This window comes from Silene latifolia, chromosome 8 (assembly GCF_048544455.1).
Source record: "Silene latifolia isolate original U9 population chromosome 8, ASM4854445v1, whole genome shotgun sequence".
NCBI lineage: Eukaryota > Viridiplantae > Streptophyta > Magnoliopsida > Caryophyllales > Caryophyllaceae > Silene > Silene latifolia.
Window position 1 is genome coordinate 50630008 of NC_133533.1, and position 72089 is coordinate 50702096.

At 39.7% G+C, this 72089-nt stretch overlaps 1 non-coding gene across 1 annotated transcript; it reads left to right on the plus strand.

Moving 5' to 3' along the window:
- The first annotated feature begins 24600 nt into the window (after positions 1 to 24600).
- On the plus strand, positions 24601 to 24707 carry LOC141597897 (small nucleolar RNA R71). The gene has a single exon (XR_012523108.1). It is a non-coding gene; the product is annotated as a small nucleolar RNA R71 (small nucleolar RNA).
- The last annotated feature ends 47382 nt before the right edge of the window (positions 24708 to 72089 follow it).

Consider the following 72089-nt stretch of genomic DNA (forward strand, 5'->3'; position numbering starts at 1 on the left):
CACAGGGAGGTAGGGAGTTCTAATTGTCTTAATTTTAGTCTAAGGTTGGAGATTTTGCTTGAATTATATCTAAGTCTAAATGCAAAAATAAATAAGTAAACAATAAGAAATGGGTGTAAACAAATGCTAAAAAGGAGCTAAGATGGTCGGTTCACTATAGCTGTGATGGCACATAATCCTTGGTAAGTCCGAAATACAGTCGTGTAAGATGGGTATAACATGTCCTCTCGGTCCAAGTTAACTAGTAGCTCCTTTCGGCCTATGCTACTAGTCCCTAGGTCTCACTAATACTAGCTCTCGCCTTGAAAAGTCATTCCTAAAGCCCAAATTACTTATCTTTCGATCTTAGCAATTTAGTCGTCTTAATTCGTTAATTAATGCCCACCCATATCTCTCGATCTACGAGTTGGTCAAAACTAAGCATCTAACAAGTCTCCTCTCGGTCTCATTGTTAAATATTGCACTTAACGAATCAAACGATGCTAATCAGACACGGGTCTAGTCGATTGACCAACTATCTCAGTCGACCGACCACACGACATAGTCAATCGATCAGTTAAGCCAGTAGATCGACCATGCCCTAATTCGGGGTCACCTATTCTACGCCATCTACGCTATAGCTCCCCTACATCTTAGCGAAGGGTACTTAGCTACTCATGTGAACGATAATAACAACAACGAATTTGATAAAAACTAATAAGGAAAACATGATTAAAAGCAATAATAACACAATAAAGCAATCAAGGTTTCGGGATCTAACTAGCAATTTCTAGACTAAATGAAGCAAATAAAGGTAAACTGTAAATTAAAGAACAAGAATTACCGAAAATAAAGGAAGGATAAATAAGATCCGGAAGCAATGAACTTTATTTAGAATGCTAAAACTATGAATGTAAAGTATCCAATTATTGTAAACTAATCTACCGTTCTTCTCTCCTGCGAGAGAGACCTCCTCCAAACTGATGAATGATGTTTTGTTTTTATAGAGAAGTCCCGTAACTTATTCCTAAACCTAATTACAAGTGGGCTTCGGAATTCTAATTTTAATTTGCACGTCAGAGTCGTGGGGTGGTCGATCGACCACTGAGACCAGTCGATCGACCAAGGGTGCTGTACAGTAATGCATTCTGACGAATTCTGCAGCGCGCATCGATCTTAAAACAGCTGCCATTTCTTCGTTACTTGGTAAAATCAGGTGTTCTACGCGGCGTTGGAAAACTAAGAGGGCAAACTTTCACCTCCAATTGGAAACACTCGATTATCAGATTTAGAACTCGAGATATAGCCATTTTAAGCAGCCTGCAGTAAACTGTTCAGCATTCTGACAGTCTATAGACCATGTAGGTCAGTCTATAGACCAAGTCAGCTGGTAGTCCGCTTCTGAAAATCTCGCAAATCTGTCTTTCAGGCCTTGAAACGCGCACCAAGTTCATCTCTGGAGTCACTAAATCCTCTCAAATCCTATGCCAAGCACTCGGGGACGGATTCGGCTCGATTTCCGCTGAATTCTTCACATTTCTGCAATAATACACCAAAACACGAAAGTAGACGGAAATAGGGAAAATAGTAGCATAAACTACATAATTAAGCTCTGAAATGCGTGTAAAATAGGGTGTAAAACATCATATTTAGGACACACATCAAACTTCCCCAAACCAAACCCTTGCTTGTCCCCAAGCAAGAACTAGACTCGATCCTAGGACCTAATTGGCACGATTTCAATCTCAGAGCGAAATGTAAACTGTAAAGCCTAAACCAGTTTAATGCTAGAAATCAACAATCAATTTGTAATATGAATCATGCAAACGAGTTATGTAGTCGTTAAAAGCCGCCGAACCATTGACCGTAGAGACTTATCAAATTGGACTCTCACGGGTCGCTCAAATCACTCAATAAATACAGGTGAATATATGTAAAAGATAGAAAGAAGTAATTTTGTAATGACTCTCACCTAACTACGACCTATAAGAACATGCCTGCAATCTAATATGAAAATGATCTCTACAACCGTACATATGCATTCCAATCATAAAAGACCATAACACATGCCGAGGAAAATTTGGATATGTGAGGCTATGGGTAAGAAGGGGCTAAAATGAATTTGGATAAAGGAGTTAAAGCCAAGCTAGTAACTACTGAAAACCAAACTATAAAATATTCCCACTTCATACTCAAGATTTCAATCGAAACGGTGCTAATGATTAGCACAAATCTCACAATCTCCAATAATAACTGTAATTCCCCAAATGATAATAATAAAACATGGGAATAAAATCACCATCTACTCAAAACTTCAACCATGTGATTTTTTCGAATTTTCTTTTCTCGGGCTTCAGTCGATCGACTAAGATGGTCAGTCGATCGCCTGGATTTTGCTCTTTTGTCGAACACTGTTCTGTTTTTGTTCTTTTTCTTTTTTTTCTCTTTTCTTTTCCTTTTTAATCTTCGTAACATCATCTTAAAATGAGCATTAGCTACCAAAAACGAAATAACAATCCCAAGAACATAAACTACTAGATTGACAAGGGCAGTCTAAATGTAGGATGTAGTTAACGGGACAAAAAGGCTATTTTTTGCAGTGTGGAGCTCATGGGACAAATGAATAAAAGGGTGGCCTCTTCCACATGTGTCAACTAACCACGAACCCGAATGCACACAGGTATTAAGCAGATTAAGTTCATATTTATGCATAATGATATAACATGTCTCATAAGGAGTACTACTCACATTCCTAGATAAACAGGTCATGAATGTTACCAGTTATAAGGCTCTAAAACTCAGAATATAATGTAGTTTGCCAAAAGTCTAAGTCTAGTCTCAAGATTCAGCGAATAAATTAACGAAAACTCGTAGACTATGCAAATGATTCTACTAATAACATGTCAATTTAGCACGGCTTAGGCGTAAATAGCTGAAAATGCAATGTCATCATTGAAATACTATCGTTCTGACTCGACCTACATGCTAAAATAAACGTGCATTTTTTTGAATTTTTCAATTTTTTTCAATTTTTGTGTATATAAGAGGAAATGAAATAAACAATGCAAGACAAAAATGTAAACGTGAATGCAAAACAGAATGGATGCAACGCAAAACCCTTACCCAAACCAAATCACACAATGCCCTCATTGTGCAAAATCATATGAGAAAATAATCAAGGGAAATGGGAATTTGCGATAATATTAACTAAAAAGACATGAGGGAGACACGGGGAACTCACAAGACTTTAAGCGCATCAAAAGGAAACCTCCCCAAACCAGCGTGAGCTAGAAGGTTTCGGTAACACTACAGTGCTACCGTAAGATACATGAAAAGACAAACAATACCGTGTATAATCCGAGAAAAACAAAAATTGAAGCGGTAATTATGTGCAAAGAATAAAGCTGAAGAAAGCGATAGATGAATGAAAAGGAAAGAAATTAAGGAGAAAACTCCATTTCGTGCTCCGCAGAACGACCAAACACAGCAGGGGAATGATCGAAAACAGGTACAGCAGCGGGAAGCAGTCAATCGACCACACAGGCCAGTCGATCGACCAGGGCATCTGAAACACAAGCTCCTTAGGTGTAGTGGTCAGTCGATGGACCACACAGGCCAGTCGATAGACTGACATACCTGACGAGGACAGCGCTTTCTTCGAATTAATTCAAATAGCGTGAGTCAATATGGTTTAACAACCTGCAAATGCACATAATACAGCGCCCAAAATTGCGCAAAACCCAAATATAAAGTCTAAAGACGGAAAAAAAAAAAAAAACTAAACTAAACAAGAAACACACTCCGAGTTGCCTCCCGGCTAGCGCTGGTTTCAGTCAGGTCCCGCTCGACCTCTTTTTCTTCAGCCAACTACTCTAATTGAGCCCAATCAAAGTAGTTCAAAGCTCGCAGCAACCTGTCAAATACCTGCGCATGTGCTACAAAAAACTGTAAGTAGCACCATAATATAGTAATAGCATAGGAAATTGAAATGCAAAATCGTTTAAGCCTAACGAATTTCCTATGACAGCTCCCAAAATCATTCACAAAATAATTTTGCCCTCCAGCTAAGGGCGGAATATAAAAGCTCAAATTAACCGCAGGTGGTAAATGAAAGAGCTTTGTAGCATTTGACTCAAAAATAACGCGAGTAGAATCCAGATGCTCAGACGGGTAAGGACTGTGTGGTGGAGGAATCTGGTCGGTTAAAGGAGAAGGTGGATAATCATTCCAGATGCAAGGGGCTGAAAAGTCAATTGGGTCAATCGGGTCCTCTATAATAGGCTCATCTACATTGTCATAATTATCCCATATGACCTCAAGACTATCAAAATTTTCCTCCTCACTCTCCTTATCGCTAGACTCATCAATTTGGAGGTTCTGAAAGAGATCCTCCCAATCGTCCTCACTATCAGTGCAAGAATCATAAAGGGGTTCTAAACTATCCTCATAAAAAGGATTGTTAACCATGCTAATGGTATCCTCTATATCTCCGTCAGCATTTTATAAAACGGTTTCTAAAGTCACACCCACCCCCTCATCTGAGTCAACATGAAGAGGAAAGTTGGGTTTAAGAGATTCAGCAGCAAAGCAATCAAAAAATTCTAATACCTCATTCACGGGGATTCCTTCGAAATCCAACTTACCAATAGATTCAAGGTATGCTCGCGTAGGGTCATTCACTCCATGGATGATAGTCCATCATATTTGGAGTTCAGAAAATGCATCTCGTCTGGGCTCGAGCCACTCCGAAAGTCTGGCTAAATAAGCACCAAAAATTTCGTTCTCTTCCTGCGGAAATCTCAGAAGGAACGACATGAGAACGGTCTCAAGGAACCGAAGCTCCTTGAGACAAGAAATAAACTAAATAAAAACAAATAAAACTACGCTACTTCCCCGGTAACGGCGCCAAAATTTGATACCTGTCGATGTGAGTATCAAAAATAAATTTATAATCCTAATTACTACTAACAGAAGTTAGCGTTAAGCAGGGTCGAACCACAGGGAGGTAGGGAGTTCTAATTGTCTTAATTTTAGTCTAAGGTTGGGGATTTTGCTTGAATTATATCTAAGTCTAAATGCAAAAATAAATAAGTAAGCAATAAGAAATGGGTGTAAACAAATGCTAAAAAGGAGTTAAGATGGTCGGTTCACTATAGCTGTGATGGCACATAATCCTAGGTAAGTCTGAAATACAGTCGTGTAGGATGGGTATAACATGTCCTCTCGGTCCAAGTTAACTAGTAGCTCCTTTCGGCCTATGCTACTAGTCCCTAGGTCTCACTAATACTAGCTCTCGCCCTGAAAAGTGATTCCTAAAGCCCAAATTACTTATTTTTCGATCTTAGCAATTTAGTCGTCTTAATTCGTTAATTAATGCCCACCCCTATCTCTCGATCTACGGGTTGGTCAAAACTAAGCATCTAACAACTCTCCTCTCGGTATCATTGTTAAATATTGCACTTAACGAATCAAACGATGCTAATCAGACACGGGTCTAGTCGATCGACCAACTATCTCAGTCGACCGACCACACGACATAGTCGATCGACCAGTTAAGCCAGTTGATCGACCATGCCCTAATTCGGGGTCACCTATTCTACGCCATCTACGCTATAGCTCCCTTACATCTTAGTGAAGGGTACTTATCTACTCATGTGAATGATAATAACAACAACGAATTTGATAAAAACTAATAAGGAAAATATGATTAAAAGAAATAATAGCGCAATAAAGCAATCAAGGTTTCGGGATCTAACTAGCCATTTCTAGACTAAATGAAGCAAATAAGGTAAACTGTTAATAAAAGAACAAGAATTACCGAAAATAAAGGAAGGATAAATAAGATCCGGAAGCAATGAACTTTATTTAGAATGCTAAAACTATGAATGTAAAGTATCCAATTATTGTAAACTAATCTACCGTTCTTCTCTCCTGCGAGAGAGACCTCCTCCAAACCGATGAATGATGTTTTGTTTTTATAGAGAAGTCCCGTAACTTATTCCTAAACCTAATTACAAGTGGGCTTCGGAATTCTAATTTTAATTTGCGTGTCAGAGTCGTGGGGTGGTCGATCGACCACTGAGACCAGTCGATCGACCAAGGGTGCTGTACAGTATTGCATTCTGACGAATTCTACAGCGCGCATCAATCTTAAAACATCTGACATTTCTTCGTTACTTGGTTAAATCAGATGTTCTACGTGGCGTTGGAAAGCTAAGAGGAGAAGCTTTCACCTCCAATTGGAATCACTCGATTATCATATCTAGAACTCTAGATATAGCCATTTTAAGCAGCCTACAGTAAACTGTTCAGCATTCTGACAGTCATAGACCATGTAGGTCAGTCTATAGACCAAGTCAGCTGGTAGTCCGCTTATGAAACTCTCGCAAATATATCTTTCAGGTCTTGAAATGCGCACCAAGTTCATCTCTTGAGTCACTAAATCATGTCAAATCCTATGCCAAGCACTCGGGGACGGATTCGGCTCGATTTCCGCTGAATTCTTCACATTTCTGCAATAATATACAAAAACACGAAAGTAGACGGAAATAGGGAAAATAGTAGCATAAACTACATAATTAAGCTATGAAATGCGTGTAAAATAGGGTGTAAAACATCATATTTAGGACACGCATCAGCATCGACCATCACAAAGCCAAAAAAGTCATAGGAGAGGTTCACGACGGAGAATGTGGTCCTCACATGAGTGCAATGATGCTTACTCGGAAAATCATGCGGCTTGGTTACTACTGGACCACCATGGAGGCCGATTGCCGTAACTACGTCAAACATTGCCACAATTGCCAAATCTTTGCCAACATACAACACATACCACCATCCCTTTTATACACCATGACATCACCCTGGCCTTTCTCAACCTGGGGCATCTACATCATCGGGAAAGTCAACCCGGTAGGCACCAAAGGGGCATTGCTTCGTCCTCGTCGCCATCGACTACTTCACCAAATGGGTAGAAGCACAGTCATATGCAGTCTTGACCGCCAAACAAGTGGCCAAGTTCATTCAAAACAACATCATCTGCAGATGTGGGGTACCCCATGAAATCATCAGCGATCAAGGCTCTCACTTCCGGGCGGAAACTCAAGCTTTGCTGGACAAATACAAAATCAAGCTGTAACACCCCCATACTCCAAGTGCCTTACCAGGACTACTCAGGTATGAAGATATTACCATCTCGGTCACCCGAGGCATGATATTCATAAGACAATAACGAAACAACTTAAATAATATAACTTTAGTGAAAAGTACAACTGAAACCAAATCCCAAAATACGGGTACAAGTTCTTAAAACCAACTGTCTACTGAAATACTAAAATGTCATAAAACTAAAAGACTACAGCGGAAGACTTCTATCGTCAGACGGTGGCACCTCCCAGCTATCCCAGTACTCAACTCAAACTCCGCTTCACCACCGCTCACCATCCCCGAATGGATCACCGCAGTTTACAAAACAACTACCGGGTCATACTAATCACACAACTCACTATATATCAACAATAAGATAAACAGAGACAACCTTAACCGTCACACACACACAACCACACCAATTCCAACAATCTCAATCACCGATCGTCCACTGGACCACCCGCCATGGGGGACCGCAGCCGTACCCACCAAATCCCCGCTCCTCACAATGAGCGATAACCCTGTCCATTAATGTGCACATCCCCTTCCGTGGCGGGTTCCACGAAGGGCGAAACTAGAGGGTGAAGCCACTCTCGCAAATGACCCCACTCAGCCGAGGACACGCCTCGAGAACCAGAGACAAACAATCACAATCAATAAACCGTCACAATACAATTACTATATTATTCCATCAACCACAACACATCAACAATCGTCCCATTATGGGACTAATACTGAGTAGGAAATCCTACCTGGAAAGCACAACTATCAGACGGTCTCTACAGCTGTATCAAAAAGCTTCTTCTACGAAAACTCCTCCTATCATACAACATACAAATGCTACCAAATCACAAACTACTCAAAAACCCCCAAATCCCTAGATTAGGGTTTAACCAACTTAAAGGAATGACAACAAAAAGGGTACATAGATCTTAACCTTGACGCAAGGATCTCAATGGTATAACAAACGATGAAAACCGACCTTCCAAACTCCGGGATTTGTTAACAATGCGATTAAGATGATGAACGTACTTTCTTTCTCTCTTTGACAGTAAATTAGGTTTTGCAAAAGTGTTTAGCATAATGACGAAAAAGGTTATATATTTTAATCGCATAATTAAAAACCCCGAGAAAAACTCCCCGTAAACCAGCTACTCGATCGAGTACCCAAGGTACTCGATCGAGTACCCCCTTACTCGATCGAGTATACTAGTTACTCGATCGAGTACCCAACAGGTCAGAAACTATTTTAAGACGCAACTCACCCTTACTCGACAGAGTAAGGCCTACTCGATAGAGTACCCAAAGACTCATAAATACAGAGTATTACAGTCTTCCCTTCTTAAAAAGAACTTCGTCCCTGAAGTTCAAACCACTACTAAACAAAGGTACCCCCTCAACACTTCCGACTCAACATCTAAAACAAAACTCAACATAAAACATGTTACTAACCCAACTCATCCCGACAAACATACCGGCACAACATAAAAAAAAAGGTATAAAACTCTTCGCGATCATCTCCTACCCCCCCTAAAAGAATCAAGGTTACGTCCCCGTAACCATACATACCTGATCAAAAAGAAAAGGGTAACGCTCTTTCATAGCTTCCTCTGGCTCCCATGTAGCTTCCTCAGTCTCGTGGTTAGACCAAAGGATCTTAAGCAAAACTGTCTCACCACTCCTAGTCTTCCTAACCTTTCGGTCAAGAATCTGCTTAGGCACCTCAAGATATGATAAGGACTCATCTAGCTCTAAGCTCTCTGCCTCTAACACATGTGACGGGTCACTCACATACTTCCGCAGCTGCGATACATGAAACACATTATGCACTCTCTCTAGCGCAGCTGGTAAAGCCAGACGATATGCAACTTCCCCAACTCTCTCTAAGATCTCATAAGGCCCAATAAACTTCTGACTTAGCTTGCCTTTCTTCCCAAATCTCATAACCCCACGCATAGGAGACACTTTCAAAAGAACCTTGTCCCCAACTTAAAACTCTATGTCCCGGCGATGTAGATCTGCATAACTCTTTTGCCTATCCTGAGCTGCCCTCATCCGTTCCTTGATCATCTTAATCTGTTCCACCATCTCATGCACCATCTCTGGTCCTAAAACCACTGCCTGAGCACTATCGTCCCAACAAATCGGACTTCTACATCTCCTCCCATACAAAGCCTCAAACGGTGCCATACCAATACTAGTGTGATAGCTGTTATTATAAGAAAATTTTATCAAGTCCAACCTCTGTTCCCAACTACCACCAAAGTCCATCACACAAGCTCGCAACATATTCTCAAGAGTCTTGATTGTTCTCTCAGTCTGTCCATCTGTCGCAGGATGAAATGCTGTACTCATCTTCAAAGTTGTTCCCAACGATTCCTGCAACTCTTTCCAAAACCTTGATATAAATCTCGTATCTCTGTCAGACACTATGTCCTTAGGGACTCCATGTAACTTAAGCACGTTCTTTCGATAGGCCATAGCCAATTGTGCTTTAGTCCATGTATCTTTCATTGGAACAAAGTGAGCTGACTTGGTCAGTCGATCCACTATTACCCAAATCATGATGTTACCTTGTTGACTCTTTGGCAAACCCACGATAAAATCCATGGAAATGGATTCCCACTTCCACTCAGGTAGCGTTAAAGACTGAATCTTACCTTGTGGTCGTCGCTGTTCCTCCTTAACTCTCTGGCATGTCAAACAACGGGCCACAAACTCAGCTGTCTCTTTCTTCATTCCAAGCCACCAAAACGTATTCTTTAAATCCTTATACAACTTATCTCCCCCTGGATGAACTGAATATGGTGTGCAATGTGCCTCTGTCATGATAGTCTTTTTCAACTCCTCATCATTAGGAACACACCACCTACCATCAAACCTCAAACTACCATCTGTGTGAATGGAGAATCGAGACACTGTCCCTTTCTCTACTCCAGCTCTCCACTCTACTATCTTAGGATCCAACGCCTGCTTACCTCGAATGTCATCATAAAACTCAAGTTGCACTGTCATATCACCCATGGCATCTCCTTTCTGCATCATATATATCCCAAACCTCGCTACCTCATCTCTCAGCCTCATCAAAGATAGAGCTGTACACAGAGAATGTACACTCTTCCTACTCAAAGCATCAGCAACTGCATTGGCCTTCCCTTCATGGTAGATAATTTCTATGTCATAATCGCCAATCAGCTACATCCACATCCTCTGTCTCATGTTCAACTCCTTTTGAGTGAAAATATACTTGAGACTCTTGTGATCAGAAAATACCTTAAAGATTGCTCCATAAAGGTAATGTCTCCATATCTTGAGAGCAAACACCTTTGCACCCAACTCCAGATCATGAGTAGGGTAGTTCTCCTCATAAGGCTTCAATTGCCTAGAAGCATAGGCAATCACTTTACCATTCTGCGTCAACACACATCCCAACCCATTCTTTGAGGCATCTGTATAAACCTCAAAGTTCTCGATCCCTTCAGGCAATGCTAAGATAAGAGCTGTGGTCAAACGCTCCTTTAATGTTTGGAACGCCGTCTCACAACTCTCATCCCAACGAAACCTATTCTCTTTCCTCATCAACGCTGTCATAGGTCTAGCTATCTTGGAGAAATCTTTCACGAACCGTCCAGTAGTACCCACTAAACCCGAGAAAACTCTTGATCTCAAAGAACATTCTTTGGTGCTTCCCACTTTGTCACTTTGCCCCAATCTTCGCCGGATCCACAGCTACTCCCTCCTTAGAGATCACATGCCCCAGAAAAGCAACTTTCTCTAACCAGAACTCACACTTGGACAGCTTAGCATACAACTCATGCTCCCTCAAAGTTTGCAACACGATCCTCAGATGCTCCTCCTTAGTCTTAGAGTAGACTAAGATGTCATCGATAAATACCACCACAAACTTGTCCAAAAACGTCCTCAAGATTCTGTTCATCAAATCCATAAACACAAATGTGCATTAGATAACCCAAACGGCATCACTACATACTCATAATGGCCATACCTCGACGTGAAAGATGTCTTTGGTATGTCCACTTCTCTAATCTTCACCTGATGGTACCCCGACCTCAAATCAATCTTGGAAAAGACCGATGCACCACCAACCGATCAAACAGGTCATCTATCCATGGCAAAGGATACTTGTTCTTCACCGTCACTCGGTTCAGCTCCCTGTAATCTATGCACAACCTCAAACTCCCATCCTTCTTCTTCACGAAAAGAACTAGTGCTCCCCACGGCGATTCACTAGGTCTAATGTATCCTTTCTCTATCAGATCATCCAACTGTTTCCTAAGCTCCTCCATCTCCTTAGGACCCATACGGTACGGTGCCTTAGAGATTGGCCCCGTCCCTGGTTTCAACTCTACTATGAAATCTATCTCTCTTCTCGGCGGCAACCCCGGAATCTCCTCTGGAAACACATCCTCAAACTCTCCCACCACTGGTATCTAATCAACTGTCGGACCCTCTATCCGGTCATCTCTCACATGGCATAATATCAAAGGACATCCCTTCCTCAGATATGACTTCAAAGTGACAGCTGCAATCAACTTAACTTTGGGTTTGACTAGAAACCCACGATAAAACACACTAACACCCTTAGGACCTCTTAAAGACACTTTCTTTTGATGACAGTCTATCTTAGCTTTATACTTTTCCAGCCAATCCATCCCAACTATCATCTCAAAACCGTCAAAAGGAAACTCTAGCAAGTCTACAGGGAAATCAACTTGCCCAACTATCATAGGTACATCCCTATATAACCTCCCACAAGATACAGACTCACCCGAAGGTATAAAAACTTGCTCACTTACAGACTCATATACCCTCAAACCCAACCGTTTAACATGACTCGAAGATACAAACGACTGAGAAGCCCCCGAATCAAACAAAACAAAGGTATGAATACCATTAACAAGAAAAGTACCGGTGATAACGTGTGCATCCTCCTCAGCTGCTTTCTTCTCCATCATGAATAACTTTCCACTGGTCTTCTGTCCACCTCCCCGGACAAGATCTTGGTGATGTGGTCGGCTTAGCACCCGACCCTTGATTGTTGTTGTTGTTATTCGCCGATGGTTTCTGATAAGAATTACCGCCGTTGCGGTTACCTCCACTCTGATAGCTCTGACTTCCCCGGTTTGCCCATGATCCAGTCGGTCTATTGCTCGCATAGCTCTGCGCAGGTCTCTGGAAAGTTCCAGGTGCACTTGTGCACTCATGTCTCTTGTGACCTACACCACCACAACTATAGCAGGTCACTCCCCAACTACCACTAACACTTCCACGGCCACGCCCAAAGGAAGCCCCAGCACTGAACCCTGACCCAGAAGAAAACCCTTTAGACTGATTGTGGTTGCCTTTCTTGTGACTAGGTTGGCCACCACCCTCGCTCTCAGACTTCCTTTTCTCACCACCTAACCTCTCCTGAGCCATCTCCACCAACCTCTCAGCTCTCTCAGCCCTCTCATAAGCTTCCTTAACATCAGTAAGGACTCCCACGGGTAACTTATCCATAATCTTAGGGGTCAACCCCCTCTCAAACCTCAGCGCCAGATTCTCCTCACTCAAACCCATATCCTCAGCATACCTAGACTTGTCATTGAACTGCCTGTAGTACTCGGCCACAGACATCTCAGCGGTCATCTTAAAACTGTCAAACTCTTCTCTCAACTTACTCCTCACATGCTCCGGTACAAACTCTTTTCTCATAGCCCTACGAAACTCTTCCCAAGGTATAGCAGGTAAACCTTGGTTCACATACAACTCCTTAGCACTCACTTTCACCGTATCCCACCACTTACCAGCTGCCTCCCTCAGATAGAACGCAGCCTGTTCCACTCTCATCTCATTAGGACAGTGAACCAAATGTAATATGTTCTCCATTTCTCTAAGCCAGCTATCAAGATGGTTCGGCTCCCCAACTCCCTTGTACTCTTTCGGGTTAAACCTCGCTATATAGAGGCTGATTTTAGAGTGATCAACCTCTTTCTCCTTATCCTTATCCTTATCTTTCCCCACAGTCTTTAAAGCCTCAGTAAGAGCATCCTGATGCTCCAACATCTTAACGATGTCATCTATGTTTATAAGCTCAGCTCTCGCATACAACGCATTCTTCTTGGGCGGCATCTTGAAACTATAACAGAAAAAGGGGTGGATATAAACATACGCGCCAAAACCTCAAAACAAGAAAACAAGCTGCCCGGACCCTACTTAATCGAGTTCCCAAACATACTCGATCGAGTAACAGGCTACTCGATCGAGTGCCCACTATACTCGATCGAGTGCCCTAACATCAGACCCAAAACAGACCTTCTGATCTCTAACATACTCGACCGAGTAGCTAGGCTACTCGATCGAGTGACCCCCTACTCGATCGAGTGCCCGAGGTACTCGATCGAGTGCCCAAAAACACGATTCTGGACTCAAAATCGTCAAAAACCCACCCGATCAAGTCAGTCCCACTCGATCGAGTCATGCTAACTCAGAAACGCTAACCGCATGCTATATCATATGCTAACATGCTAAAAACTTTATAAAACCAACATTATATCATAACTAAGCATATAATGCTACGCATCTTTTCATACGATCTACAAAATCATTATATTATGTTATTAAACGCCACATTGTAAACATCCATCATGTTTCTCATTCCAACAACAGTTCTACATATATCATCAACCTTTCTTTCATATTCTCAACCTTCTAATGCAAACATCCAACAGTTACACACACTTCATAACATTCACACACAAGCTAACCAAACAACGCATACGACCTGGACATACACCCCCCATGTGACCGGTTCAAAATTGTAGGGCGAGTTCGCGACTTCAGGACGTCTCCCAAGCCTTTGCATTAGCTCCTACAACCTTTACCCCGGGTTCATTTTAATTGACTCCCTATGTTCATTAGGTTCATTGGTTACAGGTTTCAGGATCGTCGCTCTGATACCATTTGTAACACCCCCATACTCCAATTGCCTTACCAGGACCACTCAGGTATGAAGATATTACCATCTCGGTCACCCGAGGCATGATATTCATAAGACAATAACGAAACAACTTAAATAATATAACTTTAGTGAAAAGTACAACTGAAACCAAATCCCAAAATACGGGTACAAGTTCTTAAAACCAACTATCTACTGAAATACTGAAATGTCATAAAACTAAAAGACTACAGCGGAAAACTTCTATCGTCAGACGGTGGCACCTCCCAGCTATCCCAAGACTCAACTCAAACTCGCTTCAATTCGCTCACCATCCCCGAATGGATCACCGCAGGTTTACAAAACAACAACCGGGGTCGGTACTAATCACACAACTCACTATATATCAACAATAAGATAAACAGACAGCTTAACCGTAACACAAACACAACCACACCAATTCCAACAATCTCAATCACCGACTGTCCACTGGACCAGCCCTGCCAGATGGGAACGCAGCCGTACCCACCAAATCCCCGCTCCTCATAATGAGCGATAACCCTGTCCATTAATGTGCACATCCCCTTCAGTGGCGGGTTCCATGAAGGGCGAAACTAGGGCGTGAAGCCACTCCCGCAAGTGACCCCACTCAGCCGAGGACACGCCTCGAGAACCAGAGACAAACAATCACAATCAACAAACCGTCACAATACAATTACTATATTATTCCATCAACCACAACACATCAACAATCGTCCCATTATGGGACTAATACTGAGTAGGAAATCCTACCTGGAAAGCACAACTATCAGACGGTCTCTACAGCTGTATCAAAAAGCTTCTTCTACGAAACCTCCTCCTATCATACAACATACAAATGCAACCAAATCATAAACTACTCAAAAACCCCCAAATCCCTAGATTAGGGTTTAACCAACTTAAAGGAAAGACAACAAAAAGGGTACATAGATCTTACCCTTGACGCAAGGATCTCAACGGTATAACAAACGATGAAAACCGACCTTCCAAACTCCGGGATTTGTTAACAATGCGATTAAGATGATGAACGTACTTGCTTTCTCTCTTTGACAGTAAATTAGGTTTTGCAAAAGTGTTTAGAATAATGACGAAAAAGGTTATATATCTTAATCGCATAATTAACAAAACCCGAGAAAAACTCCCCGTAAACCGGCTACTCGATCGAGTACCCAAGGTACTCGATCGAGTACCCCCTTACTCGATCGAGTATCCTTTTTACTCGATCGAGTACCCAACAGGCCAGAAACTGTTTTAAGACGCAACTCACCCTTACTCGACAGAGTAAGGCCTACTCGATAGAGTACCCAAAGACTCATAAATACAGAGTATTACAATCTTCCCTTCTTAAAAAGAACTTCGTCCCTGAAGTTCAAACCACTACTAAACAAAGGTACCCCCTCAACAATTCCGACTCAACATCTAAAACAAAACTCAACATAAAACATGTTACTAACCCAACTCATCCCGACAAACATACCGGCACAACATAAAAAAAAAAAAAGGTATAAAACTCTTTTGACCCATGACCCAAGGCCTAGTCAAGGGTTTGCATGTGAGTCACCTATCCAACCCCGTGATGCGATGTGGACTTGGTTAACTTGTCTAGGTGACCTTGATTGACCTTGTGGTAAGGCAACCCAAAAATATTTTCTATCAATAAGATTGAAGTGCTCATTTCAAGGAATTTTGTCATGTGGAAGTAATTTAATGCCAAGGAAACCTCAAATGTTATGAATTATTGAATGTTGAGAAATTTAAATTGTTCTGATGGAGGCGTACCACTTCGATGTGCTTTGGTGCGGGATCCATTGAATTGGGCCTCCACACGGTTGTGAATTCGGCCGCCCAGAGACAGAGTGACTATCACCCCGAAAAGCTATTGTCTAGAGGTTAACCGGTTGCCTAATAAGCGATTGGCGAAAGCAAAGGACACTAGCCCGGAAGGGACAAACCCCATCTAAAATTTTTGAAATGTGAAAGTTGAAATGAGGTCAATTTTGAATACTAGTCATATCCACCCGTTGTGTATAAAGATTTGAGCATTTCATTCCCAAAAAGCCTTTTTGTCAAGCCACTTTGTCGAGCTTGGGACGATCCATGACCTTTACTTTTGAAGAGAATTCGAGACTTGTCATGTCATATGCTACTAGCATCATAGGGATCATCATTCCACCACCATCCGATCGCTCTTGACGAAAGCATTTGGAAATTGAGGACGAAAGTAGTCTAGTTTAACACCATTTGGAGGTGATTTAGTGCCATCCTCTTAGCCTTAGTAATTTGTTGAAGTAGTATTTGTGAAGGATTACATGCTCTTAAATTTGTTCCTCTTTAGTGCCTCCGCCACTTGATGAGGAAGTGGCTATTCTTTTGTAGATGCATCCATTATGTGATTTTGTGTGCTTAATGTTTGGATGTGTCGCCATTTTGGCAAGACCCACCTTGCCTTGCAAGAAGGCATCCTACCTCATGGTTGTCTTGTTGTGAGTTGAAGGGGCGGAGTGAGACCCGCTAATTGTCTCATATCGGCTATGTTATTAGGTTAGTTTAAATAATGGTCCTAGTCTTTGTCACCTCTTTACTCGGGATGAGCAAAGGTTCGGTTTGGGGATATTTGATGTGACCATAATTAGCGCATTTTTAGCCCCTGAATTAGCCTTGTTCCCATGCTTTTTAGTGCATATTTGGGTTATTTATTATCTTTAGTTCTTTGTTTTGCATATTCTTTGAGATTTTGATCCCTTGGTAGGAAAGGAGTAGGAATCTTGCATTTTCATGGCAAAACGAGACTAAATTGATCGAATTCAATGACCAAGCATCAAGGAGAGGCAAGATTAGAAGGCCTTTGTATATATGATAGTAGATGAGCAATGTTGAGAAAGGATCCTTGAGTCCCCAAGGAAATCCGCAAGGAATTTATGAAGAAAAGGGAAGAAAAGAAGAAAAAGTCTTGCTGAGGCACAATCCGTGCGGATTGTCTACAATCCGGCCGTCCTCCACCTGCACAATCCGTGCGGTTTTCCACCAAGACGCTCGGATTCCATCACCACAATCAGCCCGGATTCTCTTGAATCCGCCCGAGTTCCATCGCCAGAATCCGCCCGTCCCGACCCTAATCCGCTCGGATTCCTCGACAGCGCGATTTCCTCTTCTCCAAGCTACAAAGAAAGAAGCCCTTCCTTCGAAAAATACCGGCTCCTCCCTGCTCAATCTAAAAAGTGTAATTACTAGTTTAGCCCTTAGTTAACCCTAATGCATCCCCCTAATTTCCACTATAAATACCCCATTAGTCTAATTAGAATAGCATGTTCTTCTTATCAATAATTAGAGTAGTTAATATCAATCAAATCTCTCTTTAGTTTTGTAATCAACAATTAATCAAGTTCTAATACAAGTTTCATTTCCTTAATCTCTCTTTTGTTCATCCTTTATTTTGGGTAATTGAAGATTATTTGGGTTATTATTGGGAGATTGACAACCTCTCAATCAAGCATCAAGTACTTCTTTTATCTTTGCTTTATTATTGGAATCATTAGTAGGTATAATTCTCTTAATCCCTTTTTAATTATTGTTAATTACTTTCATTTATTCATCATGTTTCATTTTGTTGGTATGATTGACAACCTTGCTAGCATGATCAACATGATAATGAGTGAGTAGTCTCTTAGCTAGGGTTAATGGGTGATTAGGGGAAACCAACATGGGGAATGATTCATGCTTAAATTAATATGCTTTCATGTTTTATTTGCTTGCTTGTTTTGATCTCAACTCATGCACATGTTATATTTGATGAAATGCTAAGCCTATGAATCCTTGCATTTACCACCATCTTCTATCTTTTTAATGAGACTTGTAAGACATAACCCAACTCGAGTCTCATTAGACCATGCATGTTGTTGAGTAGGGAAGATTAAGTTGACTTGTAGGTGTTGTACAATCTAATCGATTCGGCTCCGGGACCCAAACTTTCCTAGGATTGTAAGATATAACCCAACTCAATCCATCTCAACAATAATTGCTTGCTTATAATTTGAGAACATGTTTGTTTGATCAATTCCCATGATTCCCCTATGATTCCATGACACCCTAGTGCTTTTTAATCAATTGTTTACACCCCTTTTAATTCATCTTGCTTGTTTATTTTCATTGCTATTTTAGTTAGTGACCTTCTACATCAACCCAAATTGTGACACCCCTAAGACACCACTAGTTGCAATAGAAATCTCATTTCAATACCCGTCCCTTGGGATCCGACCTTTACTTGCCTCTTTACTAATTGTATAGTTGTTTGTGAAGCTATAAATTGTGTTTTGATTCGGACGTGACCCAACGACCACACCTTTAATTGTGAACACGAAACGGACCGATCAGATATTCGCCTATCAGTTGCACCCAAGATGATATGAGATATGCCTTTGTTCTTGCTAGAATAGTGATACCCGTCGTGAGGTGTCAAAAATAAATTTATAATCTCCAACTACAACTATAGCTAGTGGTAGTCGGGTCGAACCACAGAGAGGCAGACGTAATTTCTAGTTGTTTAAATTCGGTCTAAGGTAACAATAAGGTGGGGGTTGATTGGATTTGGTCTACAACTAATAGCAGTAAAAGAAATGTAAGCTAATGAAAAATATGAAATCAAGTATAAAAAGAGGTACTAGGATGGTCGGTTCGTTATAGTTTCGGCGACAGCATACTAAACAGGTCTAAATCAAACACATGAGGTGGGAAATAAAGAGGTCCTCTCGGTCCACTCTTAACAAATAGCATCTTTCGATCTCGCTATAGGTCCCTAATATGACTAATACTAACTTTCGTCCTAAAAAGTGACTACGGTCTAAACTTTACCTATCTTTCGATCTCAGCATAGTTTAGTCATTTTAATTGGTGATCTAATAACTGTCCCTATCTCTCGATCTAATGGGTCAGTCATATTCTAAGCATTCAACTAGTCGTGTGCACTCGATTCGTCGAATAAAGAATTAAAACAATTAAAACGAAAATAAAACCTCACGTGGTCAGTCGATCGACCAGGTATGGCAGTCGATCGACTGACACGTGATTCAGGCCGTGTTCATTATATTGCCGCCTACACTATAATTACCCTACATCCTAGCACGAACAAATTAGCTACTCATACTGAAATTAAAGGCAACAATAATATTAAGGATTAAAGCTACGGAATTCATGCTTAATACGATAAAATAAACAATTAACAAAAGATGGCAATTCGGCTTGGGAACTGATCTAGCAATTCGACAACTATGAACGAAAATAAAATAACAGAATTAAACCAGAGAGTACCGTGTGAATTGCGAAGGAAAAGAACAAAGCCGAATGACAAAGCGAATTGTATTTAATACCGAAAGTAATCTCGAACCCTAATTATTTCTAAAGAACTATATGTAAAACTTAATGTAAATTTCTGAATGAAAAACTGGATCCTTGTATCTGTCGAACTAGGTTATGATATATAGAAAGTATACGTAACTTTTATTTCCAAAACCTAAACATAATGGGCTTCAAGTTCCTCGATCTTTTAAGTCTCGTCTGAAGCAGCGATGTGGTCGATCGACTGAGCATAGTGGTCGATCGACTGACTAGCAGTGTACAGTAGCTTCTGGAACCCGATAGTTGGTCGATCGACTGAAGGTAGTGGTCGATTGACTGCTTTAACTGCTACTTGACTTTTATAATCTCGTGGATTTGTCTTTTGGGCCTTGGATTGCGCACCAAGCTCGTTCCTTAAGCAAATACTTCACGTCAAATGCAACGCAGGATACTCGGGGACGGATTTAGCTCGATTTCCGCTGGATTCTTCACATTTCTGCAATAATGTACAAAAATACGAAAGTAGACGGGAATAGGGAGAAATGTAGCATAAACTACATGAATGAGCTCTGAAATGCGTGTAAAATGGGATGTAAAACATCATATAAAAGATACGCATCAAACTTCCCCAAACCAAACCCTTGCTTGTCCCCAAGCAAGAACTAGACTCGATCTAATGACCTAATGGAACGAGTTCAATCTCAGAGCAAAATGCAACATGTAAAGCCTAAACCAATTTAATGCAATAACTAACAATCAATTAGCAATGCGAATCATGCAAACGAGTTATGTAGTCATTAAAAACTGTTGAACCGTCAACTGTAGAGACTTATCAAATCGAACTCTCACGGGTCGCTCATATCACTCAAATAAGCACAGGTGAATAATGTAAAGATAGAAAGAATTCATTTGTAGTGACACTCACCTAACTACGACCTATAAGAACATGCCCGCAATCTAATATGAAAGTAATCTCTACAACCGTACATATGCATTCAACCAACAAATAACCATGACACATGCCGAGGTATATATGGGATATGTGAGGTATGGGTAAGAAGAGGCAAAATATGTATGGAGAAGTGGAGGTACAGGTGATCAAGCTAGTACCAAAAACAGAACCATATGGCAACATCCAACTTCTTGCTCAAAACTCAATTGATACGGTGCGGTGCTATAGCAAGCACAAATCTCACAATCTCCAGGTATAAAAGTAATCAACTAACTCCCCATAAGATATGAATAATACATGGGAGCAAAAATCGCCATAAGATAAATCTTGAATTATACGAAATTGATTCTTTCTTTTTTCTCGAACCTCAGTTGATCGACCTATTATGCCAGTCGATCGAGCGCTTAAACAGTACATAACCTCTTTTTCTCTTTTTGAATCATTTTTTCTTTTTTTTTTCAATTCTGTTTCTTTCCTCCTTCATTTCATTTTCCCAACTAAATCTCAATAAGAGCATTTACCACCAAAAACGAAGTAACAATCCCAACAACTAAGACTACTAGCTTGACAAAGGACAGGCTAAATGTAGGATGTAGTAATGGGACAAAAAGGCTATTTTTGGCAGTGTGGAGCTTATGGGCTAAACGAAAAAAAGGGAAACCTCTACCACATGTGTCAACTAACCACAAACCGAATGCATACAGGTATTAAGCAGATTAAGTTCATATTTATGCACATTTAAGTAACATGTCTCATAGGGAGTAACTACTCACATTCTAGATAAACTGGTCATAGATGTCACCAGTTATAGGCTCTAAATTTCAGAAATATGATGTAGTTTGCCAATTTTCAAAGTCAAGTCTCAAGTTCAGCAAATAATTAACGAAAACTCGTAGATATGCACTTATATGATTCTACTAATAACATGTTAATCAAGCAAGGCTTAGGCATAAACAAATGCAAATGCAATATCATCCTTGAAATACTACCGTTCCGACTCGACCTATATGCTAAAATAAACGTGCATTTTATTTGAATTTTTTTAAAAATTTTCAATTTTTTTTGGATTTTTTTGTATATAAGAGAAATGAAATAAACAATGCAAAACAAAATGTAAACGTGAATGCAAGCAATTGATATGCGACGCAAAACCCTTCCCCAAACCAAATCGCACAATGTCCCCATTGTGCAAAATCATGTAATGAAGAAAAAATAAATGGGAATTTGCGAGAAAATAAACAAATAAAAATGACATGAAGTGGAACTCGGGAACTCACAAGACTTTGAGCGCAGTAAAGGAAACCTCCCCAAACCAGCGTGAGCTAGGAGGTTTCACTAGCCAGCAGTGCTACTAATAAGTACCTGAAAATGACATTATGTGCAAAATTGAGAAAAATACGAAGAAATAAATAGTGTCGGAAGATAAAGTGGAGTAGAAAACTCCCTTAATTCCGCAAATCGACCAAACATAGCATGAGAGAGGTCGTAAACAGGTACAGCAGTGCAGGCCGGTTGATCGACCACATCACTCAGTCGATCGACCGAGGTGAAAGGAACAGTAGCTCCTGGAAACTGCAGACCGGTCGATCGACTATATAGCCTAGTCGATCGACTGAAGATACTACTGTAACTTCTTATTTCTTCGTATTTGCTCAATTACTTGAGCTAAAGAGGTCTAAAAACCTGCAAGTGCACAATAATACGCGCCCAAATTTGCGCAAAACCCAAAATAAAGTCTAAAGCGTATAAAATCCTAAGCAAGCAAAATAAAATGCGAAGTTTCGCGCACACAAAAGCAATAAAAAGTGTCTAACAAAAGCAAATAAAATGTTTGGAAAACATGCGATCAACTAGTAGTTGATCAAGAACGGCCACGGAATGGCCCACTTCGTCGGCTTCTGGCTACTAGAGGTAGCCTCAACGGTGCTTATCTTATCAGCTGCACCCTTATTATCTTCCACGTCCGTATGGCTCAACGGATCAACACTTTCATCATCTCCCGAGTCAATGACCTCTTCAGACTCGTCAGTATCCAAATCGGACTTTCTTGCCTTGACCGGCTCGTCATCAACTTCCTCATCAGAGGCATAGCTAAGGCAACCAAGACCTCCTCGTGAAATGATTGGCTTCTTCGCAGCTAGGGTGACTTGCAGCTCTTCCTTCCCCAAACCAGCTCCTGCAATATCAGAAATAGACAAATCTTCCTCCAATTTGCTCCCAATCTGGGGCGGAGGGGTTACAACAGGAATAGAGATAGGCATATCGGGAAGCACAAAGTACGATTTCTTGTCAGAAACCGTATTACAAGTCACAGGCCACATGGGGTCCTTTTTCTTAGCCGGCTGGGCAAAGACAATAGAATGCTTGCCCACTTTGAAGGTCAAGGTTCCTAGACCGACATCTATGACTCGCACCAAAGAAGTGTGCGAAATGGCCTACCCAAAATAATGGGAATATGGGCATCCTCAGGCATGTCAAGTACAACGAAGTCAACGGGGAAGAAAAACTTCCCTATTTGGACAGGAATGTCCTCTAAGACTCCTATTGGCTGGACCGCAGATCGGTCAGCCATTTGTACTGTCATATCTGTCACTGCGAACCTAGTCAATTTGAGCTTCCTAGCAAGACTCAGAGGCATGACGCTTATACTAGCTCCTAAGTCACATAATGCCTTCTCAATAGAGAAGGTACCTATATTGCAAGGAACAGAAAAGCTACCCGGGTACTCTAGCTTATGGGGTGCAGTGTGAGACAAATAAGAGCATGACTCTTTGGTTAATGCGACAGTATGCACATTTTCAAGTGACTTTTTCTTAGACAAGAGTTGTTTCATGAATTTAGTATAGGCAGGCACTTGATTAACTAACTCAAGGAAAGGCACTTGTACATTCAAGCTACGAATAACTTTTTTAAATTTATTGAAAGATACCTGTTCCTTCGTCGGCACTAGTCTTTCCGGATATGGGGCTGTAAGAAGTAGCTTAGCCCTCTCCTCTAAATCGCGCATGTCGGTATCCGTGGACTTAGGCTGGAAGTCCACTACTTTTTCCTTGTTGAAGCTTGAACCCTCTTCAGACCGTCTCAAATGTGAACCATTGATCGACATCGGGTCGTACTTCGAGCCGGATCGACCCATCAGCACTCGGTCTTTCCCAATATTTTCGGGATCTGTCGTGCCCAAAACAAATGATCCCTCAAGTTGTCGGGCATCGGAGGACGAAAAATCTCACTATCGCCAGCGATCTCGATCGATCGACCGGTGATGTCGATCGATCGGCGAGATGAACAGGACCAGAAGCTTCTGTAACCCGCACTTCAGTCGATCGACCGGGTATGTCAGCCGATCGACTGATATACCTGGTAGACGCCTTTTTCTTTACTTTGCTCATTCCAGCTTTGTTTTGACCCGGTTTTGCCTCATCTTTTGCAGTGGCATCCTCGACCATAGCAGGCCCCTCCAGGGTGGACCCACTCTACAAGGTTATGGCATTTAGGGTCTCTTTCTGGTCAGTTTGAGTCGGTAAGTGTCCCGGAGCTCGAGTGGTACTCTTGCTAGCCAATTGAGCAATTTGGCTCTCTAGCATCTTCATCCCGGCCTCTGTAGCTTGGGACTCCTTCAGCAATAAGTTCTTCAACTCGGTAAACTCAGAATTTTGGGATTGTTGCTGCTGCTGAGGAATATACGGAGGTTTTTGATATGGTTGTTTGTGTGGAGGCACATATGTTTGCTGCTGCTGTTGTGGAGGTTGAGTCGGATTCAGGACATTCTGGCTACTCCACCTCAAGTTGGGGTGGACATTCGGCTCATAGTACGTGTTTGTCTGCCTATAGTGTTGAAAGGCAAGACAAGACTCAAAGGGGACAGAACAATTCTCGAGACATGCCCCTCGGCTCCACATCTTCTTCTGGAAAAGGACCGTCTGAAACAGCGTTAACATGGTACATCCCTCCTTTAGAAGCTCCTCCCAACTCATATTTGTCAAACCTTGCAGTGAGAGCTTCTAGTGCAGCAATAGAGGAACATTCAGCAGCTCTCCTCTGGTTTCCTCTCGAATTCCCATATTCAGCCTTATGGGTGGCCAAATCATCGATGATCTTCCACCCCTTAGTCTCTCCAATGTTCTCAGCAAATCGGTCGTTGGCTGCAGCATCCAAAATAGCCATCTGATCGTCATACAGCCCATTATAGAACTGATTGCAAAGACTCCATTTTTCGAACCCATGGTGCGGTATGGTTCGCACCAGTTTCTTGAAACGGACCCATGCTTCATGAAAGTTCTCATCAGGCCCCTGTTTAAAGCTCGTGATCTGAGCTCTAATGGTATTAGTCTTCGATGCAGAGAAGTACTTTTTGTAGAATGCCAAGGACAAGGAATTCCAGTCAGTGATCCCATGAGCAGCTCGATCCAGATCTCTATACCACTCCCTTACAACATCACGAAGGGAGAAAATGAACATGGTCTCCTTGATCTGGTCTTGGGTCACACCGGCCGGCGGGGGTATAGAGCAGCAATAATCAATAAAAATCTCCATGTGCTTGGCTGCATCTTCATTTGCAGCTCCCCCGAACTGGTTTCTCTCAACCAGGTTAATATAGGAAGGCTTCGGCTCGAATTTTCTCGCCTCCCCAGGTAGTTCGAATCCTTTGTAGAGATTCGCACTTTGTCGGCTCGAGTGACTAGCAATGGTTGCTTCTTCACCATGACTGGAATTTACGGAGAAGTGACTGTCTCAAATGAAGAAATTGAAGCACGAGATGTAGGTGGATCTTCCTCGAACAGAGCGTTCTCGTAGTAGCTTGACAGAGTACTCAGCTCTTCCTCTGTCGGTAATACCCTTTGTGATCGTCTCAACTCGCGCAAGGATTTCTCGATCTCAGGATTGAATGGTACTAGTTCACCACCCTGTGACCTGCGCATAAGAAGAAACTACAAAAAGAATATAAGAAAAGTTTAAGGAACGGAAGTCCCTTAAACTAGAGAAAGACTAAATAAAAACAACTATAAATTAGAACAATTGCCTCCCCGGCAACGACGCCAAAATTTGACACCCGGTCGTGAGGTGTCAAAAATAAATTTATAATCTCCAACTACAACTATAGCTAGTGGCAGTCGGGTCGAACCACAGAGAGGCAGACGTAATTTCTAGTTGTTTAAATTCGGTCTAAGGTAACAATAAGGTGGGGGTTGATTGGATTTGGTCTACAACTAATAGCAGTAAAAGAAATGTAAGCTAATGAAAAATATGAAATCAAGTATAAAAAGAGGTACTAGGATGGTCGGTTCATTATAGTTTCGGCGGCAGCATACTAAACAGGTCTAAATCAAACACATGAGGCGGGAAATAAAGAGGTCCTCTCGGTCCACTCTTAACAAATAACATCTTTCGATCTCGCTATAGGTCCCTAATATCACTAATACTAACTTTCGTCCTGAAAAGTGACTACGGCCTAAACTTTACCTATCTTTCGATCTCAGCATTGTTTAGTCATTTTAATTGGTGATCTAATAACTATCCCTATCTCTCGATCTAATGGGTCAGTCATATCCTAAGCATTCAACTAGTCGTGTGCACTCGATTCGTCGAATAAAGAATTAAAACAATTAAAACGAAAATAAAACCTCACGTGGTCAGTCCATCGACCAGGTATGGCAGTCGATCGACTGACACGCGATTTAGGGCGTGTTCATTATATTGCCGCCTACACTATAATTCCCCTACATCCTAGCACGAACAAATTAGCTACTCATACTGAAATTAAAGGCAACAATAATATTAAGGATTAAAGCTACAGAATTCATGCTTAATACGATAAAATAAACAATTAACAAAAGATGGCAATTCGGCTTGGGAACTGATCTAGCAATTCGACAACTATGAACGAAAATAAAATAACAGAATTAAACCAGAGAGTACCGTGTGAATTGCGAAGGAAAAGAACAAAGCCGAATAACAAAGCGAATTGTATTCAATACCGAAAGTAATCTCGAACCCTAATTATTTCTAAAGAACTATATGTAAAACTTAATGTAAATTTCTGAATGAAAAACTGGATCCTTGTATCTGTCGAACTAGGTTACGTTATATATAAAGTATACGTAACTTTTATTTCCAAAACCTAAACATAATGGGCTTCAAGTTCCTCGATCTTTTAATTCTCGTCTGAAGCAGCGATGTGGTCGATCGACTGAGCATGGTGGTCGATCGATTGACTAGCAGTGTACAGTAGCTTCTGGAACCCGATAGTTGGTCGATCGACTACTTTAGCTGCTACTTGACTTTTATAATCTCGTGGATTTGTCTTTTGGGCCTTGGATTGCGCACCAAGCTCGTTCCTTAAGCAAATACTTCACGTCAAATGCAATGCAGGATACTCGGGGACGGATTTAGCTCGATTTCCGCTGGATTCTTCACATTTCTGCAATAATGTACAAAAATACGAAAGTAGACGGGAATAGGGAGAAATGTAGAATAAACTACATGAATGAAATCTGAAATGCGTGTAAAATGGGATGTAGAACATCATATAAAAGATACGCATCAAATAGATCCCCAATTAACTGATTAATTTTTAAGGTTTTGTTGTGGTTTTCTTGATGAGAGAAAAGCCAGGTCAAAATGTGAATTAGGTTTGAAAACAAGTGAGGACTAATAATCATCTCCCCTCCTCTTAAAACCCTGTATGAGGAGGAATAAGGGGAGATTATTTTCTTCCCTTTTTTTTCTCCAATTCGGTTTGACCGAAATTCCAAAAATGAGGATAAAATCCTCTTATTTTTAGATGTTACCTTAATGTATAAAAATGTGTATCTTTTTATAAATTGTCAATTATATTAACATGTATTAATAAGTCCACACACTACAGCTTGCAGTCGATTTATTAATACCGGTCTGTCAACATTTATACTGACAATATTGTATAATGTATACATTAACTATAAATATCGCATATTTATAATTTTCTAATTAAATATAACTGGTTACATTTAATCACGAATTAACGTCTTAATTCGTTTATGCTAACATTATATACATTTATTAAATATAACATATTATATTCAATTTACGAATTGATAGTTAATTCGTCTCAGCTAATATTATTTAATTGAATTAAATAATCGTCTCATCAACACGTTGGCTAACTGTTTAGTCAATTACATGAACTAACCTTTTAGTCATATAAGGCATCAATGTGATTACATTTCCATAATCACATCTCTCAAACACATCCTTTAGGTGTGAGTTATAGGGACCAGTTGATCACTGCCATCTGTATGATAATACAGTCAAACTTTCTAGCAAGCCAACCGTTATTAGGTAATCGTTAATCAAATGATAAAATACGAAGTATACCCTTGTGAACCTATAAGAAATTTATTAATGTTATCACACTAATTTGTGGAGGACACAAGCTCCAACATTCGAGGTGTCTTGTCACTATCACGCAATTGTAATCATGATTTGTTCTATCCTATATTTTGGATGACATGATTTGTACTTAACCATGAAACATTTTAGGAATACTTAACATGGAAGTTTTGAAAAGATTTGTTTTTTTGTGTTTGACTCGTTGTTGGAGTCGGGATTTGAATTTTGAATCGGGTTTTGGTTCGTTGTCGGTTTTGACTCTAGTTAGTGTCATTGTGACCCCGTCGTCATGCATTATACACTCCAGGTACTTTTGAAAACTTTTGAAATGTTTTGTTTTCGAAACCGTTTTAAGTTTTCCGACGTATAGTTGTACAAAAAATGTCGATTAAACTCTGCGATTCCTAAGCATGTTGTAGTCCGCTAATCATCGGGTGTTTGTTGGAGACTTAATAGTTATTGGGTATCTAGAGAGCCCCCACTTTGACCGAGGCTTGGACTGGGCGGAAGTCAAAGTATAGCCCTAGGTCAATCGAAGATTACAACCTGAAGAACAAAGCGACGTCGAGGCGGCGCGAAGGAGTTCGGGCGAAGGACCTGTCGTCGGGAATGTTGGAGCTAGTGTCCTCCACAATTAGTGTGATAACGTGTATAAATCTCTTATAGGTTCACAGGGTATACTTAGTATTTTATCAGTTGATTAACGTTTATTAATAACGGTTGGCTTGCTAGAAGTTTGACGTTATTATCATACTGATGGCGGTGATCAACTGGTCCCTAAAAGTCACACCTAAAGGATGTATTTGAGAGATGTGATTATATGAAAATATAATCACATTGATGCCTTATATGACTAAAAGGTAAATCCATGTATTTGACTAAAAGGTTAGTCAATGTGATGATGAGACGATTATTTAATACAATTAAATAATATTAGTTGAGACGAATTAATTGTTAATTCGTAATTAAACGTAAACGGTTATATTTAATTAGCAAATTATAAATATGCGATATTTATAGTTAATGTATATATTATACGAAATTGTCATAATAAATGTTGACAGACCGGTATTAATAAATCGAATACAAACTATTGTGTGTGGACTTATTAAATACGTGATGACATAAATGACATTTGATAAATATACACATTTTATACAATATAAAACCAACCTAAAATAAGAAGATATTTTCTCCTTATATTTGGTGGGATTCTCGGTTTGGAATAAAAAAAAAAGAAGAAAAAATCTTCCTCTCTTTTCTCCTCTTGTTACACGGTTATTAGTGAAATTCGGGTTCTTTTCTAGCAAAAGAAAGGCATTTCTTGGAGTATTTTGGGTGCAACAATTAGGAGAATATCGATCTCGATATTTGTTCTTAGGCCTAATTGCTAGGACCGAAGGTTGATTCTAATCTCTATTCTTTTGTTTATGCAATTTCGTTTATGACTCATAATTTCATAATTATAATTTCGTTATAATCCGAATTTCTTGATGAAGTATACCGATATTTCCCACAAGTGGTATCAGAGCATAGGCCACGAAATTATTTTATATGAATTTCATAAATGGATTTAAACAAAAAAAATTTGAAGTGAAAAAAAAAGGTTTCGGCCGAATTATTTTTTTTTTTTTTGCAGAGACAATTTTTGTTTTTGATGCCTTATTTCCATTTTGATTTATTGATATTGTTGTTTTAATATGTTAAGATGATAATATGATAAATTTGTAGATGTTTTGTTTTAATTAAAAATTAAATTAAAATGTAAATGGAAATCGTTTTGATTGTTGATGTTCATTTGTTTTGCTATATAGTTTTGGCATACAAGTTAATTTAATAATGTTCAAATCAATTGTGATGATCATTTTAATCATAATTTGGATATTCTTTTTAAGAGGTTAAATTGAATCATCTAGTTTGGATCTATGTTTAAATTAAACATTGATGATTATGCCAATCTTGTTATTATAGCAACATTAAACAAATTTGTTCACATTAATAAAGTTTTTTTTCGTGAAAAGCAATAAGAAAAACTGTTTTTTTGTTTTTAGGGCTAAATGCCGAGAAAAGAAAAAAAAACTGTTTTTTTGTTTTTAGGGCTAAATGCCGAGAAAAGAGAAAAAAAAAACTGTTTTTTGTTTTTTTAGGGCACAATGTCGAGAGGTTAAAAAAAAATTGTTTATTTTTGGCCAATAATAATTATACATTAAATTTATAATGTATGATTGTTTGTTGTGAAAAAGTTCACAAATTTTAGATACCCAAATTATTTTAAAGAGGTTTAAAATAATGTTGAATTAATCATATCACTAGTTAATGTGAATTAAGATTGGAATTATTGTGAGTAATTGAGAAATTGTCACATAATTTTGATAATTATAAAATAGGTGGTTTGGATAAATTATTCTACATAATTAAGGAATTATGTCTTGAATGATTAATTTATAGTTGATGCATTTTTATTTAGTTGTATGAATTGTTGAATGATTTATTTACGTATTTTTGCAATCGGTGTAATTTGTAATACCTAGTGTGGCCTTAGTTGATTATGTTTTCGTAATGATGGAAACATAATTTTTATGTAATTTTGAGATCTCGAATCTCCTTTGGTTTCTTTAGTATTATGTTTTTGAAATTAGAATGTAAATAGGTTTATTTTGTAATTTATTAATTGTAATTATGAGAAGACTAAAGATGGAGATTGGATTGCTCACTCCCGCTACATGGACCAAGATGGAACATCAAGACAAGCTTCTCGGGTCCTAGGCAGGATTCCAAAGTTGTATTTATGTTCATTTTGGTAGATAGGCCGCACTAGGACTTTGTTTTTGTTTTTCCATTCTCGTTGCTTTTCTTCACATGATATTTAGTGAATCATATTTCGCTTAAACCAAGCCACCTACTAATATGCATGAAAATTGACTCATATAGATTGAATGTTAGTTATCATGGACATAAAGATGTCACACTATTTTAAGCCATCATCTTAGTTTATTCATTCTCGCATGCTAGATATTAGTTCACTTAAAACGAATTAAAATAAAGTTGATGGGATCTTCCTCAAAAAAGAAAATTGAGACTAGTCTTTATAAGGGCAAACAAATATGAATCCCTTCTTCGTCGGTAGGCATATAGGACCTTACTCTCCATGTGACCCCTTATACGTTGGGTAAGTAGTTTGTGTTGACTTATTTTACTTCAACATTATAATCCGAAGAGTTTCTCGTGATTATGATGGACTAAAGATAGAATTTACAGAAATTTATCAACCAAGAATTCTAACAGTAGAATTAGCCAAGAGGTTGGCTTATCAATTTACAGATAATTGAGTCTTGGGATCATTTATATAATTATTGAGGGAGGTTAATTGTATAAATGCTTGAGTCTTCGCTTATAACAGTTTTGCATTAGACTTAAATCATAACGATGAGTATGCTTATTATATTTTTCTTCTTCTTTTCGCAGTGTAGAATTCGTTTTATATTTATAATACTGCTTACAACAAATGGCTGGAAATAATGATATCCTTATGCCAAGTGCCACACTTGCACGCGAGTCCTGGCTCAAAACTTTCATGGACCACATGAATCAGTCCACACAACTGAAGAATGACGGGTCCAACTTTGCGGACTGGGAGGTATCATTACGGAATGCTGCCATTGCTGACGGTAAGCTCAAGTACTTAACTGAGCCAATACCGCCAAACCCAGGCCCCAATGCAAGAGCTAATGAGTCACTTGCTTATAGTGACTTCGTCATGGAAGCGGGTGCGATAAAGAACGTACTCATTTTTGCAATTGAAACCAATTTGCAAAGACGCTTCATTGCCCAAGGTGCAAACAAGATTTTCACCACTCTCACTAATGAGTTCTCAAAAGCACCGAGAATCGTTACTTATGAGCATACATGTCGCTTCTTTGATGCGAAACTCCAGAAAGGCCAACCGGTTAGCCCACACATTCTTAACATGATTGAGAATGTCGAGAAACTGGAGGCACTTGATTGCAAAATCAGTGAGAGCATAGTCATTGACCGTATGCTTCATTCACTTCATGATGGTTTTGCCCTTTTCAGGGCAAATTACTACATGAATGACATGAAGAAAAGTCCTCATGAGCTACACTCACTTCTCGTACAAACCGAGAAGGATATGAAATTGAGTGGGAGCATGAAGCAAGATGTTCTCATGATTTCCAAAAAGAATAAGGGTAAGGGCAAAGCTCACGGCGACCTAACTGTAGGAAAGCGAAAGTATAAGAAGTCAGGAAACGGTAAGAGTGGGCCTGGTGAGACTAGTTGCTCACAAGGCAAGGCAAAGAGTAAGGGCGGTGACGTTGAGTGCCACCATTGTCACAAGACTGGGCATTGGAGGAGGAACTGTCCCGTGTACCGTGAGGACATAAAAGCAGGCCGCGTCACTCCTGTTGGTATGTCATCTTATATTCATATGATTGAGATTAACCATGAAAGTTTCGAAACTTGGGTACTAGATACTGGTTGTGGTTCTCATCTGTGTAATCATTTGCAGGGCCTAAAAAACATCACACCCCTCGCAAAGGGTGATGTAGACCTGCGAGTCGGGAATGGAGCAAGAGTTGCTGCAGTCTCAATGGGAACATACGTAATCCAGCTCCCGAGTGGTTTTGAGTTATATTTATATAACTGTTACTATATACCCAGTTTATCTAAGAATATTATTTTTGTTTCCGTACTTGATAAAGACGGTTTTTTATTTTCAATAAAGGACAATAACTGTATTTTCTCTTTTAATGAAATGGAGTTTCCATGAATGGAATTTATATCTTAGATCAAACCACAGATATATTACATGTGAATAATAAGAAATTAAAGGTTGGTGACAAAGATCAAACTTATCTATGGCATTTTCGAATGGGACACATAAATGAAAAACGTGTAAAGAAACTCATTGAGAATGGGACTATCCCTACATTTGATTTCTCATCATTTGGCACGTGTGAATCATGTCTTATCGGCAAAATGACTCGAATTTCCTTCAAAGGTGTTGTAATACGCGCTAATGACCTATTAGGACTCATAGATACTGATGTATGTAGATCTATGTCAATCACCGCAAGAGACGGCTATAGATATTTTATCACTTTCACGGATGATTTGAGTAGATACGGATATGTCTACTTAATGACGCATAAAAGTAAGTCTTTTGAAAAATTCAAAGAATACCAGAATAAGGTTGAAAACCAACTCGGAAGAAAGGTTAAAGCACTCTGTTCAGATCGTGGTGGCGAATATCTTTCAAATGAGTTTGATCAACACCTTAAAGACTGTGGAATAGTTTTACAGTTAACTCCACCTGGAACACCTCAATTAAATGGTGTGTCCGAACGGAGAAATCGAACACTACTTGATATGGTTCGAACCATGATGAGTCACACGGTAGTACCTGATTCATTATGGGGTTTTGCTCTTTTGTCAGCTACTCTTATACTTAACCGAAGTCCGTCTAAAGCTGTCGACAAGACTCCGTATGAAATATGAAAGGGAACGGTCCCTAACTTGTCCTTTATTCGGGTTTGGGGCTGCGAGGCTTATATCAAGTGGAGACACGAGGCTAAGCTTGGCCCGCGATCGATCAAGACATACTTTATTGGTTATCCAAAAGGAATGTTTGGTCATTACTTCTATTCGCCTACCGAACATCGAGTTTTTGTTGCGGCTAGTACAAAGTTCTTAGAGAAAGAATTTCTCGAGAACAAGTCAAGTAATAGAACCTTCGAGCTGTCGGAGATTCAAGAACCAACAACCTTGTAACAGATGGAGGAAGATGTTCCTTCAACTAATGATACGGTTAATATTCCTCAGGAACCTAGGAGGTCGGGTAGAGTCTCTAATCCTCCAGACAGATACATTGGTATGGTCGAGGAAAATGACGTTTTAATCCTAGAGAGTAATGAACCAGCTACCTATAAATGTGCCATGACCTGTTCCGACTCTAAGCTATGGCTTGAAGCCATGCAATCCGAGATGGACTCCATGTGTGAGAATGACGTATGGGATCTTGTTGATTTACCTAACAAGGTACGACCTCTTCAGTGCAAATGGCTTTACAAAATAAAGCATTCTACAGACGGGCAACCAGATACCTATAAAGCATGACTAGTGGCAAAAGGTTTCACTCAAGTGCACGGATTGCATTATGATGAAATTTTTTCACCCGTAGTTATGCTGCGTTCCATTCGGATAATCTTAGCGATTGCCGCTTTTCATGACTATGAAATTTGGCAGATGGATGTGAAAACCGCCTTCTTAAACGGTTATTTGAAGGAGGAATTGTACATGGTACAACCCGAAGGTTTCATAGATCCTGAAAATCCTAAGAAAGTGTGCAAGCTTAAACGTTCCATTTATGGACTTAAGCAAGCTTCTCGGAGTTGGAATCATCATTTCGACCAGGTGATAAAAGAGTATGGTTTCACTCGATCGGTCGAGGAACCATGCTTATATATCAAGTTGAGTGGGAGCAAGATAGTTTTCTTGATATTGTATGTCGATGACATACTCTTGATTGGGAATGACATTCCTCCCCTATCTTCGGTAAAAGGATGGTTGAAGAACCATTTCCAGATGAAAGATCTGGGTGAGGCACAACGCATATTGGGAATCCGTATCTATCGAGATAGATCACGACGGATGTTATCACTGAGTCAGGAGTCTTATTTAGATAGGATTCTTGAAAGGTTCAGCATGACCAACTCCAAGAAGGGGAACCTTCCAATGACTTCTGGGATGCATTTGAGCAAGTCTCAGTCACCCAAGACACCTGAAGAGGTTGAACGCATGAGTCGCGTTCCTTATGCATCACCCATAGGGTCAATCATGTACGCCATGGTATGCACACGTCCAGACGTGGCATATGCATTGAGTATGACGAGTCGGTACCAAGGCAATCCAGGTGAAACGCACTGGATGGCTGTTAAAAACATCCTTAAGTACCTACAGAGGACTAAGGATTGGGTATTGACTTATGGAGGAGATACTAACCTATGTGCAATCGGTTACGCAGATGCTAGCTTCCAAACGGATCGAGATGATTCGAAATCTCAATCTGGATTCGTCTTTACGCTTAATGGTGCTGCGGTCAGCTGGAAAACTTCCAAACAGGAAGTTGTAGTAGATTCTACTATTGAATCCGAGTACTATGCCACTTCAGAAGCAGCAAAGGAAGCTATATGGATGCGTAAATTCTTACAAGGACTAACCATAGTTCCTAGTTCGAATGACCCAATCACCATCTATTGTGATAATAGAGGTGCCATCTTCCAGGCCAAGGAGCCTAAGTCTAACAACAAGTCTAGACATGTACATCGGAAGGCTCACCTGATCCGTGATTACGTGGAGCAAGAGGAGATAGTGATTGACAAGATTGCTACGGATGATAACATCGCAAATCCTCTCACTAAACCATTGAAATATGATAAGCATGAAGGGCACGTTATTTCCATGGGAATTAAACATTGAACGCCACAAAGTGAACTGAATTACATTATATTTGTTTTCGTCCGTAATCGCCTACATGAGCTGATAACTCTAGCTATTATATTGTGAAGTTGATTGATTGTGGGTTCAACGAGCCATAAGTCAAACGGTTGGTTGATCGATCACAAATGCGAGTTATATCGATACCTCGTAGGACATTATGACAACGTAATGGGGTCCTAAATGTTTAACAACATTCGGTGCCAGGTCGTGGATTGGACTTCCATTGTGTTCCTAGAGTCGATTCTTTTGACTATCGACTGTCTCTTGAGATTAAGGCAGTTTTTGGGTGACTTTGGTTTCTTTCTCATGGTCGATCGTAACAGGAGGCTAAGCAGATTTTTACTGGGTCATTTCATATTGTGCTTATATCTGCAGGATTCGAGTTGAAGAAAATATCCAACCTTTATCAGGTTTAGTCATTTCTCAGGGCCACTCGAGGAGTTGTAACTGAAATGCATGGCCATGCTCGAATGATGATTCGTTTATCAGTTAAGTTACACTCTAGTCGGGAAAACCACTCTTGATATTGATCACATGTAAAATACGACCTTTGTGAATACGGATTTTGCAAATTGTTTTACATTGAGTTGGAGAAATTTTAGGATATGAGAAGCGGTTATCACACATACACTTGTGAGGACAAGTGGGAGATTGTTGGAGTTAGTGTCCTCCACAGTTAGTGTGATAACGTGTATAAATCTCTTATAGGTTCACAGGGTATACTTAGTATTTTATCAGTTGATTAACGTTTATTAATAACGGTTGGCTTGCTAGAAGTTTGACGTTATTATCATACTACTGGCGGTGATCAACTGGTCCCTAAAAGTCACACCTAAAGGATGTGTTTGAGAGATGTGATTATATGAAAATATAATCACATTGATGCCTTATATGACTAAAAGGTTAGCCCATGTATTTGACTAAAAGGTTAATCAATGTGATGATGTGACGATTATTTAATACAATTAAATAATATTAGCTGAGACGAATTAATTGTTAATTCGTAAATTGAATATAAACTGTTATATTTAATTAATGTATATAATGTTAGCTTAAATGAATTAAGATGTTAATTCGTAATTAAACGTAAACGGTTATATTTAATTAGCAAATTATAAATATGTGATATTTATAGTTAATATATATATTATACGAAATTGTCATAATAAATGTTGACAGACCGGTATTAATAAATCGACTACAAACTGTAGTGCGTGGACTTATTAAATACGTGACGACATAAATGACATTTGATAAATATACACATTTTATACAATATAAAACCAACCTAAAATAAGAAGATATTTTCTCCTTATTTTTGGTGGGATTCTCGGTTTGGAATAAAAAAAAAAGAAGAAAAAATCTTCCTCTATTTTCTCCTCTTGTTATACGGTTATAAGGAGAGAGAGGGAGATTATTTTTCTCACTTGATTTTTCAACAAAAACTCTCATCAAAACCCTAAAAATAATTAGTGAAATTAGGGTTCTTTTCTAGCAAAAGAAAGGCATTTCTTGGAGCATTTTGGGTGCAACAATTAGGAGAATATCGATCTCGATATTTGTTCTTAGGCCTAATTGCTAGGACCGAAGGATGATTCTAATCTCTATTCTTTTGTTTATGCAATTTCGTTTATGACTCGTAATTTCATAATTTTAATTTCGTTATAATCCGAATTTCTTGATGAAGTATACCGATATTTCCCACAGGGAAGAGCGATGCCAAGGCTACTAGATTATAAGAGTTAAGGACCTGTTGCCGGGAATAGCATAGAGTCTGTCGACTGTCCGTGCGGGTCGTTTAAAGTCCGTTAGACTACGTTTGAAGGCTCGCCATCAATAAGAAGGAGCATACCGAGGTATCTTCGGGATATGGCCTTGAGTTGTTTCTTGTTTGTGGACAAAGGCTCGCCAGTTGTGTTGTGGACATGATGGGGCTCCCCAGTCGCGTCGAGGGTGTGTTGTGAGGATCACCAACCATGTTTAATAGTGGTGCGTTCTCAGGCTCGCCAACCACGTCGAATGTGCGTTGTGAGGCTCGCTAGCCATATCGATTATGATTACGCGGTGCGTTTTGAGGCTCGCCAACCATGTCGAAGGTCGGATGATCTACTCTGGGAAATAGTCGTGTTTGACGGGCCTATTTATAGAGGTCGTTGAGTTAGCGGGCCCTGTGGGACGCCTCCGATATCTTACTGGGGGATATCGGTGTTTTATATTGGATGTTTGTGGTGGCGGAAAGAGATTGGCTTGTGAGCCTGGCTCCCGTGGTTGGCGGTGATTTTGAATCTCGAAGGGAGGTAACGGTTTTTATTGCCGTTTGTTTGAGGTTTGAACATGTCGGTGAAAATTTTGTGAGAATAGTGAATTTGAATTTCAATATTTATTTTTGTTTGAAAGTGACGGTTTTTAATGCCATCGTTGAAAATTTGAAATTTGTGGATATAGCGAATTTGAATTTCACTATTTTGTATTTGTTCGAGCAATGCGGTTTTTAATTCCGTCATTGAAGTTTTGTGAAAATAGCAAATTTGAATATCACTATTAATTTTTGTATTTGAAAAATAACGGTTTTTAATTCCGTTGTTAAAATTTGGTGAAAATTGCGAATTTTAATTTCACTATTTTGTGTTTGTATTTGAAAAATTGACGGTTCTTAATGCCATCGTTTAAATTGGGTGAAAATAGCGAATTTGAATTTCAATATTTTGTGTTTGTATTTGAAAAATGACGGTTTTTAATGTCGTCGTTGAAATTTGGAAGTTTGTGTGGGAATTGGGCCAAAGCTCAAAATCTCATTGAATAAAGCAGGGAACGCCTGATTGAGGCGCGATCAGTTGTGCAAGGGAAGGAGGCTTCCCTATTTTGTTCAAAAAGACGCGAGAATTGGAAGCTACCGATTCCCATCGTCTTCCTTAACCAAACACGCGATAATCACAGAAAAACGCCATTTTCGACCTTGCTTTATCGGTTGCATAACTTGCATTTGTGCCATTGTCATCATGTCATCTCAAGGTATGTAAATCCTCTTGAATCCAATTGAATTTGTTTGTCTTTTTGTCAATTGAATTAGGGAGAAACCCTAACCTTTCGAAAATTGAGTTGGGCGTTTTTGTTTAGCTCATTTTCGAGTGAAATTGATGATTGTATAGGTTAGAAACCAGTTCAGGAGTATAGGGGTGCTATTAGTTTGCATTTTGGTCCCCGTTCTCGCTTCCTAGGCTCGAAAAACGTGTGCGATGAAAAAACCGTCTTATTTCGCAATGCCAAGTTTGTTTGCTGGAGTTGTGTGCCCCCACTAGGTTGTATTGTAGTCGGGAAAGATCGTCTTTGCCATATTGAACCTTTATTGGATGTTGTGCGCAAAATTTGAGTTTTTGACTTTTTGTGACGGTCTTATGTCTGATGAAATAAGCGTCTGCTTGAGCTCAAGTTGAGCCAGGTTGTCTTGAATGGACCTTAACGGTAGTTTAGGTCGCTTTGAGACGTGATTATTTACATCGTTTTGTTGTGGTCGTATTTTGAATTTTTGACCTGTTTGTGCCCGAGTTGGCGTAAAATTGCCTTTTTGAGATGTGAAAAATACCCAGTTGTGTCGGGAATTTTTATTGTTTATTTGTGGGCCTTGTGTTGACCTTGAGGTGTGGGGTGGTTTGTGATATTTTTGTTGTTGATTTGACTTGTCTTTTGCTTGAAAAGAAGGGCGAGTCATTTTTTTTTGTGCGATATTTGTGAAGTGTTTTTATTGGTTGGGTTTGGGCGGCTTTGCCCATGTTCTGTTTTGTATTTGCAGGTGTGTTTTTTTTGGATTTGTCCACGTTGTGCCGTCGTAATACCGAACTTTCGGCTGACATTTTTCTTGTTTTGTCCTGATTGTAGGGGAGTGTTTTGGGCCCACTGAGTCCGTTGCTGAGACCTTAGAGGAGAAGGAGGACGATCCAGGAGGAGGAGAGATGGCTGTTGCCTTGTCCTTGTCGAGTTGTGTTCTCCCTGGTGGCCTTTGTCCAACCTTTGATCAAGTGTTAATCATTGGCTGTTGTTTGCAGAGATTCAGACGTCGGATGATTGGGGGTGAAGACGGGTGCATTGTTCTACAGTACCGTCTTCGATCGTTGTTGAGTTCTGATGATTGGGGATCAAAATCGGGGTATCGCTCTATGTCGTGGCTCCTTATCATCGCCGAATTCCGAAGATTGGGGGTTAACATCAGCGTGATGGACCGAGTCACAATTCCTGATTGTCATGTCGTCCGAAATCTGCCAGGCATTGTTTCCCTTTTTGTCATGGAATGGGAATGAGGTATTACCGTCATGGTAACCACCTCTGCTTCCGCGGTTACTCCTTTCTTTTCCATGTTGCTTCTTCTCTTTTCCGATCAGAAGGATAGGGAGTTCTTAGTTAGGTAGGCGGCAGATAGCCCCCAGTTCGTTGTTTTAGGCCAGTGTCTGTACGATAAATACATGTACCGGATCCTGTTTGTATGGTCAGTTATTTGTATCAAACTTGTGTTGATGTATTTTGCGTGAGGCGGTTTGTATATATGTGTTTTTAAATTGTAGTTTATTTTGTTTTGGCTTTTTTTTTGTGTTTCAGAGAGGCACGGTCAATGGCTGATTCCCCTTTGCTTTACATTTGTTCCTGCATCGTTAGTGTAGAAAAACAAGCAACAGGTAGCACGTACGCATAAACGTAAACACGCAAAAGCATTTGATGAAAACAAAAATAACCACGATGATTCGAAGTTAAAATTTGAAATTTGAAAAGAAATTTTGAAAATTCCGCGACAGGTTGTCAAGCTTGGATTTTTCAAATGAAATTGTTTTGACATTTTGAGCAATTAACTCGTGTTTGAATTAAATTGCATCGAATTTTGCCGAAAATTGATTTGTAACTCGAAAAAATTAAAACTCAAACCGTAATGGATGAATTTCAAAAGGGTTTTTGTGAGTGTAATTGATTTGATTTTTGTGAGATCAAGACTCGGATTTGCAAGAGTTTGAGTTTTGGAGGAAAATTGACGTCATGTTATCAACTTTCAAATTTTGTGGAAAATGCGAAAAAGCGAAAAAATTTCGGAATTTTCGATTGACATAGAAACGATCCGTCGTGGATCGAGGTGACTAGCCCACCCTCCCCAAAAAAAAGAAGAGAAAAAAACCGTATGTTTAAAGCTGCGTCATGGAAACCGTGCCAGATTTCGTGAACGCGGAACAAGGAAATGTGAGTGTGAGAAAACACAAAGATTCTTGGATATGTTCGTAGAGGCGCAAGTTTTGTGGCGGGAGGATTTAGGTGTCAGGAAGAAACACAACTGGATAAGGACAACTAAAGGTGAGGATTCTAAGGACCAGCCCATAGAGGCGCAAGGCCATTGGCGATGGAAGGGAGCTTCCCTTTTTTTTTGGAAAAAAGCGCTGATTTTTTTGTATAAATAGGGATGTTTGTGCTTCATTGTTTCAACATCCGAAACACGAAAAACATCTCTATGAAACCCTTTCTTCTTCTTCCACAAAATTATTCATGGATGCCTTCGAAAATAGGTTGCGACATTGGTGCCGACATTTGTCGCCTTCTGAGAAGTATCAACTCATTGTAATGGGTGTTGGTCAATTGTTGGTGCTTCGTCAAGTCAAGGTGCATTCCTCTTTCCTTGAAGCAGGCTCTCGGTTTTGGGATTCGAAACATCATGTTTTCGTTTTCTGGAAAAGTGAAATTTGCCCTCTTACGGAGGAAGTGGGTGCTATTGGTGGATGGCCGGGTTGTACTCTAGTGCTTCCTCCAACTCGATTGTGTTACAAAGAGAAGTTCCGTTCAATGTTGGGCTTGTCAACGAGCCAAGTGAACTCTGTCCTTGCTCCCCATGGCATGGATATGTTGGCTCTTATCAACATTTTCTCAAACCGGTTGGATGTCAATGTCTCGGAGGTGGCTAGGAGAAGGGCTCTTGCCTTTTGCCTAGTGCATGCATACCTCCTTGTCGATGTTTTGAAGAAGGAGGGGTCAAAATGTTATTGTAGTATGACCCTTGTGCATAAAGTTGACACAATGGAGCATGGTTGGGATCCATCATGGTTGGTGCTTGGTGAGATCATCCAAGCTTTAGACAAGAAGGGCTCTTGTGGAGAAGCTCCTTCGTGCGGATACCCAAGGATCCTCCAAGTGTGGCTATTGGAGGGGCAAAGGTATGTAGAGCCTCATCCCGATTCTTCTTCTTATTCCTTCTTTCACCTTACTATAAGGAATAAGTTGTACTCGGATAGTTTTTTATCAACCGAGGCCGATTAGACCTCAAGATTAGTGGAGGAGGGTGGTCCTCATATTCGTTGGGTGGTGCCATGGTGGCACTTGAGGTCCTTCACAGGGTTGTCCGCTTCGGTTGTTAGTTCTTGTTCTTTGATGGTGGTGGGCTTGAAATTTGCTTCCTTCATTTATCCCAAAAGGCTCATGAAGCAAATGGGGCGTCAACAAATGGTGCCCTCTTCAGATATTCTCATCCAAGAGTGTGTTTTCCGAAACTCCGAGCTTGTGGAGGTCTTCAAAAGATGGTGGGCCATTCGGCCGATTTGGGAGGTACCTAACTTCGTTGCCACGACAAGGGTGACTCCCGCTTATGTCAAGTGGTCAAGAGCTCAAACGTTGGAAGAAAATTCCAAGTCTCGTAAGGACGAGGCCGTCGAATTGAAGTATAGAGAGGTTGGCAAGGCCAACCGTGCCTTCTTTGACAACATTGTCTATGATGCTATCCCGGATGTAGTGAGGCCACCAAAGAGGAGAAGCTCGGGTCCCAAAGAGGTAGTGGGATGTATATGGGCTCAACTTGGGCCAAGTATGGGGTCATGCAAGAGACCGGAGGCCGTCGCCGTTGTAGATTCATTCCGAAGAGGAAGTTTAAGCTAGGCGGGCCAACAAGAAGAGCAAGGGGAAGATGTATCTTGAGGGCAAAGGCAGAGGTAGAATAGAGTAATGAAAACCTCTATTACCCGTTTTACTATTATGTTTTAACAGCGTTGTGAGTTTTTATTTTGTTGTACTAGCTATATATCGTGTATTTTGTGCTAGTTTAATATGTGAGATGTCTTAGTCGACATCCTAGCTTTGACAAGTTGTAGACTCGCTTAGCTTTATTTGTTGTCAAGTTTGTAATCCTTCTCATTATTAATAAATAAAAGGATTGCTTGTGTCAAAAGAGTTGTGAACGCTTGTTTCTTCCATCCATTTTGTAAAGGTAATTCGGTTTGAATTATCCTAAACATTGTACTTGGGAAATGGGATTTTTGTGGGAAGGGAGAAAGACTCTTTTTTGTATTTTTGTGGGAAAGGGAATGTTTTTCCCTTCCTTTGTTTTTGAAGTTGATATGGGTAATTTTTTTGTGTGTAGTGATGGTTGTATCCTTCTTGTGTAAGAATGGACTGTCTACTTATCCACCTGAAAAGGCGAAATCAAACCATGATCATAGTTCAAAAAGTTTTGTTAATTTCATTTGGGTTGTTGTGGTTGTATCCTTCTTGTGTAAGAAAAGACTGCCTACGTATCCACCTGAAAAGGGGAAATCAAAGCATGCTCGTAGTTTAGGTTTTTGTTTGAGTGCAAATGGATGTTGCCTTTGACAGATCAAAGGAGGTTTCAAACGTGGCAAGGTGCCGCAACTTAGACTCGATAAAACGTGCAAATTAAAATCAGAACGTGTTGAGGAGCTTCACTTGAACGGGATATTTTCGTCACTAGTTGTAAAACTAGGGCACGGTTCGTGGTTGCTATGGCTTAAGGGTAGTATTTCGTGAGTTGGTGTAGGTTGGTCGGGATTATGAAAACCTCTCCGTCTAGGTCCCTCAATCTCACTGCGCCCCCCGAAAGTATCCTCTTGACATTGTATGGCCTGACCCAATTGGGTTTGAATTTCCCCCTCGGATCGACGGGTAATGGTGCTCGAACCGACTTGAGGACCAAGTCGCCTTCTTTGATGTTTCTGGGTTTGACCTTTTTGCTAAATGCCCGTTGTATACGTCGTTGGTATAGCTGGACGTTGTGCAAGGCGTTGAGTCGTCATTCGACTTGAAGCGCGAGTTGTTCGAACCTTCGATGGGTCATGTCCGCCTCAAGAACTTGACTCTCCAGTAAGATGCGTAGAGATGGAACCTCAAACTCTACTGGTTGAACCGCCTCTATACCGTATGCTAGGTAGAAGGGTGTGGCGCATGTAGGTTTTCGAATGGAGGTTCGGTATCCCAAGAGTGCGAATGGGAGTTTGCTCGGCCAATCGCGGTAATTATCTTGCATCTTCTTGATGATGGTGACAAGAGTTTTGTTTGTTGCCTCTACCGCTCCATTGGTCTGGGGGCGGTAGGGAGATGATCGATGCCGCTTGATCTTGTATTTGTTTAGCAAGGCTTTTGTTTCCGCCCGGAAGTGAGAGCCTTGGTCGCTGATGATCTCATGGGGTACCCCAAATCTGCAGATGACGTTGTCCTGGATGAACTTGGCCACTTGTTTGGCGGTTAAGTATACATAGGACTGTGCTTCCACTCGTTTGGTGAAGTAGCAGATGGCAACGAGGACAAAGCAATGCCCTTTGGTGCCTATCGGGTTGACATTACCGATGATGTCGATGCCCCAGGTCGAGAAAGGCCAGGGTGATATCATGGTGTATAAAAGGAATGGTGGTATATGTTGTGTGTTGGCGAAGATTTGACAATTGTGGCAATGTTTGACGTAGTTTCTGCAATCGGCTTCCATGGCGGTCCAGTAGTAGCCTAACCGCATGATTTTTCGGGCTGGCATCATTGCGCTCATGCGAGGGCCGCATTCTCCTTCGTGGAATTCTCCCATGACGTTTTTAGCTTTGTGGTGATCAATGCAAAGGAGAAGCATCCCTTGGTTTGTTCTTTTGTATAGTTGTTCTTGGTTTATCACGAATTGTGATGCGAGTAAACAGATGGTTCTTTGTCCTCTTGTATCAGAGTTGGAAGGGAATTGGTATTTGGTTTTGTATAAGGATGGCTTGGTACCAAGGTTCGACATGTTACTCCTCGTCGTTGTTGATGGCGCAGATGTGAGCTGGCTCGCTCTTTCTCTCGACACATAGGGGCATCGATGTCATGTCGTCAGGTATGTTGACGAGCGCGACAAGATTTGCCAGGGCATCAGCAAATTGATTTTCCTCTCGTGGTAAGTGGAAGTAGTCGACTTGGTCGAAGAACTAAGCCTCATGGTTTATTTTTGATCAATAGAGTTCTAAGCTCTCGCTTCAGATTTTTCATGATCCGGAGACCTGATTGATGATGAGTGAGGAATCGCCGTGGACCCTCAGTCTCTTGATGTCAACTGTTATGGCTGCTGGTAGCCCGATAAGGCATGCTTCCTATTCGGCGACATTGTTGGTGATAGCGAAGTCCAGTTTGACTGAGATCAGAACATGTTCTCCCTCTAGTGATATTAGAAGGATTCCTACCCCGAAGCCTCTCAGATTTGATGCACCACCGAAGTATAGGTCATATGCGTCGGTATCGGCACAAAGGATATCTTCGTTAGGAAGGGACCATGTGTCGGTCGTTGTTTCCTCATTGACGAGGTTTTCTGTTAGGAAGTCGGCGATTGACCTTCGTTTGATAACCTTGAGGGGTACGGACTTGAGGTCAAATTCAGATAGCATGAGTTTCCATCTAGACAGCTTTCCGTTTAGTACGGGTTTTTCGAAGATGTATTTGACTGGGTCAGTCTTTGAGTAGATGTGAACCATGTAGCTGAGTATGTAATGTCGCAGCTTCTTTGTTGACTAGACCAGGGCAAGGCACATCTTTTCCAGTTGGGTGTACCTGTCTCTTACTAGATAAATTGTTTGCTGTTGTAGTAGATGGCTCGTTCTTCGCCATCGACTGTTTGTGCTAGCATTGCTCCCATGGTTGTGTTGGTGACAGTCAGTATAGAGATAAGGAATTCCTTGTTGAGATGGCATGAGGACAAGAGGTTTGGATATGATTTCCTTTATCCTGTCGAAGGCCCTTTGACAGACGTCGTCCCAATCGGTGTGATCAGAGGCGCGGAGATTTTTAAAGATTGGTTCACCAATCATAGTGAGCTTGGCTATGAAGCGGCTGATGTATTGGAGTTAACCGAGAAATCCCCGAATCTCTTCTCGTTCATAGGCCGAGGCATTTGTCGAAGAGCCTTGATTTTGGTAGCATCAATTTCGATGCCTCTTTTGCTGACGTCGTGTCCTAGGAGTTTTTCGGAGGTGACCCTGAATGCACACATCTGAGGATTTAGTCTCACGTTGTATTTCCGAAGGCGAGCGAAGAATTTCTGAAGGGCGTTGATCTGGCCGTCCGCTTTTTTGATTTGACGATCATGTCATCGATATATACCTCCACTTCCTTGTGCATCATGTCATGTAGGAGATTGGTGGCGGTTCTTTGGTAGGTTGCTCTGGCGGTGATTTGGTCGAAAGGCATGACCGTGTAGCAGTATGTACCCCACTGTGTAGTGAATGCAGTCTTGTGCATGTCTTCCTCAACCATTTTGATTTGGTTGTACCCAGCATACCAATCCATGAATGATAATAGGGCGTGCTTAGTGGTGTTATCCACTTGGATGTCAACATGTGGCAGGGGGAAGTCGTCTTTTGGACTTGCTTTGTTTATGTCTCTTAAGTCGACACAAACCCGAATTCTCCCGTCTTCGTGGGTATGGGGACTATGTTGTCCACCCAGTCAGAGTATGCAGACACTTTGATGAACCCGACCTTGAACTGTTTGTCTACCTCTTCATTGATTTTAAGGGCCCATTTAGGGCGTATTCGGCGCAACTTTTGTTTCACAGGTTTAGCTCCGAGCTTAATGGGTATCCTGTGCTCTACAATCTTCCTGTCGATCCCAGGCATGTCTTTGTAGGACCAAGAGAATACGTCCTTGTATTCGTATAGGAGGTCGATGAACTGCTGTAATTCCGAGGGGTCAAGGGTAGTCCCTATCCTAAGTTCTTGAGGTGTGTTGCCAGTACCTACGTTAATAGGTTCGATTTCCTCAATGATGGGGGTCCTATGTTTTCGTTTGTCAAGTTCTTTAGCTAGGTAAGGTTGGTAGTCACTCAAGTCAAATTCCTCATATTCGTTCAGAATTGCATTGCAGTTAAATTGAGATGAGTCATAAACCAACTTAGCGTTCATTAAGTCGACTTGACCGAAAAGCCCGAATAGGACAGACATTTCATGGGGCGTTAAAGGCGACACTGTAGAGGATGTGGCCCCTGGAACAAGCTCTAGGTTGCTACCTTCCATGGGAGTGAGGATAATCCCAGTTGACTCGACCTCTGAAGTCGCCACAAGTTTGTGATAAAACAGTGGAAAAGGGACCTTGACCGGGACATCAGGAGCACTACGAGCTAAGATAGACTCTGACTCTGACTCGGAGTCAGAATCTTCTTCACTTCCTTCATTGAACATATGGCCTTCTCCAGTGGTGATCTTGAGAACGCGGCCTTGACGGTCGGTCCACTTGACAGTTTTCCTCTAGCCTTGTGTAGCTTTCTTTGGGTCAGTATCAGAGATTAAGGCGGTGAGATCGAACTGGTTATCCTTCAAAGCAATGTTGATGATGTCCTTATAGCCGAGGTGCTTGATGTTATCTTCTCCGAAGAGGAGAATGACAGCCTGTCCGTCGAGGCATGGGGTCGACTCAGATTTGGTCGACGTGGCTTTGGTGTTGTCGGGGATGAAGTAGCAGTCTTGAAAGACCTTCACACTCGGGTGTTTTACCTTAGCTACTAAGTCCTAGATTGGCTCAAAAAAGCCGTTGTAGAGCTCAGAATCTCTCTCGGGGACGAAGTATCCATTGAGAGTCAAATGGTAGGGATGGAGGATGACTCTGTGCTTTTTGAGCTTCCGTATTAGGAGGTTTATCTACAATATGTCTTCATCAATAGGCTCATAGCCTAGCCCGAAGGGGATGTTAGGGACCTTAGCCTATTTTCAGGGAGGCAAGGTGCTCTTTAGCGGATTGAGAGGTAGACTCGGGAAATAACCTTGGCACATCAAAATGCGGTTGACTGTGAGGTTGGAGAATGGGTCATAATCAAAGGATGATGATTCATCGGTTATGGCATTAATAGCTTGGAATCCCTACATTTCGATGTCCTCCTCCTCAATGACCTGAGAGGCTATTCCCTTCTTCATGATAGCCTTGATCGGGAAGGTGGGAATTGTGATTGTTTTCCCATTGAATGGGACCCTGATTTTTTGATGGAGGTTTGGGGTGATAGCCTTGACGTCGTGAATCCAGAGGCGTCCCTGAAGCATGTTGATAGAGGCGTCAATGTCGACCACCTGAAAACTGGCTTGTCTTTCTAAGGGTCTAGTTACAATGGTCAGGGTGATAAGCCCCGCAACCTTATGACGAGTGCCGTCATAGGCGCTTACTCCTTGATTGGTTGGGACTAAATCAACTTCTTTGATACCAGTTTGTGAGCCATCTTGAGAGGAATGACATTCACCGCATATTCGTCATCCATTAAAACCATATGCACGTTATTCTTGAGGCATTGTACATTGATGTTTAGGGCCATGTTATGGTTGGCTCCGAATGGAGAGATGTCTTCGTTGGAGAATATGATCGGATTGCTCAGGTCGGGTGTAGTACTACGATTTTCTATGTTTATGGGTACTCTATCGAGTGGGACTTACTCTGTCGATTAAGTATCTTTTTTACGCAAAACAGTAGTTGACCTGATGGGTACTCGATCTAGTAAGTGTGACACTCGATCGAGTAAGGGGCACTCGATCGAATAAGTCACTTACTCGATCGAGTAGGTGTGCATTACGGGTTGTTTAGCCCAGTTTTGTTAATAATGCGAGATTAATATAAAAGGTCTTCCGTCACTTTGCTTAATCACTTTTTAAAATTCTAAAACCTTTCAAAGAAAAGAAAAGGAGTTACGTAGTTCGCATCCATCGCATTGTTAACAAATCCCAAGGCTAGGATTGTCGGATTGTCTCGTTCTCTACGTCGTTCTGATCGTTGAGTCGAGGGTAAGCTCCTTGTATAATTTTTATAATGTTTTGATAATTTTGGTTAAATCCTAATTGGGTAGAATTGGGGGGATTGGGTGTATTATCATGATTAGGTGGTAATTATGTGAATGTGTGTTATAGGAGGATTCACAAAAGAACGATATTTATTACCTGCTGTGACGGTTGTGTGATTCCTATTCAGGTAGGGTGTCGTTACTCAGTATTGATTACATGGCTTGGTTGTTGATTAATTGTTGTTGTTGTATATCATATTGGTATTGGATTTGAAATTGGTGATTGTTGATAGTATATTGTGATCGTCGTATAATTGTTTGTGTTTTGCGAGGTGTGTTCTTAGCTGAGTTGAGTCACTTGAGGGAGTGGCTTCACGCCCTTGATTCTCCTTCTGTTGAACCCGCCACAGAAGGAATGTGCACTGTAACACCTCTGATTTTCCGCTAAATTAAAAGTAACTTTACATATAAAACTGGCCGAAATACAAGGATATTATAATTAATATACAAAGTCTCTTATTACAAATCCTTTTAAAAAAAAATAATACAAATCGAAATCGAAAACTTTACAAAACTCTAAATAAATTCTTCACTCGAAATAAAATCCTTTTGAACTGCAGCGGAAGTAACCTGAAATAAAACCAGAAGACAGAAAGGAACTACCCCCATGACGAGTAGCCCAAAAGGGAGAAAACACGTTAGCCGGAAAGCTGAGTAATAGATAATACCTCAATATAAGCGGAATAGTTTTTGGTCATGGCTTGGAAAAACAGACATGTAAAATGAAAATAAACAGAGAGAATAATAAAAAAAATACTCCCCTGTAACTCATCTCAAACTCAAACGTACTCCATACTATTGCTTTAATAAAATACTCATATCTCGCCTCCATAATTAACCAAGTTTCATCTCACTACTTCGTCTCACCCATTACTCCGTCTCATAATATAATACTCCATAGTAACCAGATATCGTATTCTCATCGTCGACCCTAAGACCAAGGACAAGGGGTGAGTGAACTGGCGGATAAGAACCGCGAAACAATATTTCCATTTCAATATCGATCTCAAACTCAAATAACTCGGTAACCATGGTCACACTGGACCGTAAAAATAACTCGGTTCAAAAGCCCCATAACTCATAACTCAATACCAGTAACCAATTTTTATCTCAATTTCAATATCGATATTGTCAAAAGGTTCAAAGAACCGTGCACAACACTTAGAATAAAATTCTAAGCTACTCACCCACGAGTCTCGAAAAAAGGAACGACAAATAAAATTACAATACTAGAACAAATCACAGGTCATTAACTCAGTAAAGCCGGGCTTGAATAAATAACAGTGTCAGTATCTCATCCCACAATCATAATGAAAACAATATCTATCGTAGTACACAAGTACCCATACACAAATTATGTTCCCCTGTACTGCTACTTTGCCTAATCTGCTTGCCACCCATCAATGATTCAGTAGACATTCATACGTGTCAACAACACATGCTACCCTTGAGCACTTTAAAGCAATACCCGTCTCTTCAAAATAAAAGTAACTTTACTGATAAAAACATTAATTATAATAATAAGAATCAATCATTAATTCAAGGCGTATAAAAATTATAGCACATAAAAACCGTAACTAATTAATAACAGTTAGCAGGTAAATCAGACAACCTCGAGCAATAATAGAATTATTAGGATCGGTAGAATCGTGTTACCTTGTTTATAAGGAATTACATCGAGTAGCTGAATGGGACGAAATAGTGCAAGCAATACACGTACATAGCGAATTAAAAGGAATAGCTAGTATGTAGTATTTGTAACAATATTGTTTGGGATCTGATGATGACCATAAAAAGTAGTCATATGTAAATTGACAACTCCATATTGTGGCGCACAAGGAAATAACAAGGGTTTTATAACAAATAGGTTTAGGTCACGGGCTAACAATTGAAAGTTTGGATAAGAATAAAATTGGGCAAAAGTAAAAAGGAATAAATTTCTTACTCAAGTTATATATTTTAAAATATTTGGGTATTATAATCTTTCCCCCTTAAAAGAAATTTTGTCCTCAAAGTTCGGGTTTAGAAAACATAAAAAAAATGTTTTGCGAAAATAAGTGGTATTACATTCTACCCACCTTAAAAAGAAAGTTCGTCCTCGAACTTAAAAATTTAAAACATTTTTTTTTGTTTCAAATAAAAAGAAAAGGTTTAAAAGTGAAAAACAGCGGTGCTAAGATATGACGATCTCAACACCTAACCAAGAAAGAACACGCTCTGATACCAATTGTAACACCCCTGATTTTTGGCTAAATTAAAACTAACTTTACATATAAAACTGCCCGAAATTCAAGGATATTATAATTAATATACAAAGTCTCTTATTACAAATCCTTTAAAAAAAAATATATACAAATCGAAATCGAAAACTTTACAAAACTTTAAATAAATTCTTCACTCGAAATAAAATCCTTTTGAACTGCATCGGAAGTAATTTGAAATAAAACCAAAAGATAAAAAGGAACTACCCCCATGTCGAGTAGCCCAAAAGGGAGAAAACATGTCAGCCGGAAAGTTGAGTAACAGATAATACCTCAATATAAGCAGAATAGTTTTTGGTCATGGCGTGGAAACACAGACATTTAAAAATAAAAATAATCTGAGAGAATAATAAAAAAAAAAACACTCCCCGTAACTCATCTCAAATTCAAACCTACTTCATACTATTGCTTTAATAAAATACTCATATCTCGCCTCCATAATTAACCAAGTTTCATCTCACTACTCCGTCTCACCCATTACTCCGTCTCATAATATAATACTCCATAGTAACCAGATATCGTATTCTCATCGTCGACCCTAAGACCAAGGACATGGGGTGAGTGAACTGGCGGATAAGAACCGTGAAACAATATTTACATCTCAATATCGATCTCAAACTCAAATAACTCTGTAACCATGGTCACACTGGACCGTAAACATAACTCGGCTCAAAGGCCCCATAACTCATAACTCAATACCAGTAACCAATTTATATCTCAATTTCTATATCAATATTGTCAAAAGTTCAAAGAACCGTGCTCAACACTTAGAATAAAATTCTAAGCTACTCACCCACGAGTCTCGGAAAAAAGAACGACAAATAAAATTACAATACTAGAACAAATCATAGGTCATTAACTCAGCAACGTCGGGCTCGAATAAATAATAGTGTCAGTATCTCATCCCACAATCATAATGAAAACAATATCTATCGTAGTACACTACTACCCATACACAAATTATGTTCCCATGTACTGCTACTTTGCCTAATCTGCTTGCCACCCATCAATGATTCACTAGAGATTCACACGTGTCAACAACACACGCTACCCTTGAGCACTCTAAAGCAATACCCGTCTCTTCAAAATAAAAGTAAATTTACTGATAAAAACATTAATTATCATAATAAGAATCAATCCTTAATTTAAGGCGTATAAAAATTATGGCACATAAAAACCGTAACTAATTAATAACAGTTAGCAAGTAAATCAGACAACCTCGAGCAATAATAGAATTATTAGGATCGGTAGAATCGTGTTACCTTGTTTATAAGGAATTACATTGAGTAGGTGAATGGGACGAAATAGCGCAAGCGATACACGTACATAGCGAATTAAAAGGAATAGCTAGTACGTAGTATTTGTAACAATATTGTTTGGGATCTGATGATTACCATAAAAAGCAGTCATATGTAAATTGACAACTCCATATTGTGGCGCACAAGGAAATAACAAGGGTTTTTATAACAAATAGGTTTAGGTCACGGGCTAACAATTGAAAGTTTGGATAAGAATAAAATTAGGCAAAAGTAAAAAGGAATAAATTTCTTACTCAAGTTATATATTTTTAAATATTTGGGTATTATAATCTTCCCCCCTTAAAAGAAATTTTGTCCTCAAAGTTCGGGTTTAGAAAACATAATTTTTTTTTTTTGCGAAAATAAGTGGTATTACATGCACATTTAGGAACTTGGTTTTATCGCTCGGATGAGATGAGTGGGGTTTAGGCGGGAACAACTGCGATCTCGCACTAGCGGTGTGGAATACTTATTGCGATGAGTATTCTGGCAAGACTACACACTTTAGTGTGTAGTCAGGTGTGTAGTGATGTGATGGAGTTCAGTTGGTTGGATGGGATTGTATTAATTTATTGCAACTGTGTTGTTTTGTGTAATCAGTACTATCCTCGTTTAATTGTTTTAAAAATTGTGGTGATCCATTCGGGGATGGTGAGCAGTTATTGAGCAGGTATGAGATGGCTTACGCGAGGGATAGCTGGGATGGAGTCATCACATGAGTCACTAGTCTTTCGATGTTTCATGAACCAGTTTATTTTATTTGGTTTTACAGTTTGAGAAACAGTTGCATTTTCTTTATCAGTTTTGGGATTTGATCTTGTATCGCTTTAAACTTATTTATTAAAGTATGTTTCTTTATGGTCTATTTGATATTCATTGCCCCGGGTAACCGAGATGGTAGCATTCCCATGCCTTAAGTGGTCCTGGTAAGGTAATTGAAGTATTGGGGGGTGTGACAAAGTGGTATTAGAGCTACGATTTTGGAACCTTTAACTAATGAACTCAATGAACTTAGAGAGTCAAAATAAAATGAACCCGGGTAGGAGTTGTTAGGAGTTAATGCAAAGACTTAGGAGACGTCCTAAAGTCGCGATCTCGCCCTACAACTTTGAACCGCCCACTATGGGATGTGTGTCGGGATCGCTATGTGTTTATCTTGTATGTTACATGGTTATATAGAAATGTGTTTTGGAAATTTGTGGATGAATGCATGTGGAGGATAGGAGATGTTGTGGTGGTGAAAGGTGATAATAATATGAACATGTATGCTGGTTAGATAACGTAATTGCATGATAGATGATTTATAACGTGGCTCGTTAGAAACATGTGAAGTAATTTGTTGTTTGTTGCATATATATATATATATATATATATATATATATATATATATATATATATATATATATATATATATATATATATATATATATATATATATATATATATATAGTATGCATGTTTGTCGTTTTGTATGTAATATGTTGGTTGGAAGTGTGGAGTTGATCATGCGGGTAGTATACGAGTCAGCATGACTCGATCGAGTGGGGGGCACTCGATCGAGTAGGTGAGTGACTCAATCGAGTGGGTTGTTTTTCGTTTCTGGGTAGTAGTCTGTTTTTGGGCACTTGATCGAGTGGGGTCACCTCGATTGAGTAAGGAGGTGGCTCGATCGAGTACATTTTTGGATGCATTCTGGTCAAGATATGGATTCGAGGCACTCGATCGAGTAAGTGGACAACTCGATCGAGTGGCCTAAACTCGATCGAGTTGGTTGTGTTACTCGATCGAGTAGGTTCTGCATAGGTCGTACACGTGTTTGAGTGGGATGTGTGTTTATGTTTACCTTTTCTTATATAGTTTCACGATGCCGCCAAAGAGAAACACGTTGTGTGCCAGGACTGAGAACATGAGCATTGATGAGATAGTTAAGATGTTGGAGCACCAAGATGCTCTCACTGATGCTCTAAAGAAGTTCGGGAAAGATAAAGAGGTGGGTGTGGATTTCGCCAAGATGAGTATAAACATAGCGAGGTTTAACCCAAAGGAGTACATTGTCACAGGTGCGCCAATTCTGCTGGATAATTGGCATAGAGATATGGAAAACATACTTAATGTGGTTTATTGCCCAGAGGATTTTAGAGTGGAACAAGCTGCGTTCTATTGAGGGATGCGACCAGAGAGTGGTGGGACAAGGTTAGGGAGAGTGCTCTAGACCTATATGTGAGACAGGGGTTATCTGCTATACCTTAGGTTGAGTTTAAGAAAGCTATAAGGCGAGAGTTCTTGTCGGAATTTGTGCGTAGTAAGTTGAGAGAGGAGTTTGATGACTTCAAGATGACTTCTGATATGACAGTGGCTGAGTATTATCACAAGTTCAACGAGAAGTCTAGGTATGCAGAGGATATAGGACTGAACCAGGAGAACTTGGCGTTGAGGTTTAAGAAAGGTTTGACACCTAAGATTATGGAGAAGCTGCCGGTAGGAGTCCTTACTGATGTTAAGGGGGTATGAGTGTCCCGGGAGAGCTGAGAGATTAGTTGAGATGGCTAAGGAGATTAGGGACAGAGTTTCTGAGAAGATGAAGGCTGAGACTGAGTGTGGTGGTCAGTCTAGTTACAAGAGGGGCGCCCATAACCAGGTGAGAGCTTACTCTTCAGGGTTGTGGTTCAGTGGAGGAGCTTCTTTTGGGCGTGGTCGTGGTGGTGGTAGTAGCAACTGGGGGTTATCTTGCTTTAACTGTGGCGGTACGGGCCACAAGAGACATGAGTGTACCAGTGTTGTGGGCATGGGTTTTTAGAGACCATCACAGGGGAGTTTATCATAGGTTCCATCTCAGAGTTATGCTAGTAACAGGCTAGCTGGGTCGTGGAATAATCAGGGCGGTCAGGGTAACAATAATGATGGGGCTAACCGTAATGGCGGTAATTCATATCAGAGACCAACGACGAACAACAACCAGGGGTCGGCTGCTAAGCCGTCTACTTCAGCTAGTACTGTCCAGGGAGGTGGACAGAAGACCAGTGGGAAGCTCTTCATGACGGAGAACAAAGGAGCAGAGGATGATGCTCACGTTATCACAGGTACTTTTGTTGTTAATAGAGTCTTTACCTTTGTTTTGTTGATTCGGGGGTGTCACAGTTTTTTGTATCATCGAGTCAAGCTAAGCTTTTGGGTTTGAGAGAGTTTGAGTTTGTAAAAGAGGAGGTGTTCATACTGTCGGGTGAGTCTGTATCTTGTGGGAGGCTGTATAAGGGTGTGTCTATGATAGTTGGGGAGATTGACCTACTAGTGGACTTGTTAGAGTTTCCTTTGGATGGTTTTGAGATGACAGTTCGTATGGACTGGTTGGGTAAATACAAGGCTAGAATAGACTGTCACCAAAAGACAGTCTCTTCTAGAGGTCTTAAGGGAGTTAGTGTGTCTTATCGTGAGTTTGTTGTCAAACCCAGAGTCAAGTTGATTGCAACGGTGACATTGAAGTCTTATCTGAGGAAGGGGTGTCCGTTGATCTTGTGCTATGTGATAGACCATAGTATGGTGAGTTCGGTAGTTAATCAGATACCGGTGGTGGGAGAGTTTCCAGATGTCTTTCTGGAGGACATACTAGGGTTACCACCAAAGAGAGAGATAGATTTCAGTGTGGAGTTGAAACCAGAGACGACACCAATCTCTAAGGCCCCGTACCGCATGGGTCCTAAGGAGTTGGAGGAGCTAAAGAAACAGCTGGATGATTTGATTGATAAGGGATACATTAGACCTAGTGTATCACCGTGCGAAGCACCAGTTCTGTTTGTGAAAAAGAAATATGGAAGTTTGAGGTTATGCATGTATTACAGAGAGTTGAACAGGGTTACAGTGAAGAACAAGTATCCTCTGCCGAGGATATATGATTTGTTTGACCAGTTGAACAGGGCAGAAATCTTTGCTAAGATTGATTTGAGGTCAGGGTAGCATCAGGTGAAGATTCGGGATAAGGACATACCGAACACAGCTTTTACACCAAGGTATGGTCACTATGAGTATGTTGTGATGCCCTTTGGGTTATATAATGCACCTGTATTGTTTATGGATTAAATGAACCGGGTCTTCAGTCAGTTTTTGGATCGGTTTGTTGTGGTCTTTATCGATGATATCTTAGTCTTTTCTAAGACCAAGGAGGAGCATGAGGAGCATTTGAGGTTGGTGTTACAGACTTTGCGAGAAAATCAGCTGTTTGCAAAGTTGTCTAAGTGTGAGTTTTGGCTCGAGGTGGTTGATTTTCTAGGGCATCTTATTTTAAAGAAGGGTGTAGCTGTGTATCCGACAAAGATAGAGGCAGTCACTTTGTGGGAAGCACCGAAGGATGTAGCAGAGATGAGGAGTTTCTGGGGTTTGGCAGGATACTATCGTCGGTTTGTGAAATACTTGATGCGTGTCTATAATATGATATTTTACATCTTTATTTCCACGCATTTTATGTCTATTATATGTAGTTTATTCTACTATTTCCCCTATTTCTGTCTACTCTCGTGTTTTTATGTAATATTGCAGATTATTGCGGAAATTAGTAGAAAATGAACCAAATCTTGACCCCGGAAGCTAAGCTTAGGAAGGACATGAACATTTGACTCGGACTTGAAGTTTAGAATGCATTTCAAGGCCTGAAGATAGCAAAAGCATATGGGTGCGTACGAGTTTAACAAGCAAAGAAGCACCTCACGACATTACAGGCTGCTTCAGATGGCTATATCTCGCGTTCTAAAGCAGATAATCGAGTGATTCCAATTGGTGGTGAAAGCGTATCCTCTTAGCTTTCCAACACCGCGTAGAACGCCTGATTTAACCAAGTAACGAAGAAAAGGCAGCTATTTTAAGATCGGTGCGCTGCAGAATCGTCGAATGCAATTGCATGCAAGTCTTTGTTGGTCGATCGACTGGTCCAAGTGGTCGATCGACCACTCCACGAGTCTAACGAGAATTTAAAGACGAGATTTAGCTTAAGCCCATTGTATATGAGGTTTAGGAATAAGAGTTGCGTGATACTCCTAGATAACGTAGCTTTAGCATTCAGTTTTTATTCAGTTTTCATCATCAAAAAATTAGGGTTCTTTAGTTTACATAAATTTCTCAATAAAGTTCCTTGCTTGCTTTCGGATTCAATTCTTGCTTCCTACTTCAGTATTATTTTGTCCTTAATTTAAGTTTCTACTTTATTTTGTCATTAGCATAGAATTGATAGATTAGAATCCCTCAACCCTAATCTCTTTATTGCGTTTTATTGCTTTAATCATTCAAATTATGTTTTCCCATATCGTTTATTTCAATTTCGTTGTTGTTATCAATTTTAATATGCGTAGGTAGTCACCCTTTGCTAAGATGTGAGGGAATTTGTGGCGTAGACGACGTAGAATAGGTAGACCTGTTTCGGGGTTTGGTCGATCGACCGATGTCAATAGTCGATCGATCGAAAACTGGTCGATCGATCGCCTTGACTAGTCGATCGACTGCATCGCGTAAGAATTAGCATTCCTCAATTTATTTAATTGCAATTTTTGATAAAAGACCGAGAGGCTATTTGTTAAATTCTTAGGAATTGACCGACCCAATAGATCGAAAGAGAGGGGAGGGCAATAAACTACCAATTGAACGACTAAATTATACTAAGATCGTAAGATAAGTAAAATTTAGGCATTAGGAATCACTTTTCAGGGCGTGAGCTAGTATTAGTGAGACCTAGGGACTAGTAGCTTAGGCTGAGCGGCGCTACTTTTTAAGTTGGTCTGAGAGGACTTCTTATTTTCCCACCTTACGTGATTATTTCAGATTTACCAAGGACTTGCGTCGTCGTAGCTACAATGAACCGATCGTCTTAGCATCCTTTTTATCATCGTTTACATCGTCAATTTCATTTGCCTTTTTATTTATTTGCATTTAGTTTAATTATAAATCAATCAAAACCCCCCTCATTGATACCCTTAGACTAAAATAGAAAGCAACTAATAATTCCCTACCTCCCTGTGGTTCGACCCTTACTATCACTATCTATAGTTTTAGTTCGGAATATAAATTTATTTTTGATACTAAATGACGGTATCAATACTTTTGTAAGATAGATACCTATGACAACATTGACGACGTTCCAAACATTAAAGAAGCGTTTGACCACAGCTCGAGTCTTAGCACTACCTGAAGGGTGTGAGAACTTTTAAGTTTATACAGATGCTTCAACGAATGGTTTGGGATGCGTGTTGAAGCCTTATGAGGAGAATTATCTGACACATGATCTGGAGTTGGGTGTAGCTGTGTTTGCTCTCAAAATTTGGAGGCACTATATTTATGGGGTGACCTTTAAGGTGTTTTTAGATCACAAGAGTCTTATGTATATCTTTACTCAAAAGGAGCTGAACATGAGACATAGGAGGTGGATGAAGCTGATTGGGGACTATGACATGGATATTATATACCATGAAAAGAAGGCTACTGTGGTTGCAAATGCGTTGAGCAGGAAGAGTGTGCATTCTCTATTCACATCTATGTCTTTGATAAGGTTAAGATATGAGGTGGGGAAGATGGGGATATATATGACACAGAAAGGAGATGCTAGAGGGAACTTGACAGTGGAGCCAGGTCTTTATGACGATATTCAGAGGAAGCAGGTTTCGGACCCTAAGATCAAGGAGTGGAGAGCTGGAGTTGAGAAAGGGACAGCGTCTCGGTTCTCTATTCAAAAGGATGGCAGTGAGAGATTTGATAGGAGGTGGTGTGTTCCTAGTGATGAGGAGTTGAAAAAGATGATCATGACAGAGGCTCATTGCACACCATATTCGGTACATCCAGGCGGTGAAAAATTATATAAAGATTTGAAGAAGACTTTCTGGTGGCCTGGGATGAAGAAGGAAACAACTGAGTTTGTGGCTCGATGTTTGACATGTTAGAGGGTCAAGGGAGAGTAGAGACAACCGCAAGGTAAGAATCTGACTCTTGAGGTACCTGAGTGGAAATGGAAGTCCATCTCTATGGATTTTATAGTGGGTTTGCCGAGGGGTCAACAGGCCGGGTAACAACATGATATGGGTTATAGTTGATCGTTTGACCAAGTCAGCTCACTTTGTGGCGATGAAAGATAATTGGACCAAGATAAATTTAGCTTTGGCTTATAGGAGGCATGTGGTTCGGTTGCATGGGGTGCCTAAGGATATAATGTCAGATAGAGATGCGAGGTTCGTATCACGGTTTTGGAAAGAGTTGCAGGAGTTGATGGGAACTACTTTGAAGATGAGTACGACATTTCATCCTGCGACAGATGGACAGATAGAGAGGACCATCAAGACTTTGGAGGATATGTTGCGAGCTTGTGTTATAGATTTTGGTGGTAGCTAGGAGGAAATATTGGATCTGATTGAGTTTTCTTATAACAACAGCTATCACACGAGTATTGGGATGGCACCATTTGAGGCTTTGTATGGAAGGAGGTGTAGGAGTTCGATTTGATGGGATAAAAGAGCTGAGGCAGTGATTTTAGGACCACAGATGGTATAGGAGATGGTAAAACAAGTTAAGATGATTAGACAAAATATGAAAGCGGCCCAGGATCCACAAAAGAGTTATGCAGATTTACATCGTCGTGACATAGAGTTTCAGGTTGGGGACAAGGTTCTTTTAAAAGTGTCTCCTATGCGTGGGGTCATGAGATTTGGTAAGAAAGGGAAGCTGAGCCAGACGTTTATCGGACCATATGAGATTTTAAATCGTGTGGGTGAGGTTACTTACCGGTTAGCATTGCCAGCAGCTTTGGATAAAGTACATAATGTGTTTCATGTGTCTTAGTTACTGAAGTATGTGAAGGACCCTTCACATGTGTTAGAGGTAGAGAACATAGAGTTGGATGAGTCTTTATCTTTGATGCGTGTCCTAAATATGTTATTTTACATCCTATTTTACACGCATTTCAGAGCTCATTTGTGTAGTTTAAGCTACTATTTTCCCTATTTCCGTCTACTTTTGTGTTTTTGTATAATATTGCAGAAATGTGAAGAATTCAGCGGAAATCGAGCCGAATCTGTTCCCCAAGTACCTAATATTGCATTTGACATGAAGTATTTACTTCGGAAGCAAACTTGGTGCGCGTATCGAGGCCCGAAAGACGAATTTACGAAGATTTTGGAGCAACTACTTGATGAAGCAGTCGATAGACCGGTGTCCATGGTCGATCGACCAGAGCACGAAGATCGGGTTACTACTCTGACGAGCCTTGGTCGATCGACTGAACTGTATGGTCGATCGACCGAACCGTGAATCTGACGCAAATTTCGAGAATTCCAAAGCCCATTGTAATTAGGTTTTAGGAATAAGTGTTACGTAATATTCCTATAAAATGTAACCTGATGTTTTCAGAATATGGTCAAGTCTTTTATCATTAGTTTTTAGGGATCAAATAATTAGGGTTCGATATCGAGTTTGGCATTAGTATTCACATTCATTCAATACAATTTATTTTCCGTTCGTACTATCAGATTCTTCTTCCTGCTTTCTACTAGTAAATTTTGGTTCTCTATTTCAGTTTACTTTATTCGTTCATAGATTAGAAATTGCTAGAGTAGTTTTCCCAAAGCCGAAATTATCGCTTCATGTTGTTTACTTGTTTAGTTAATTCAATTATGCATTCGATAGCTCTAATTATTAATCTTATTGTTGTTTTTGTCATAATCATGAGTAGCTAAACCCCATGTGCTAGGATGTAGGGGATCTGTAGTGTAGGCGGCATTAGAATTGGTGGACCTGAATACACGCCATGGTCGATCGACTGGTTTACCTGGTCGATCGACTGGCTCACGTGAGAATACCTTCGGCTTAATTAATTTAATTGCTATTTTTGACGAATCGAGTGCACGCGACTAGTTGAATGCTTAGGAATTGATCGAGCCGATAAGATCGAAAGATAGGGGAGGGAAATAGAATACCTAATTAAGACGACTGAATTAATAAGATCGAGAGATAAGTTAATTTAGACTTTTAAATCACTTTTCAGAACGAAAGTTAGCATTAGTGATATTTGGGACCTGTAGCTGGATCGAAAGATGCTACCTGTTAAGAATGGACCGAGAGGACTTCTTATTTTCCCGTCTCACGTGATTATCTCAGACTTACTTAGTATACTGCCGCCGAAACTAGAGTGAACCAACCATATTAGTACCCTTTTAATATTTGATTTCATCATTCATTTATTTACTTTAGTTATAGAACAATTCAAAACAAACCCCCACACTTTTGTTACTTTAAGACTAAAATCAGACAACTATTAATTGCATCTTCTCTCTGTGGTTTGACCCTGACTGCCACTAACTACAGTAGTAGTTTGGACTATAAATATTATCTTTAGTACTCTATGACGGTATCAAATTTTGGCGACGTTCCCGGGGAGGCAATTGTTTAATTTTTAGTTGTTTTTATTTTTAGTCTTTTTCTTAGTTTAAGGGACATCTGTTCCTTAAACTATTCTTATATTCTACTTGTAGTTTCCTCTTATGCGCAGGTCACAGGGTGGTGAATTGCGACCATTAGATCCTGAGATCGAAAGGACTTTGCGCGAGTTGAGACGATCATCTAGAGTATTGCCGACAGAGGAAGAGCTGAGTACTCTGTCTAGTTACTACGAGAACGAGTTGTTTGAGGAGGATCCACCTTCGTCACCTATTTCTACTTCCTCAGCTAAGACCATCACATCTCCAGACATGGCTGAAGAAGCAAGTATAGCCAGTCACTCCGAGCCAACAGCTGAGAATCTCTATAAGGGATTCGCATTACTAGGGACGGACAGAAAATTCGAACCGAAACCGTCTTATATTAACTTGGTTGAGAGAAACCAATTTGGGGGAGCTGCAAATGAAGATACAGCTAAACATATGGAGACATTAATTGACTACTGTTACTCCATACCCCCACCAGCAGGTGTGACCCAGGACCAGGTGAAGGAGACGATGTTCATATTCTCGCTTCGTGATGCCGCAAGGGAATGGTACCGAGATCTGGATCGAGCTGCTAACGGGATCACTAATTGGAATTCGCTGGCCCTAGCATTCTACAAGAAATATTTCTCTGCCTCGAAGACCAATGCCATTAGAGCTCAGATCACGAGCTTTAAACAAGGTCCTGATGAGAATTTTCATGAGGCATGGGTCCGTTTCAAGAAGTCAAAAGTGCGAACTATTCCACAAAGATGGGTTTGAGCAATGGAGCCTATGCAATCAGTTTATAATGGGCTTTATGACGATCGAGGGCTATCCCGGATGCTGCAGCTAATGGCAGATTCAAGGAGAATGTTGGAGAAACTAAGGGGTGGAAAATCATTGATGATATGGCCACCCATAACGCTGAGCATGGAAATTCCAGGGGAAATTAAAGGAGAGCTGATGAATCCCCTTCTGTAGCTGCATTAGACGCTCTTACGGCGAGATTTGATAAGTATGAGCTTGGAAGAGGATCTGAGAAGGGAGGTATTTACCAAGTTAATGCTGTTTCAGACGGTCCCTTTACATGCAAAAGATGTGGAGCTGAGGGACATGTTTCGGATTTTTGTCCTAGTTCGAATGACGTATGTGCTGCCTTTCAACATTATAGACAGACTGGTACATATCCCGATTCCTCTAATGTCCACCCCAATTTGAGGTGGTCTAACCAGAATGTCCTTCATCCGGGTCCACAACAGCAGCAACAGCAACAGTAAAGTTATGTGCCCCCTCATAAGCAAGAGCAGTTTCAAAAGCCTCCCTATGTGCCTCTGCAGCAGCAATTTCAAAGTTCTGACATTTTTGAGTTGAAAAACATGGTTCAAAATCTGTCAGGTTTGCTGCAAAAGGAGTCTCAAGCTAGCGAGAATTCTAAAAAAATGTTGGAGAGTCAAATTGCTCAACTGGCAAGCAAAAGTGCAACTCGAGCTCCGGGGCAATTACCGTCGCAACCGGATCAGAAAGAGACCCTAAATGCTATCACTTTGAGGATTGGGTCTACCCTTGATGGGCCCGCTATGGTCGAGGACGCTACTGGAAAAGATGAGGCGGAACCAAGTAAGAAGAAGACAGTAACGAACAGTAGCAAGAAAAAGACGATCAGCAGGTATATCAGTCGATCGACTGACATACCCGGTCGATCGACCAGTCCGCGAAATAGCACAGCTTCTGGTCCTGTAGAAGCCGGTTGATCGACTGACCTACACGGTCGATCGACTGAAAACGCTGCTGATGTTGAACCTTTTCGTCCTCCAATGCCAGATAACTTGAGGGACAACTTATTTAGGAGTACGACGACTCCGAAATTATTAAGGCAAGACCCAAATGCTGATGGGTCTGTTCCAGATCCAAAGTATGACCCAATGACGATTAATGGCTCATTCTTGAAACGGTCTGAAGAAGGTTCGAGCTTCAACAAGGAGAAGGTAGTGGATTTTCAGCCTAAGTCCACTGATGCCGGTATGAGAGACCTAGAGGAGAGGGCTAAGTTGCTTCTTACAGCCCCTTATCCAGAGAGATTGGTGCCGACAAAGGAACAGGTATCATTTAACAAATTTGAAAATGTTATTCGTAGTTTAAATGTGCAAGTTCCTTTCCTTGAATTAGTTAATCAAGTGCCTGCTTACACGAAATTTATGAAGCAGCTTTTGTCTAAAAAGAAGTCACTTGATACTGTGCAATCTGTCGCACTAACTGAGGAGTCATGTTCTTATTTGACTCACACTGCACCTCATAAGTTAGCTGACCCTGGTAGCTTCTCTGTTCCTTGTAATATTGGTACCTTCTCAATTGAGAAGGCATTATGTGATCTAGGAGCTAGCATTAGCGTTATGCCTTTGAGTCTAGCTAAGAAATTGAAATTAACTAGGTTTGCAGTTACTAACATGACAGTACAGATGGTTGATCGTTCTGCGGTCCAGCCTATAGGAGTCTTAGAGGACATTCCCATGCAAATAGGAAAGTTCTTTTTTCCAGTTGACTTTGTTGTACTAGATATACCCGAGGATGCTCACATTCCTATCATTTTGGGTAGACCATTTCTGCACACTGCTGGTGCAGTTATAGATGTTGGCTCAGGGACATTGACCTTTAAAGTAGGGAAACAGTGCAATGTTTTTGCCCAGCACACTAAGAAGAAAGATCCTATGTGGCCGGTCACCTATAATACGATTTCTGAGAAGAAATATTATTTTGTGCTTTCTCATATGCCTCCCCCTATGCCTACTCCTTTTGTAACAACTCCGCCCCAGATTCGGAGCAAATTGGAGGAAGATTCTTCTGTTTTAGATATTGCAGGAAATGGTTTGGGGAAGGAAGAGCCACAAGTTGCTCCAGCTGTGAAGGAGCCAATCGTTCAAAGAGGCGGCCTAGGATGTCTTAGCTATGGCACTGATGAGGAGCCTGATGAGGAGCCAGAGTCCGATTTGGATTTTGACAAGCCAGACGAGGTCATTGACTAGGAAGATGTTCGAAATGTTGATCCGTTGAGTTCTGCGGATGTTGAAGTTGCTAGGAGTGCCGCTGAGGAGATGAGCATTGTGGAGGCTACCTCTTGTAGCCAGAAGCCGAGCAAGTGGTCCATTCCGTGGTCATTCTTGATCAATTATTAGTTAGTCAAGACTTTTTTTTGCACAAACATTCATTTTTTTTGCTTTTGTTAGACTTTTTATTGCTTTTGTGTGCGCGAGACTTCGCTTTAATAAGTTTGCTTGGGATTTAAATACTTTAGTCTTTTACTTTGGGTTTTGCGCAATTTTGCGCGCGTTATTATGTGTATTTGCAGGTTTATAGACCATATTAGCTAAATTTATTGGGCTAATTCGAAGACAATCAGAACTTACAGCAGGTTTTCCGGTCGATCGACTGCCTCCTATGGTCGATCGACTGAACCGCGACACCATGAGCTTCTGTTCCTGTTCACTCTGGTCGGTCGACTGCCTGCTATGGTCGATCGACCACTCCCGCTGCTGTTGGAGTTTGTATCCTCCACAATAGTGCATTTACATAATAAATCTCATTCAAGGAATATCATCAGATATTTAATTATTTGATCCTCGTCAGTTGATTAACGTAAATCGATAATGGTTGGCTGACTAGAGTTTGACGTTATTGTCGTGAGACGGCGGTGATCAACTGACCCCTTTCGGTCACACCTAAAGGAACGAACCCCAATTGACAACTAATTAATTGTATGAGATACAATTTATTTAGCCCCTTGATTTAGACTAAAAAGGTTAGTCGATTATTTTTAGAGAGATTTCGAGTTGCAAACTCGAGGAGCGGCAGTTATTATGTAATTACGCGATAATTAAATAATAAGTTTTATGAGACGGGTTTTAGTTAATTAATTGTTAATTCACTAAAATTATACTAATTGATTAATGTGATTAATATTAGTACGTAAAATAATATGTGTAGCGGTTACACGTATATTTACGGAGTGACTTGGACGAAATTAATTATGGAAGCATTTAAACATGAAACGATGTTTAAATAAAATTTACACGTATTTGTGCGACAAATATAAGAACCAAAATGGACCCGTAAATGGGACATGGGACCGTGTAAATAGAGTGTAGTGGATGATCATAATCATTTCACTTTACTAGATTTTCTTCTATAAGTTGTCATGTGATCATTATGCATGTCATAATGAATTGGAAAATAAAAATATAAAACAAAATCAACACTCCACCTACTACTACTCCACCCGTCCTATTCCCCTCTATAATAGACCAACACATTGTTCTTTTATTCACTACTTCATTTTGTACACCATTTTGCATGTGTGGAAAAAAAGTTGTTGGTCTTTCTCTCTAAAAATAATTATCCATCTTTACTAAGATTGTTAGTAAATAAATTTTATTACTAAGAGAGTTAGTAATATTACAGTAATATTACAATAATATTAACAAGTTCTAGGAAAATACTAGTTATTATTTTTGGGTAAGTTCTTGGGTGCAACAAGAAGGAGATCTTCTCTTTGAAGATTTGTAAGGAGGATCATCCATTTGGTATAAGCTCAAGAACAAGCTAGTAATGTGAACTAGTTTGTGCCCTTTTTACCACAAAATCAATGTAAGGAAATGATTTTTCCTTATACTTTCTTTTTATGCTTTCATATTAGTATGCATGTTACATAGATCACCTAAATGATAAATTATGAGATAATTTAATTTTTATTAGAGAGTCTAATATGGATCTATGATCTTTCAAGTGGTATCAGAGCTTAGGCTTGTAATTTGCATGTTGATTTTAAGCATTTTAATGAATTATGTGATAATTTATAAAAACTCAAAAATTGTGTTAGAAGAGGTTTTAGCACGAAATTTTTGGGACATGCATACCTACTGATCTAAAAAGGTTTGTGGAATTTTTTGGTGATTTTTGAAGTTATTTTGCTAATTTTAATGTTTTTTGGTAGAAAACCGAGTCAAAATGTCGCATTTTAGTGAAAAATTGACTAAAATTAGTTAAAAGTTGATTCGGTGCATGGATTTTTTTTATGGTAGTTCATGCATATTTTCTACTGATTCTATGCAAAACGTTGAAGGTTGGTTTGAATTTTTTGCATGTTTATTGATTTTTGAGTTAAAAGTCGATAAAGGTCCAATTAATTAATCATAATTTTGAAACTTTTAATTCTGCCCATGATAAATTGATGTACATTTAATAATATTATTTAAATGTCAAAAAGTGATTTTGTATGTATGTTTTCACTTTGTTTTGATATTTATTTGTTTTAGTGGTTAAAAACCGATAAATATCGATCTTTTTCTTCACAAACTTTATCCGGAATTTTTGGGCAATTTTTCTGACATTGTGGTGTTCCTGGGAGTGTTCCAGAATACTAAAAATTTTTGTTTCAATTTTTTGGGTAATTTTTCAATTTTTTTGGATTTTTACTTATATATTATGATTTTATCGATTAAATTAGCAAATTATCACCAAATCAAACTAATAATTTATCATAAAATTAGTGAGGACTAATTTTGAGGTTCAAAACAGTTTGGACAATTAGTTTGGACTTAAATGAGATTTAAGAGATGATTATTGATTTTTACATGTTAAAAATCAATTAAATCCACAAAAACCGAGATGGATACCAAGGAATGATAGATAGGGCAATTTTGGCATCATTTTTACAGCATTTTAAGCATATTTATTTAAGTTGAATGAATGATTATCATTTATCTAAAGTATTTATCTTGTTGTACCTAGTATGGCCTAGTTAATTTTAATCGTTATTACCCAAAATGAATGGGAATATCGATTTGTTTATAATTAAATACGATCTCGTATCGTCGGTTTGTAATTAATTAATGGTTTTATTTATTTTATTAATTAATGTATAATAGGAATAGCTATGTAATTTAAATTGTAATAGTTATTCTTACCGGCGTTTCCAAAAGACGGATTACATCGAGACGAAGTCTATTTTTGGAAGGTATTCCAAATCCCACAAGAAGGAGCCACTTATGGAATGAAGAGGCAAGGGACCAAGTAGTTGGTTTCCGAAATGTAATAGTCTAGTTTTTTATTAACTAGGTGGTCATACTAGGATTTATTCATATGCTTACTTGTTTGCTTGTTTTATTTTCGCGCATGCCAAAATCGCCATTCACATGCATTTTATCTTCGCGATTGTCAATTCACGTCATTTACATTCACCGACTTAGTTCACTTATAGGGAATTTATGACTAAATTTACAAGATCTCTCACATATCTAAAAATTGAGATTAGCCTTACCAATTAGTAACACCTATGAATCTCTTGTTCATTAGAGCCACGCTCACCCAAGCGGGGTGTTCTCTTTTACCTTGAGTAAGTAGGGTGGTAAGCGGTTATCACACGCCAAAATTGGTTGGACTCAATGGGATATAAGACGGTCTTGTGTTCCGGGGCTAGTAGATGGATTTATGGAAATTCGTCGACCAAGAGTTCTAGAGGTAGAATTAGTCAACGTGACTTACCGAATTTACACAATTATGGGATGTTTCGCCCAAGCGATGCCTATTTTTGTCTAAAGACGGATCTTGGAATCATTTATATAATTTAGTGGGAGATCATTATATAAATGTTAAAACTTGTTGAACATGTTTTCACAAGTATTTTTAAAACATTGAATGTTAATTTTTCCTATTTTTCGTTCTTTTTCATTAATGTATTTACTATGACATCACGCACTTCATCCTCCTTTCATCCTCTATTTATTATTATACTCGTTTCGTTCTTTCATAGGAAGCGGTTTCTTTGAAGGAATTAATGATTGGTAACATGATTTACCAATTCACCTACATAAGCTTACAATGATTTTTGCGATTATTATACAACTTAACATCCATACATATTAAAAAGGGGTTTTATGTTGCAAACTCATATTACGAGTTTAAAAAAGAATTCACATTTTATCAAGAGAGTCTTGATTTCGGAAGTGACACCTCCGTCATAATGATGACATATTAGTTTTAATTACTCAAGTGTAATTTAACAGTTTGCGAAAAGAGTTTTCAAAAACACAAATAATACTCCAATATAATACCGTCAAATGGCTCAATTCGAGAAAAGCCAAATCGATTGTTTATGCGCTAAAGAATTTAGGCATATGATAACAATTGAACGGTTAGGTAGTCCAATTTCGCAAGAAATTGAGATTTTGCCACATGTTGCACTCACTTTATAGTAATTCACTCTTACTAAGTTTATAAAATATCACGAATGACATGAAGAGAGGTCTTCATGAGATTCATTTTTGCTTGATTGAAGCAAAGAGGAATGTGAAAGTGAGTGGGAGTTAAGAAGAATCAACCCTAGATGTATGCGATAGAACAAAATTGAAAGAGACATCTACTCAATGGATAGGCTAGTTCCATTATCTTGGTATGAGATACCAAGTACGGGTCATTTCTTTGTAAAGAAGTTTACATGAATTGATAAAACGTAAGACGTCTAGCACAGGACATTTTGTATCGAAATGGTGCTAGATTAGCAATGATTTCGATGGGGACAAATGTACCTAAATTTGGTTTTAAAAGAATGTAATCATCTATGTTTATACATAGAAGACATCACTTATGTGATTTAAAACAAAATGTTACACCTACTCCTATGATAACTTGGTGGTTGGTTTAGACCACTTAAGTTAGAGGAATTTTACATTCTTCACGAAAACTAAATATTATACTATCTTGTAGATTTTAATGTCTGTAATTCGGTGAACCCAAATTGATCAAACCTCAAGTAAATTCGTTTCACTTATAAACGATAAGCACATCGAACAACCATTTGATTGTGAGTCTTATAGTATGTGTGCATAAATTATGTTTTCTTTTGCTGAAAAGAAACACAATAGTGAGGTGATTGACCATATACATACGGATGTGTAAGGCCGATAGTTGGTTATAAATATACGTGATTACTTTTACCGTAATGTTAAGTAGATATGAAAACCTCATATCTATTTAATAAGACATAAAAGTAATTTTTGAAACGTGGAATATTTTCAAAATGAAGTAGTAAACCAAAAGCACGTCAAGATCAAGATGTTGATCGGAAGTTTCAAAGTAATGACTTTGAAGATCAAATGGGTAATATCAAGTAATGACCTTGATAATCACTAAGACGATTGTGAACCAGTTCACATAATACCTTCTCCTTGGGACACCATAGAGTATGGTGTAGTCAAGTATATAAACCAAACTTCATGAGATATATTTTGAGGTTTTTCGCAATTTTTGTAAGCTATTTTCTCACTAAAAGTTTAAAACCCGACTATAATAGCCTAAATGACTCCATATGAGATATGGATAGGGAGAGTCCATAACTTGTCTTTTTATACATTTGGGACCATAAATGTTTATGTTCAGAACCAATTTGTGTATTTGTGAGGGTTATCCAAAATTGAACTACTTGGTTTTTACTCCTCCAAAATGAGAAAAAAGAGTTTGTGGCTCATAATACTGCCTTTCCAGAAAGATTTTCATTTTCTGGAAGACAGAGCGGGAGAAATTTTGAACTTGCGGAAGTCCAAGACCCACAAACTGAGTACAATGCAAAAAAAAGACGTTATTTATTGAGGCTCAGTGGTGAGTACAATGCAAGAAGACGTTCTTTGTTGTAGCTCAGTGATTATAAGGAGATAATTTTGCGATAATATTGCGTTAGTTTTCAAAAGTGACGAATCATAAACCCTTATCAAAGGCTTTTCTATAGTATGAACTCTATGTGATGGCGTGTCACCATGAAATTAGAATTGATCTCTTTGCACACGATGCAATAAGGAAGGAAACAAGAGATGTTTTCAAGACTTGATTTAAGGTGAATACTTTGGTTGGTTACCTTGATCTTGTCGTAGAGGTTACATAAGATGTTTAAAATTTGGGTTTGTTATAGAGAGTTTTGTGACAACCCAAATGCCTTTATCAATTTGTATGTTCTTAGCAATATAGCTTCTCATGAGGATGAGATTCGGCAAATGAATAATGAAACTTTCTCCTTGGGAAAAGTTTTGTTGATGTTGTCAATGCTAAGAAGCCTATCATGCTTGAAAGATCCCTTTTGTGATCTATATACGTCAAAGAGTTGGAACTTTGGGTTCAATCATGCAGTCTATCAAAACGGTATTACTCGAGTGTCGAGATAACATGATGATACATGGAGTTTAGTGGGAGCTAAAGTGAGTTTCTTAGTCTAAATATATGCTTGACATATTTGTGACTAGAAATGTAGCTAAAGTGATATTTCTTAGTCTAAAATATGTGTTTGACATATTAGTATCTAGAAATATCGGGTGAATACTTGAGAGTAGCATGGCGCATATTAAATATCCGGATCTAATGAGATAGATCTCTATGGATATTAGCATTATAGTCAAGAGACTTATGTGATAAGATTCTTGACTCGTTCAAGTTGTTGAACAATTAATAGGATCTCTTGTGCTTCCGCTGCAGGATCTATTAAATATGCTAAAAGCTACTCTCGTCGGGACTTATCATGTTGAGAATATGAGAAGTCATTAGTAATCATTTTCTAGTGAGTGTCACTAGATTATAATCAAGAGCATCTTTGAGTACTTGAGAAGCACTGAGGATTTACTCTTGACTGGAGGAATATATGAATTTTGTCTAAAAGGATTACACGGAAACATTCCTATGCTTATAAGATGTTATGGGCCTCGTTAAGGAATGGTTAGCATGTAAGAGTGCTATGTGAATAAAGAATAATATGTATAAGAAGTTATACATATGTGTATAAGAAGTTATACATGTATTAAGCAAACATGCATGAGGAGTCATACATAAAAGATGTCATATGAAGGATGTGTATGTATAAGTGTTATACGTACAAATCATGAACGAAAGCTAAAGTACATTACAACATCCGATGTTGTAAAAGAGATAGTTGATAACCGGAATTTAATGGGACTAGAGTAGTTCTGTTAGCCGAATATCGTCTCCCAAGAGACTGTGAAAACAGTGGGAGTTTTTGACTGGCTTTAGAACCAGAGTCTAAAAACTTGTTTAGACATGTACTTAGGAAGGTTATATGTGATGAAAAGATTACATAGAACAAAGGGAAATAGCAATGGAAATTAGAGTGATGCAACTATTGCTAATCCTCTAACCAAAGCCGTTGGCATGAGGTAAACATGATGGTTATGTCATCTCAATGTGATTGAGCAGTATACCTTAATTGCTGAAGATTGTTATGTAAATATTGGATAGAGTATTGATATTTACATAAGTGATGATCGCATTCATTGTTAGAGTTTCTTTAAGAACTCAATTATTCAGTTTGACTGAAAACATTAAATACCTTGTTTATCTGAATAAGTTGTGGAGACAATGTTGAACAATATTCAAGTGAATAAGATGAACATTTTATTTTTTCCCTAGTCACTTAATGAGGTGACGTCTCGGAGTGGCCAGATTGTGAGTCGATTGATGGTTGTTCAACACCATAAGGTCATACGGGATGACTGGTCGATTACATAGGCAGAATGTGTGACACTTTGCCGAACAGTGAACATTTAGAGAGTCCCTAATTTCTATTATAGACGCCTGGTCGTGGCGGGGATCTCTAAGATGTTCTATTGAGTTGATTCTTTTGACTGGAGACTATTATCTGAGGAAGTGCAGTTTCCGAGTGACTTTGGTTTTGTCCTAGGCCGTGCCGTAAAAGGAGGCCAAAAGGGCATTTACTA